Genomic DNA, 69,007 nt, shown 5'->3' on the forward strand with positions numbered 1-69,007 from the left:
AATCCCTTAGGAGTGAGATTGTTCCCCTTGGTCTAGAGCAAGGATGTCAAACTCATTTTCACTGGTGGCCACATCAGCCTTGCAGTTGCCTTCAAAGGGACAAATGTAATTTTAAGGCTGTGTAAATGTAAAAACGTCTATATTTATACAGTTCTAAAATATCATTCAGCCCTTGGAAGGCAACCGTGAGGCTGATGTGGCCCCTGGTGAAAATAAGTTCAACACCCCTGGTCTAAAGCAAGGAGCTGGTTTGAGACCAACTGTTTGCACATCATGGTGTTTGGACTTGCCTCTCTGGGTGGTGGGCAAACCTGCAAGGTAAGTCTGGCAAAAGAACTGCAGCTACAGACCGTTTTGTGCCAGGCAGATACTGATCTCACAGGAACAGCAAAGTCAGCGGACTCTGATAACAATTTCCAGGTGAGCCTGCTCAGGTTTTGCAAAGGACTGAATTTTTCTACCTCTTCTCCCCTGGCCATTCTTTGATGTATTGCTTTTTTCAGTGCATTTCCACTCCAACAAAGGGGTGTGGACTTGATTTTTCCTCAAGCAACGTTCTCTTCATTTTCTTCATGCCTTATAACTGATGACAAAGCTTGGCTGGTCCCACTCATTGCTGTGTGAGGGTGAGATGTACCCTCTCTTGAAAGACTTGTAGAACTTCTTGCTGCTCCTTGCTGCCTCTGAGACTGGAAGGCGTGTGGTAGGCCAGGACCCTTCTCATGCTGTCCCAGATGCTGGACCACTCAGTAAGGATGCTAAACAACTCCCGAGTTGGAAGAGAAACTTTCTTGCCCCTGGGCCGTGACAGTGTGTCTTTGGAGAGTCTTCTAAGATCTAGGGTGGCAAAAGAGGGTGCGCATGTGGACATATTTTGTGACTGAATGTTTTGCACCCCTCATGACGAGAAAGGCCTTGAGGTGCTAGAGTGAGTTGAGAGAAGGGAACGGAGCTGGTGAGGGGCTGGAGCACAAATGTGATGGGAGCGGCTGAGGGACCTGGGGGTTCAGCTGGAGAACAGGAGCTGAGGGGAGACCTTCTGATCTCTGAACTGCCTGAAAGGAGCTTGGAGCCAGGGGGGGTGTTGGTCTCTTCTCCCAAATAACACGTAATAGGACAAGAGGCAACAGACTCAAGTTGCGCCAGGGGAGGTTTAGATTGGATATTAGGAAAAAATTTTTCCCAGAAAGTGTTGTTGGACATAGGAACAGGCTGCCCAGGGCAGTGCTGGAGTCACCATCCCTGGAGGGTTGAACAGACACATAGATGGAGTTCTTAGGGACATGGTTTAGTGGTGGACTTGTCAGTGTGAGGTTAACATTGGACTCAAGGACCTTATAGGTCTTTCCCAGCCCAAACCACTCAATGATTCTAACACTCTATGATGGGACAACATGGAAGGGGCAGGATACATTGCAGTCTTGCCAAAAATGAACCCCTCACCTCTTTTCTTTTTGCCTCTGTGAGATAATTGTTGGCTTTTTGAGACAGCACTTCCCAAAAGGCATTTGTCCCGCTGATAGCACACACATACCTGCAGTTTGTTATCATCAGTTAAAAATCTGGTTTGAGGTGACTTCTACAGTCCATCCCCCTGCCTAAAGTGTGGCCACCGTGGCTTCTGCCCGTAACGTGTGATTCTGTGTGTGACTTTCCACACGCAGGCGCACATTTGGTTCACTACAGAGTGGAAATGAAGTATAAATGGTCCTGTGTACGGTACAGACAATCCAGTGCCCAATATCTCCATGCAAAGCAAAGGGTGGACCAACATATTAGCACAGATGCACCTTTGTGTTAATTCCATGGGTTACTGAAGCTAAATTTTGTAGCTGGATCAGGGAGAAACATTTATTTATGAAAACAGGGACAGCAAAGGCAAGATACTCAGTGACAGAGTTTTGGGGGCAGTAAGTCTTTACTTATGTGGATAAGCAAGATCCTTTCCACCTCTTTTGCAGAGTTGAGGTATACACATCAATGAGCCCTTCCTCCTGCCTTCAGATAACCCCGGTCCATGGAGAACAACCAGTGATGCCTATGTGTCTTAGGAAGGCTGGAGGAACATGGTGCTGGCTTTAAAAACACCTCATGACATAGCAGTCACTGGATGCACACCATCTGCAACTCTGAGCACAGCCCTTTTAATCTGGCATTGACCCAGCATCTTCTGAGAAATGATAAATGCTCAGCTGGACAGCTGCAGCTGCTGGGACCTTGTCCTGCACCAAGCCACGTAGCTGCTGGGCCATGGGGCTCTGTCACACCCCCAAGTCACTACATGTTTTTGGTTTCCCGTGTGCCTTTGTGGGTGGGTGAATTGTTTTCATGACAGGGTTTTCATCCATGGTTATGGTGACTTTGGTGAGTCTCTCTGTGGATTTCTTTGCAAATTGTGCAGATCACATATTTTTTGAGATCTCTCTTATGAGGAAAGGCTGAGAGAGTTGGGGGTGTTCAGCCTGGAGCACAGAAGGCTCCGTGGAGGCCTTATTGTGGCCTTTTAGTACTTAAAAAAGGCTGATAAGGAAGATGGGGACAGACTTTTCAGCAGTGCCTCTTGCCACAGTACAAGAGGTGATGGTTTTAAACTAAGGGATGGAGATTCAGGCTGTACATGGGGAAGGAATGCTTTACACTGAGGGTGGTGAGAGCCTGTCCCAGGTTGGGCAGAGAGCTGGTGGATGGAGCATCCCTAGAGACATCCCGGGCCAGGCTGGATGGGGCTCTGAGCAACCTGAGCTGGGTGAAGACGATTATATGATTCTATGTATTCTCTCCTGTGTGCTTTATCTGCACACAAGCCTTGATTTGGGGCTAATATCAGGTTCTTTATACTTTGCTGATTTATATCTGGTGGCACCTCAGTGAAATCTTCACTGCAAGCCATTAACTTGCTAGTTACAGCATGACTTCCCCCTCTACTGAAGTTGAGTGCCATCCTCCTTCATGATTCAAGGAAGCTGAGATTTTGCATCATTTAGTGAACAACTATGAACTGCCATCACCCAACACAAATCACCTTAAAATAATGGAAAAAAAAGTGAAGAGAAGAAAGAAGAAGAAACTAAGACTCAATGGTGAGACTCCACACATAAGACAAAGGAAGACTTCAGCCCTGAATGCTTTTAAACAAATTGTTTTCGATAGTTTTGTCCAGCTGCTCAGAAAGATTTCACATAGATGTGCAACTTGTTGGTAGAAATAGGGAGAAGAGGAGGAAGACTTGACTGGCATCCTGCTCTGGAAAATGGGATTTGAGTAGTATAGATATGACCTGACCACGACAAATGAACAGTCCTTATTTCCGTCACTTTAATGGAAGGAAAAGACATTGTCTTTCCTTCTGTTGGGAAGGAAATGAAGGAAGGAATAATGAAAGACAAAAGGGAGGGAGGTGAAGTTTGGATTACAAGGGGATGTGGTTTCCAAGTATCTTACAGTGAAGTTTCTGTGGATTTCAGTGTGTAGGTGTACTAGAGAGACATTCTGCCTTTTTCCATACATATACAAGTGTTTTACACGTTTATTCAGTATTTATTACCTTGATTATATAAAGAAACATATCTTCTCTAGTTAATTATACGCTTCTCATGTTGAGAAAAACAGATGTCTTCCCTACAACACTAGGAAGAGAACTTGTTTGTTTGCCTGTCCATGCACTTCTGTGGTTTTCTTCAGTTCTGTGAGGTCTTTATTACAATTCTGTGCAGCACTTCCATTCTCCGTGAGGGCAAAGTCCCACTTGTTCTTGCAGACATTTGATTTCTGGAGGCACACAATGACCTCCCTCATCTTGACAAGTATGGAAGTTTGATGTCGTGTCTGGAACGAAAATGATTTTAAGTCAAAACAGAAAACTTTACATCACCATCTGAACTGACTCATGCGTGGAAGTGTCATGAAGTTCTGGTTATTCTGTCTCCAAAAGTAAAGACACAAAGAAGGACTATGGGGATTCTGTAAAAAAGAGAAATTTGTGACCCACAAACCTGGAAAAGAAACAATTGAAGGAGGGATATTGTAAAGGTATGAAGAAGGTGAATGCAGAATGACTACTTTTCATCTGCAGTACAGAAATAGGGGATACTGGATAAAACTATGAGGGAAGAGATTTTAAAACAAACAGAAGTAATTCTTAATGTAAAAAGGAAAAATCCAGTAAGGACTTTTAAACACAAAGATGCTTAAATCTTAAACTCCTGAGCCGCAAATTCATGAAAGCCAGCAGAATTTATAAGGAAGTGGAATTATTTGGTTGTGGCATTCACTAAGTAATTTTACTCACACACAGTAACTGTATAGAAATGTCCACTTCTGGCCACAGACAGATACGTGATGCTGGATCAGATTAGCACAGCTAGCTATAAGTCATGTATTGACCCAATCATACATGTCAACTATTGAGGTTCTCCAAAAATTAATTAAGTCCAGGAAGGATTAGTCAAATTTACAGGGAAGGGGTCAGCTGGCCCCCATTAAACACAACAGCATGGGTGCAGTCAGCAGCTCCCCAAAAGGTGATTATAGGGAGATATACCAAGGAAGAAGGACTCTATGTGGGCCACGATTCTTGTTTTCTTTCCCTAGGTATCTGTTCTTTTGGAGGCAAGACATTGGGCTACATGGTATTTGGCCAGCCCAAAATAGTGATGCTGTTCCTGTGCTCTACAGAATCATAGAGCAGTTTGGGTAGGAAGGGACCTTCAAAGCTCATCCAGTCCATCCTGCCATGAGCAGGGACATCTTCACCAGCTCAGGTTGCTCAGAGCCCCGTCCAGCCTGGCCTGGGACGTCTCCAGGGATGGGGCATCTACCACCTCTCTGGCCAACCTGAGACAGGCCCTTACCATGCTCAGGGTAAAAAATTTCTTCCTCGTGTCCGGCCTGAATTTCCCCTCCTTTAGTTTAAAACCATCATGCCTTGTCCTATCACAACAGGCCCTGCCAGAAAGTCTGTCTCCATCTTTCTTATCAACCCTTTTTAAGTACTAAAAGGCCACAATAACGTCTCCGTGCTGCCATTAAAGGAAGAACAGTCAGATCTGTCTTTGTAGATAGGAGAAGGTGACTTAGGCCATTTGGAGACACATCAAGAGTGTGTTTTGCTGGCTTTAGTAACCTCCTCTCCAAACATTGCCTGCCTGGGCAGGGTTTTCACACATACCTATGCAGCAGGTTTTCTGACGCCAAGAGCAGGTTCCAAATGCAGCAAATGGCTTTGGGCAGGATTTGGATCGGAAGCAGAAGCCGTGGTATCTGAGACAACGTAAGGTGTCTTTGGGCAAGCCGAGACCTACAGGAAGAATGGGATTCCCAGCTATGCTGCAGGATCAGTCCATTTCTCATAGTCTTCCTCCTGCTGAAACCCCATGAATCCCAATTAAAGGTCTGATAGAAATGCCCCCAAAACCCAAGGCAAACTTTCCAAAAGTTTTGAGAATCCATATGCGACCTCACAGGACTCCAAGTGAGGTCTTTGTACAACTAGAGAAAAAAGTAGCTGTTGACAACAATTTTCTGAACATATCCTGGGCATGCATGTTGTTGCGGGTAGGGACAGCTCAGACCTTGGATGCTTCTAGTTCTGGGACTGCTCCAGTCTAGTCATGCAAGGAACAGCATCATGTCCGTATGCTCTGAGATGTCCCTATGACTTCAAAACAATCAAAAGCTGTGATCTGGCCCTATTAACAGGGACAAGAGGTTTGCCCAGCTCCTTCCTTCTCTGAAAGCCTTACTCAAAGACAGGGAATTTCAATAAGCATGAAGAAAAACCAGGCTAAAAGCATGATCACTGAATGCGTCAGTGCAGCAGAAGGGATGAGGAAGAAAAAACAGCATATTCAGAGAGCTAATGTAAACTTCACTGGTGTAGTTCAACTTGAGTAATGCAAGGGAACGCCTCTGCTTCTCTCTTACTGTACAAAAAGGAGACAATTTATGACCCTGAGATAAGAAGAGGTAGACGATTTCCATGGTACCATCTTCCAACAGTGACACAAAGTGACATAAAGAGACTTCAGAGAGTCATAAGGAGCCAACGTCTGGTAGTGGTTTCTGTGGGCAGGTTCTGGTTTGACATCTGGTCACCACAGGTCCATTTTTCACTTTGATGTCTAGACTGAGAAATAGGGAACAGCTCTAATGAAAAGAGCTGAAGAGCATGGAGAAGTATAGTTGTACCTCCTACATGTGCAGATGCCAACATGGATCTTACCCCTTACCTGGAACAGCCTGGAGGAGGAGGAGAGCCATGAGGTAGGAAAAGAGCTTCATGGTGGAAGGTCTCAGTTGCAATGTGGACACGGGGCCAAAACACCAGAATCTTTTGAGTAGAGGAGTGAGCACTCTTGCATTTATAGGGTTGTAGGAACAGATCTGTCTATCCAAAGCACCTTGGTAAAGAGTTCAGCTTGACCGCTGCACGCGGCTGAACCTGAACAATGGCAGAGGATCACAAAAGCAAGCGGAGATATAACTATACCTCCCTGCCCGGCCACTGGGAAGGCTGCTGCTCAATACCAACCCACCTGGAGAGTATAATTACTTCAAAGCTCAAGGTGGTTGATAATGGACCACCCAGAGAATATTAGCCATTGTTTTGGTGGGAGAGAAGGCACCTGGAAATGCCAGAAGACTGTCGATGATGATGAGTGTAACAGGAGGTCCAAGGTGCTGCTGCAGTGTTTGCAGCCTCCATTCATCAACGGAAATAAATGATTTTTTGCATCATTTCCATAACTGAAGAAAAAAAATTGAACCAACTAAAAAATAAATATTCTTTCTGTAAATATTAATTGGCTGATATGATGGAATCAATTCAGTTGCCCATATATATAGGTCTAATTCCTGTGGGCTGCCCTAGGGTATCCTAAGAATCTCATGGGACTACCCAGTAACACACAGGACCTCTGAGACAATCTGTATGTGATCAGAGGGGAAAATGGATGAACATGTGTATGACCTAACTTATTTAAAATGGCACTAGACACTTGTGTGGTCAACTGACTGAAGGTCAAGGGTGGTGGTCAGAACTGGACTCAGGTACTAAAATGTAAGCATCTACAATGTGGTTGCATAGGAATGAGGTGTTTAGTTAGTGGTTCTAGGACTCAAATCACCTATTTAGCTACAGTGGGACCTTAGGAGCCAACGTGTATGCGGAAATGTGCACATAGATACTTGTACTTCTCCAGCCAAGTCCAGAACTGGGGGCATCTATTGTCATTAAAGATGCCTTAGGGATCCTACCTTGCCTCCAGCTGCTGCTTCATGAGGGTGCAGATCCCCCATAGCTCCTACATGATACCTGCCAGCTCCAGGCAGACATTGACATTTCTAATGTCATGGGACCTCTCAGATGGCTGTAGTCTCTATGTGTGGGCAACTGGGTCAACTCCTAAATGTTTTTCTTAATCTTCACCTTCTGGTTGGGGTCATTTTATAGGAAAACAAACAAACAAACAAACAAAACAAAACAAAACAAACAAAAAAACCCCACAACAAAGCAAAACAAAACAAACCCGAAAAGGTTATAGAATAATTTGTAAGGCCCTGCTTTGCGATGCAATGATCAAAAAGTTTAATACAAAATAAAGCACCTCTGATAGAGAGGAATCCTGTCCCAAACCCCACCATGTAAGCCAGGAGACCTGGGGTCCTGTTACTATTCCAGCAGATATATGATGTTTTTATACCACATACAACAAGGTCAAGAAAGTAAAATGAACATTTTTCTCTAGTTCTTGGTAGTCTGAAAAGGATCATTAGTAGATTTTAGTACCCCAGGATAAAACAGAACTGGAGCTAGGTCTCACGTCTCATAGCTACAGAGCTGTCAGACAAAAGAGCAATAACATCATCTTACCCAGCAGTATTATATGAAACAGCCTTGAAAAATCTTTCTTCCATATGAATTGTTGCAGTGAATTCAAGCTGCATCGACAGCTGCCTTGGTGTGACAAAATTCAAATTTAATTGTAAAGAGCACGACTACTCCTAATTTTCATGTTTGGTATCTAGTTTCAGATACCTGAACATGTATGGATTTAGATACCCAACTGATTTAGCTTTTTGCTCTTCCAAGGGACTTACCTGAGAAATTACTTTGAAGCTTCTGGTAAGGTGAAATGTATAAGATACTATTTCCAAACTATTCATCTTATGCATTAATCAAAATTATTAAATCATACACATCATTGTCTTTCATCAAACAGAGAATATTACATGCATGATACCTATATATTTTTCATCGGTCATTATGACGAACGTGAGTTACAACAGACACTCAATAAATTGTTAGTTAACAAAATAAAATAGAATCTTAATGAAATATGAATCCTCCTTTGTGTGAAATACAGAAATCTGGCACTTTGTCAGAACAACATCTTAATTTGTTACATCTGTAGTGGATAAAATTGGAATTTTTCCCTTTAAACCAAGTTATTGCATCTGTCAGAGTGAGAAGTTAACTCCAGAAGGAAAACAAGGAAAGCATATACTCAACATCTAAAAGAGAAGAAATATAATTTTGTTGAAGAATTATGAATGCTAAAGAGCAGAAATATTTTTGAAGCTAACAACACGCCTCCTTTTTCTTTATTCTTTGGGAACATAGGATATTCCTGTGTATTTATTACAGTAAATGTATTTTTTTTAGAAGCAGCTTCCAATCAGTTACTCATTTACATGGCAGTAATGTCTGCAGCTCCTCTCAGACCACACCAGAAAGTGACCAAGACGTCCCAAGTCCTGCTGCCTGCACGTAGAAAACATTTTGTACTCTGATGAGAAGGGATAGGCACAAAACGTTATCAGATCAATAGGTTTGTGGTTAGGTTGCCTGCGAGCAATCTACAGCCTGTGTCGCACGCACAGCTGAGCTTCTGAGTGATGCATGAGGCTGGAAAACAGAGAGGGGTTTGATTTGGACTGGAGTGAACTGGGACTTCTCCAAATTACTGCTGTGGGATTGCCATTGAAAAAAAAAATAATCATTATTTCTTTTCACATAAAAATTTGCATTCATACTGAAATGAAACTTTCTATGTTGCGTAAGACACAGAAATAAGAGTTTTGTCTTTAGAAAACCTCCCATAAAGTGGTGCTGCCTTAGTTTTATGCCTGATTTTAACAGCAGAAAGAACCAAACCCCAGCTTCTCTTCTGCATGTAGAAAACAGCTGACAAACAGCACCTCCAACTGAAATATCACCCATGCTGTTTTATTTCCAGAATTGTTTAATAAACATAACTAGTACCTGCAAACAGTTTGAAGAACTCACAACTTCAGGGCCAAATTGTTGCAAACTTCATGCAAGCATCAAACTATTGTAGATGAGTTTCTTAGTGACATGGCTTAGTGACAGCGTTAGGCTAGCGGTTGATGATCTTGAGGGTCTCTTCCAACAAAAATGATTCTATGGTTTTACTATTTCTTAACTAAGAAAGGATCCTGGGTCAGCCCTGGGCTGGCTAATGGCCTGAGGTAGTCCCCAGGAACATGGCAGACCTAGGTCCAAAATTCCCTCCTGATAGTTTTTGACACTACCTTAGCCAAAAGGCTCTTCTGGAGCAAGTCTCTCGTGATGTCTCCTACTGTTCCTTCTGCATCAAAGAACTGCAGGGAACAGCTCAGAAAACAGGGGTGGGCTTCAGCCATGTAGTCGTAGGTATATCTCCAGTTAAGCTAGGTTTCTGAGCTTCTGTGGCCATGTGGCAGTCATCTAGTGATGGTTTGGGCACCCTTGGGCATAAGACTTGACCAATACTCTATCTCTTCACTCTGTGCAAGTGTATCGAGTACCCCAGATAGCTGAAGGTTCACTAACAGCATCAAGTGCCTATGTTTACACAGATCATAGAACCATAGAATGTCCTGAGTTGGAAGGACCCACAAGGATCATCAAGTCCAACTCCTGTCCCTGCACAGGACACCCCACAGTTCACACTGTGTGTCTGAGAATGTTATCGAGTCTCTTCTTGAACACTGTCAGGCTTGGGGCCGTGACATCTCCCTGGGGAGCCTGTTCCAGTGTCCAGCACCCTCTGGGTGAAGAACCTTTTCCTCACGTCCAACCTAAACCTCCCTTGGTACATCTTCCTGCCGTTCCCTCAGGTTCTGTCACTTGTTGCCAGAGAGAAAAGATCAGCACCTGCCCCTACTCCTGCCCTTGTCAGGAAGCTGTAGGCCATGATGAGGTCTCCCCTCATGAAGCCTGAATATGAAGTCTGCTGGGAAGACTGAGGCAGAGCAGTCAGCAGAGTCAACTCAGCTCAGCTTTTACTGTGATGTACACATGTCAGCTCCTGAGTAGGTCTCTAGACCCCATGGGCTGTACAGCCTGTGGGATCCACTGAGTTATCTGCATATGGGAGCACAGGGCTGCTCAAGATTGGCCAGGGTAACTCCAGCTGCCCATCTAGAAGGTCTCAGTTGTCCCACAGGGTTTGTGTCCCATCTACCCCCATGAGATGATATCTCAGGTACACTGGGGAATCGCAATGCACACAGGTGCTTATGTCAAGCTGTTGATCTCTGGAAGCCATAATCCTGCTCCAGCTCTTTCACTTTGCAGGTGGGTTCTCTAAGGATGGAGGGACCATGTAGTCCAGAAACACTTTCTCCTCTGCTCAGCATTCAGTGGGAGTTCTCCTGAAACCTGGAAAACATTTCCTGGTAGGATCTGCACCCAAACCAGTAACAACCTGGGGAAATGGGATAACTCTAAAGTAATGTTTAATGCCACAGTGCGCCATAGCTATGGGTTGGTCTTCAGCAAGAAAGCTTACAAGGCACAATAGTGCTCCTAACTTGATGCATTGCCTGCTTACGGTGATCTTCAAAGATTCCTGGTGCTCAGTCTTAATCATTTCATAATACTATTTGAACTTCATTTCCCATGGAGCCAGAGGTGCTGTTATATTCTGCACAATTGAAGACCTGCTCCTACCAGGCTCCTAAGTAGTCCAGGTACTTTTGGCCACCTTCCTTGTAATGACAGGATTGGTTCTCTAATACCATCCCAGGTTTACTTCAAAAGTGCTGGAAAATAAGATGAAAAAAAGCAATCCCCATGGCTCGAGGAAGGCACAGAGTTAAAGAGGCTTCATACACACAGTGAGATGAGGCGTCTCTGTGTTTGTATAAGCAGGCAAATGAAAAATCTCAGAATAGCTCTGTAAAATCCATAGCCTCATAAAGCTGCCATAACTTGTTAGCTCAAGTTTCACTTCTATTCCATGACAGCAAGGGACTCTTGATGAATCTTTGAAAATCCCAGCTATAGGATGTGGTGTAGGCAGTGAAATGGGAAAAAGGAGTCCTGAATCAAGGGTAGGGTAGAAACATCTCTAGAAGTGCTTTTCCATGCCAATACTGTGTATGTGTGGAAAATGTCTTCTCTTGTTTCCAAGGGAATAAAGGTGTCTGTCACAGGACAGGGCAGCTTTGCAGTATCAGATGAGAAGGTGGTGGAAGAGGGGGAAGGAAAAGCCTCTCTTTTGCAGGAGAAGTGTATGCAGTGGATCAGCCCTGTAAAAATCCATCTACCTGCACTGGTGGAGGGGAGGTCCACCTTGCCATGCCATTGCTTTAGGATTCCTGTTAATTGCCACTAAGGACCCTGCCAGATCAGGGACTATGAGAACCATCTTCCCCTCTTAGCAGCAGACTGAGGGCAATACACAGGTACAAAAGGGTCATGTATGTGATGGGCTGGCAGGGATGTCACAGAGCGTCATCTTATAGAGACATATGGGGATACTGATGGCAACTGCATGCACAACCTTGGATGTATGGGAGCAAGGAAAAAGGGTTTTCACCACCCAACTCTTCTCCTGGGGTCTTGGCTTTGCTTTCCTTCAGCTCTTCTCTTTTTTTCTACACTTCTGACCTTCCAAACCCAAACCTACTATCCTCCTAACTCATCCCCAACACTACCAGAAACACAAGCCAAATCCTGTGCCCTGTACCTGCTCTACCCACCTCTCTCCCCATCTACCATGCCACATTCCTCATACCTTGTGAGTCAAATCTGTCCCAGACCCTGATCTCCAGGCTGAAGCTGAAAGTACAGATCTCATGAGTGGCAAAGCAACTACATCTCCAGGATGCCACCCTTGCTTATTTTGCTTTCTAACACCTTGGAAAACATCCAGATGGTTAATTAACCCATTCAAATCAAGCCAGCACAGACCACAGGCCATTTCCCATCTCCACTCTTACGTCACACAGAGCAAGCATTTGAATATTAAAGAACCAAGAAGAACTTATACCTCAGATATAAAGTATTCTAACAGGTTATTAAGGAAAGCTGTGCAGATCAATTAAGGGTCTTCTCACATGGTTTCCATTTGAATGCATTGTTATCTTATGGAAAACACATGTGTTAGTCAGAATGCATCAACCTGCACTTCCAGAGAGAGGTTGTTTTCTTTCATAATGCATCTAAATAAAAGTTTTAAAATAAAAGCATGAGGAAATTGCCAAGAGGTCTCCCCAGTCAGCATGTCCCACTGTTCTCCCATGCCTCAGTTCCTCAAATGCTGGTGCTCTACCCCAAGAACAAGGTGTTTCAGAGTCTGGAGATAACTGTCTTGGATTGTGCTCGGGCTGCTAGAACTGTATTTCCATGAAACATAGTGTATTATTAAAACCACTATTTTTCTACTTAAAAAGTAAGATCTTGCCATCTTAGAAGTGACCAGCACTGTGAGTTCCTGTACCTATTGACTGAAGCCACCACTCAACCCCTGAGTGCTTATGCTCTTCTCTTAAACAGTATCAAATGCTTTAGGGATACCCATAAACTAGACACAAGTATTTGTCTCCTCTTTGCTCTGGGAAGTCCTGAAGAAATGCTTTGTCACTTTTATGGCTTTCCAAAGGATAGTTTGACACCTTTCACAAAGAAAAATGAAATTATTTGGTTTGTGGGAACCAGTGTTTGGATCACAAGACATACAGCAGGGTGATAAGAGATGCAGATTGGAAGAGTTTGCAGATGTCATGAGCAGCACCCTCTGTTTTGCAGAGGTACAAAAAACAGAGGAAAAGTGAGATTTGTGATACAGTTTTCATAAGGATTCATCTGTACAGTATTTGAATTATGCTATAGTCATACTGAAATGGTAGCTGACAGCACAGGTCCTCCTTCAGAGCAGAAGAAACCACTTATTTGAGCCTGTTTCTGCACCTGATTATTTATTGATGTTGTTCTGACCCAGTGGTCTTGATATCAACAACATAAACCTTCCCCTTAGTCAATGTGCATTGTTCTCTTCCTTCCTGGTTTCTTTGTTAGTTTTTCATTTAAAATTTGCAGCTGCCTTTGAGTGTCCTGGGCAGCCAAGCAGCAGAAAAGCTGCTTATGTCCATTTTCAGGCACTCCAGGGCAATAAATGAATCAAAGACCTTGACAAGAAAACTTTGGTGAGCTCAGGTTCCCGCTGAAGCCAAGAAGAATATCTCAGCTCTTAGATAGGACCCAAAATTCTACTTAGAATGGAGCATGAACCCAGTTTTCCAATTCTGCAAAGCTAATTTTAAATTTACAAAAAATGGACCTCATGATGGACTGGAAATGTTTGTTTGTTGTTCTTTTTTTAATGGAAGTGGAGGACAAATGCAACACCTCGAGTGTGTTAATGACCTGGTAGAGGAAGAGTGCTTGTCCAATAATCCTACATTCAAAATCCTTCCCCATCATTTCCAGATATTGCACAACTTTCTCACTGTCAGGATAAGCATTTATATGAACTGGTTTCCCTTCAAATTATGATTAAAAAATTATGTCAGAAAAAAAATCAACAAAAGGAACCTTTAGATTTGGAGTGAAATTGGCTTTGGTAAATGGTTTCTCTCCAGAGTTCCTGTTGCTTGGAGCAGGTGGGATCAGCATTCCTGACTCAGAGGTGACCCTGTGATTGTGATGCAAAGAGCCAGCAATTTTGGCCAAGGGTTACACTATATACCTTGAAGCAAAATCCCTATTTCCAGTCCTCTTGCTCCCAAAAGTCCTGGAACTCTCATCACCTAGCAAAGAATCTCCACCTCATTCTACCTTCATGCCTCTGTATTTCATTTGCTTTGGTTTATTCTCCTCCTCTCTCAGGTTATTCCAGGCAAGAGACGCTTTATACGGATCACAGAACAAATACACATGGGGAAAGCTCTGCATCCTGCCCATGGGCTGGTTCAGGGCTCCCTCTCGTGGGGGATAATGCTGGGAGGGACAGAAAAGTTCTTTTGGGCAGGATTTGCTCAGATGGACAGGTCGGCGTTTGCCTCTTTACTCCATCTTCAGCACTGACAACCCACAGATTAAATGCATGAGGATTATTGTGTTTGGAGAGCAGGAATAGCTTTTGGTTGCAGACACTACATTTTAGGGACTGGAGTGAGTACCCACATTCAAGATAAGCATATAAATGTAAAGGTAAGTTTTTTATAACTTCATAGAATTTCATGTACCATATGACTTTATATAACTTCATTAAACATTCAGGTAGCTAAAGTAACATCTCACCCCAGGAGACCCTCATGCCTCATTAATCAGTGTTACCTCATACAGTCAGAAAGCAGTAACCGTATGATGCCAGTTATTTATTTTAAAAATAAAACTCATTTTTAAAAGCCAGAGAACACAGAATTTCATAAAAGCTTCTGCTGAGATTTCTGCTTTTGCAAGATAATAACTTTTCCATGTAGAAGTGTACTCTAGTGCTAGCTCAGGTGAGAATGTTGTGACTTGCTCCCAGAAAATCACCCACAAAAAAAAATGTAATGTCGTTCAGCCATGGTCTTTCCCTCCAAACAAGTATTGTGTATCTCATGTATTTACATACAGTATACCTATACAGTGGGCAAGTATCTCACTGGCTGTGCAGTTCAAGCAAACTGTCCCCAACCTCCTGTACATATGGTGCCACCACCATGTTCCTGACCAGCCATCCTAGTTCCCAGAAGACTTCTTCCAACATGCTGAGGTGGGCATGGAGTTGGAGAGGAAGAAGGAAAGCTTCATCTCCTCTCTGACACCTTTGTTCATAACATACTCAGACTAACCACCCTTGGGAAAAGGACTGGGCAGTCACCATTGACAGTGAACCTTGCCTGCACTGTTGGGAGACCTTGCTTGCACTGGTGGGACATCTTGCCTTCCTTGCAGAAGGTCCAGCTGCCATTCTTAGCCAAAATAGGGTTTGACTACTTACAAAAAGAACTGTGGTGTCCATCTGTGACTGGCCTAAGCCTATGGGGAGTCTGCTCTTAACACTGTTCACCACAGTTTCTGGGAACATACTCAGAGCCCACCTTGGGCTGTGCTGTAAAAGGGGACCTGGGCCCTTCCCTGTGTTCTACCCTGGGCTATTGTCCTCCCCTGCAGCCCAGGTTCTACCCACATTGACCCTGAAGATCACCCTATCGCACCCTGCACGTTCATCCTCCAGCCCGGAGTCCTCAGTGCAGCCAGGCCTCATCTGCTCTTCTCGTCCACATCTGCAGCTGAGGGGTCAGGGGCCCTCAGTTCCAGAAGGACAGGGAACTGCTGGAGAGAGTCCAGCACAGGGCAACAAAGATAATGGTGTGGAGAATCTCCTGTATAAGGAAAGGCTGAGGGAGCTGGGGCACTTGAGCTTGGAGAAGACTGAGGGGTGACTCGTTCATGGGGATCAATATGGAAAGGGGGAGTGTCAGGAGGATGGAGCCAGGCTCTGCCTGGTGACAACCAGTGGTAAGACAAGGGGCAATGGGTTCAAACTGGAACACAGGAGGTTCCATTTAAATTTGAGAAGAAACTTGTTCCCGGTGAGGGTGGTAGAGCCTGGCCCAGGCTGCCCAGGGAGGTTGTGGAGTCTCCTTCTCTGCAGACATTCCAACCCGCCTGGACACCTTCCTGTGTAACCTCATCTGAGTGTTCCTGCTCCATGGGGGGATTGCACTGGATGACATTCTGTGACATTCTGGAGACATTATGTGGTTCTGTGATTCTGTAGTCCCGGGACACCCCAGGGATGCTCCCCATGGACAAAACATCCCCACCACCCAGGCTGGGGTTCTATGTCAGGGAGCACTCGCCTCTCACCCTGACCTCGTGGCGCAAGGGCAGCGCATCTGACTCCAGATCAGAAGGTTGTGTGTTCAAATCACACCGGGGTCAGTCTTGGGCTGCCATGCCCACCCGCTGTATTGCCTCTCCTTTTCTGGAGGGCTGGACTGGGACAGGGGCAGGGCTTTGGCCAACTCAAGGGAGGCACCACAGGAATGGGCTATGGGGGAAACATGATGCCAAGAACTTTTCTTTTAGCCCAGTGCTGTGCTGGGTGGAGGTTTTGGATCATGATCAAAGTAGACACCATTGCAAGGGCACATTGGGATGGGCATCTGAAGCACGTGATCTCATCACAAAACTGAAGCAATGGAAGGCTTCCTCAGGAAAGTACAAGAACTTCCATGAGTACAGTCACTCAGTCGCACCTGGAGGACTGGGACTTCTTAGCCACTGCAATACTTGCCTGGGATGGTAACATGGGGTGGTACAGTCATTCCTGGGGATTTCTGGAAGGGATCAAGGACAGCTATTCAGTGTAGGAGTATGGAAATAGGGACAGCTTTCTGATGAACAACATGAGGATTGTTCTCAAGAAGAGTAAAAAGGAAGATTTAGGGAGCTCTAGTCAGCCTCACTTCAGAGCCCACATTAAGACTATGGAAGAAATACTCCAGAAAGCCTTACCCAAACGAAGGAAGCATGTGATGATGGCTGGAAACGGTGACCATGGATTTGACAAGGGCAGACCACTCTTGGCCAATGTGATAGGTCTCTATGAAGAGATGACTTCAACAGCGGCCAAGAGGAGTTCAAGGAACATCACTGATCTTGGCTTTGGTTTGATCTCTGTCGGATTCTCCCAGACTTATTACTGTGGCAGGACACAGAAATGGATAGCCTCAGTTGAATCACAAGCCACAGCGAAGAGGTTGGACCAGGGGTCTGAGGGGGTTGTGGTCAGTGGTTGGCTGTCCAGCTGGTGTTCCTCACCATTTGATATTGCATTGGATGTTCCTTGATGCCTAAATGGGGGTGTTTGCGGGAGATGAGCTACGGAACGAGACATGGGCCGCCGGTCAGGGACATTGGGCAGCTGAGGGCCAGTGGCGTAACGGATAACGCACCTGACTACGTATCAGGAGGTTGCAGGTTCGACTCCTGCCTGGCTCTACACTTTTCGCCTGCCAGCCGTCCCTCCTGCTCCCTATGCTGAGCACCTTCCTTCTCCTGCCCATCACACATCCTCCCAGACCTCCTGCAGGGCAAAAGTGCTGCCTTGTGCTCTTGCCCTGTGGGAAGGAAAGGGTTTCTCCAGACCTTACGCTGGAGCTGGGCACCTTCTCTCATCACTGTCCTCCAGTCATTGCTGACATCCCTCCATTCCCGCTCCTCACTCATGTTCCAGACTGGGAATACTGTACCCAGCTTTGGGGCCCACACTATAAGGACACTGATCAACTGAGAGGAAACTTCTTTGCTTTGAGGTTGCCAGAGCCTGGCCCAGCCTGCCCAGAGTGGCTGCGGAGTCTCCTTCTCTGAGCCATTCAAACCTGCCTGAACGTGACCCTGTGTCATCTGCTCTGGTGACCCTGCCTTAGGAGGTGGGTTGGACTGGGTGGTGTCCAGAGGTTCCTTCCAACCCCAAGCATGCTGTGATTCTGTAACTGGAATAAGACCAGTAGAAGGCCACCAAAACGGGGTAGTGTTGGAGCACTCGCCATATGAAGAGAAGCCATCAGAACTGTGTTTATTTGGCCTGGGGAAGAGCTCTTCCAAGGATCTTGTAAAACGTCATGTTTTCTATACTGATCTAAATCCTCTTGCACCATCTGCTGCTCTGCTCACAAAGCCCATCCGGTGATGGGAAGCCCTCAGAGCTCCAGGAGGACCAGGGCCAGTGGCGCAATGGACAACGCACCTGACTACGGATCAGGAGATTGCAGGCTCGACTCCTGCCTGGCTCGGTGTTTTTGTGCCCACAGCCCGGCCATGCTGACAAGGGACCTCTTCCTCCATGCTGGCCTGCCTTTGACTGATGTTTCTTCCTTCTTGCTGGGCTTCTTGCACAGCAAAACTTCCCTCACATCAGGGGATTCTCTGACTGCATAGATTGGCAAAAGCATTCACTGTGAGGGCGGTAAATCACTGAGAGAGGGACCTGGGGGGCTGCGAACTCTCCATCCTTGGAGACAGTCAGAGTTCGAGCAGACGAGGCCTTGACCTCAATGTCCCAAGTTGAGCAGAAATTTGGACTAGAGACCTCCACATGTAATTTCCAACCTGAATCACTCTGTTATTTGATGGGATGTTCCTGCTTCCATCTTCTTCTGTTGCTCCGTTCCACACTGACAGGCTCATGGGCTTGTCTCTTCTACCTCTGTGGTACCTTCACCCTGCAGGTGGCTTGCAGAAGGAAGGTCAAAGTTGGCCATGTACAGGTTAGCCCAGGCCAGTTGACCATCAGGCAAGATCTCATGACCCACAACTCACCTGCCCTGCCATCTGTCATCGGGCAGGAGGAAGTGGAGGGCAAAATTGGTGGCTTTGGGTTGAGCTCAACCCTCAGCTGGACCCCACAGCTCCAGAGAGCCCTGGGCTGCTCCAAGCCTTGGGTGGGCTGGGAATTGTAGCCACACTTCCCATGAGGCAAACAAGATGTCTCCTCCAACCAACCAGAGCAGCTGAGGGGCTGAAGACCACTACCTGAAAGGAGGTTGTATCATGAAGGTTGTTGTTCTCTTCTTCCAGGTAGCAAGCGATACAACAAGAGCAAATGGCCTCAGGTTGCACCAGGAGAGGTTTAGGTTGGATATTGGGAAAAATTTATTCCCAGAAAGGGCTGTCGGTTGTTGGAACAAGCTGCCCAGTGCAGTGTGGAGTCCCCATCCTTGGAGGGATTTAAGAGATGCATAGATGATGTTCTTAGGGATGTGATTTAGTGCTAGAGTTAGGTTACTGGTTGGACTGCATGATCTTGAGGGTCTCTTCCAAACAAAATGAGTCTATGATTCTACGATGTGCTCTTGCTGTGGGGCTGACTCAGCACAGGCACCACTTCTCCTGGTAGATGGGAGCAGTGGGACCGGTACTGACCTCCCCCCATAGGCCAGTAGGTCAAGGCTGCCGTGCATGGGGCAGGAGGGAGCCAGGTGAGGACTCACCCCTTCCTTTTGAACACCAGCACACCCAGGTGGTACAGAGAGCACAGGGGGGGCACCAGGTGGGACCAGGGGCTGGGGACAGTGGCACAATGGACGATGCGCCTGACTGTGGATCAGGACATTGCAGGTTCAACTCCTGCCTGGCTCACCCTGAGGCTGTCTGAATGCTGTGGAGGTGACAAGGGACAGATGCCTTCATGAGATCCTTACCCTTTCAGACTTTTTGTCCATCTGCCTGGCATCAACATTACAGGAGCATCATTTTGGGGCAGGCTGCATCAAAGCTGTGAGTGTGCCAGCTGCTTGAAAAGCCACCACTGCTCAAGTCCTTTTTGGCCTCACCTGCTGAATTCCTAAGCTGCTGAGCAGAGAGATGGCTCCTGAGGTCTCTGAGTGTGTGTTTTCTTCATCAAACCCGCGCAGATGTCTTCTCTGGCATCCTGAGCACCACTGAATGAAAAGTACCTAAACCCCATTAGTAACTGTGAGTAAAGGGTGGGCGGTAAAAGGCCGTGATGTGCCATGAGAGCCTGAGGGTGCTGAGTCTGTGCAGCCTACAGGGCTGTAGCTCAGGAGGCATCTTAGTTGTGCTGTGAAATTTGCTGTGCTGTCCCTGGCTGTGGCGTGGGTCTCAGCTCCAGCGTAAGGTCTGGAGAAGCCCTTTCCTTCCCACAGGGCAAGAGCACAAGGCAGCACTTTTGCCCTGCAGGAGGTCTGGGAGGATGTGTGATGGGCAGGAGAAGGAAGGTGCTCAGCATAGGGAGCAGGAGGAACGGCTGGCAGGCGAAAAGTGTAGAGCCAGGCAGGAGTCGAACCTGCAACCTCCTGATACGTAGTCAGGTGCGTTATCCGTTACGCCACTGGCCCTCAGCTGCCCAAGGGACCTGACCGGCGGCCCATGTCCTCGTTCCGTAGAACATCTTCCGCAAACACCCCCATTTAGGCATCAAGGAACATCCAATGCAATATCAAATGGTGAGGAACACCAGCTGGACTGCCCACCACTGACCACAACCCCCTCAGAGCCCCGGTCCAGCCACTTCGCTTTGCCTTGTGATTCAGCTGAGGCGACCCGTCGTGGCTGGACCAGGGGTCTGAGGGGGTTGTGGTCAGTGGTGGGCAGTCCAGCTGGTGTTCCTCACCATTTGATATTGCATTGGATGTTCCTTGATGTCTAAATGGGGGTGTTTGCAGGAGATGAGCTACGGAACGAGACATGGGCCGCCGGTCAGGTCCCTTGGGCAGCTGAGGGCCAGTGGCGTAACGGATAACGCACCTGACTACGTATCAGGAGGTTGCAGGTTCGACTCCTGCCTGGCTCTACACTTTTCGCCTGCCAGCCGTTCCTCCTGCTCCCTATGCTGAGCACCTTCCTTCTCCTGCCCATCACACATCCTCCCAGACCTCCTGCAGGGCAAAAGTGCTGGCTCGTGCTCTTGCCCTGTGGGAAGGAAAGGGCTTCTCCAGACCTTACGCTGGAGCTGGGCACCTTCTCTCATCACTGTCCTCCAGTCATTGCTGACATCCCTCCATTCCCGCTCCTCACTCATGTTCCAGACTGGGAATACTGTACCCAGCTTTGGGGCCCACACTATAAGGACACTGATCAACTGAGAGGAAACTTCTTTGCTTTGAGGTTGCCAGAGCCTGGCCCAGCCTGCCCAGAGTGGCTGCGGAGTCTCCTTCTCTGAGACATTCAAACCTGCCTGAACGTGACCCTGTGTCATCTGCTCTGGTGACCCTGCCTTAGGAGGTGGGTTGGACTGGGTGGTGTCCAGAGGTTCCTTCCAACCCCAAGCATGCTGTGATTCTGTAACTGGAATAAGACCAGTAGAAGGCCACCAAAACGGGGTAGTGTTGGAGCACTCGCCATATGAAGAGAAGCCATCAGAACTGTGTTTATTTGGCCTGGGGAAGAGCTCTTCCAAGGATCTTGTAAAACGTCATGTTTTCTATACTGATCTAAATCCTCTTGCACCATCTGCTGCTCTGCTCACAAAGCCCATCCGGTGATGGGAAGCCCTCAGAGCTCCAGGAGGACCAGGGCCAGTGGCGCAATGGACAACGCACCTGACTACGGATCAGGAGATTGCAGGCTCGACTCCTGCCTGGCTCGGTGTTTTTGTGCCCACAGCCCGGCCATGCTGACAAGGGACCTCTTCCTCCATGGTGGCCTGCCTTTGACTGATGTTTCTTCCTTCTTGCTGGGCTTCTTGCACAGCAAAACTTCCCTCACATCAGGGGATTCTCTGACTGCATAGATTGGCAAAAGCATTCACTGTGAGGGCGGTAAATCACTGAGAGAGGGACCTGGGGGGCTGCGAACTCTCCATCCTTGGAGACAGTCAGAGTTCGAGCAGACGAGGCCTTGACCTCAATGTCCCAAGTTGAGCAGAAATTTGGACTAGAGACCTCCACATGTAATTTCCAACCTGAATCACTCTGTTATTTGATGGGATGTTCCTGCTTCCATCTTCTTCTGTTGCTCCGTTCCACACTGACAGGCTCATGGGCTTGTCTCTTCTACCTCTGTGGTACCTTCACCCTGCAGGTGGCTTGCAGAAGGAAGGTCAAAGTTGGCCATGTACAGGTTAGCCCAGATCAGTTGACCATCAGGCAAGATCTCATGACCCACAACTCACCTGCCCTGCCATCTGTCATCGGGCAGGAGGAAGTGGAGGGCAAAATTGGTGGCTTTGGGTTGAGCTCAACCCTCAGCTGGACCCCACAGCTCCAGAGAGCCCTGGGCTGCTCCAAGCCTTGGGTGGGCTGGGAATTGTAGCCACACTTCCCATGAGGCAAACAAGATGTCTCCTCCAACCAACCAGAGCAGCTGAGGGGCTGAAGACCACTACCTGAAAGGAGGTTGTATCATGAAGGTTGTTGTTCTCTTCTTCCAGGTAGCAAGCGATACAACAAGAGCAAATGGCCTCAGGTTGCACCAGGAGAGGTTTAGGTTGGATATTGGGAAAAATTTATTCCCAGAAAGGGCTGTCGGTTGTTGGAACAAGCTGCCCAGTGCAGTGTGGAGTCCCCATCCTTGGAGGGATTTAAGAGATGCATAGATGATCTTCTTAGGGATGTGATTTAGTGCTAGAGTTAGGTTACTGGTTGGACTGCGTGATCTTGAGGGTCTCTTCCAAACAAAATGAGTCTATGATTCTACGATGTGCTCTTGCTGTGGGGGTGACTCAGCTCAGGCACCACTTCTCCTGGTAGATGGGAGCAGTGGGACCGGTACTGACCTCCCCCCATAGGCCAGTAGGTCAAGGCTGCCGTGCATGGGGCAGAAGGGAGCCAGGTGAGGACTCACCCCTTCCTTTTGAACACCAGCACACCCAGGTGGTACAGAGAGCACAGGGGGGGCACCAGGTGGGACCAGGGGCTGGGGACAGTGGCACAATGGACAATGCGCCTGACTGTGGATCAGGACATTGCAGGTTCAACTCCTGCCTGGCTCACCCTGAGGCTGTCTGAATGCTGTGGAGGTGACAGGGGACAGGTGCCTTCATGAGATCCTTACCCTTTCAGACTTTTTGTCCATCTGCCTGGCATCAACATTACAGGAGCATCATTTTGGGGCAGGCTGCATCAAAGCTGTGAGTGTGCCAGCTGCTTGAAAAGCCACCACTGCTCAAGTCCTTTTTGGCCTCACCTGCTGAATTCCTAAGCTGCTGAGCAGAGAGATCGCTCCTGAGGTCTCTGAGTGTGTGTTTTCTTCATCAAACCCGCGCAGATGTCTTCTCTGGCATCCTGAGCACCACTGAATGAAAAGTACCTAAACCCCATTAGTAACTGTGAGTAAAGGGTGGGTGGTAAAAGGTCGTGATGTGCCATGAGAGCCTGAGGGTGCTGAGTCTGTGCAGCCTACAGGGCTGTAGCTCAGGAGGCATCTTAGTTGTGCTGTGAAATTTGCTGTGCTGTCCCTGGCTGTGGCGTGGGTCTCAGCTCCAGCGTAAGGTCTGGAGAAGCCCTTTCCTTCCCACAGGGCAAGAGCACAAGGCAGCACTTTTGCCCTGCAGGAGGTCTGGGAGGATGTGTGATGGGCAGGAGAAGGAAGGTGCTCAGCATAGGGAGCAGGAGGAACGGCTGGCAGGCGAAAAGTGTAGAGCCAGGCAGGAGTCGAACCTGCAAGCTCCTGATACGTAGTCAGGTGCGTTATCCGTTACGCCACTGGCCCTCAGCTGCCCAATGGCCCTGACCGGCGGCCCATGTCCTCGTTCCGTAGAACATCTTCCGCAAACACCCCCATTTAGGCATCAAGGAACATCCAATGCAATATCAAATGGTGAGGAACACCAGCTGGACCGCCAACCACTGACCACAACCCCCTCAGACCCCCGGTCCAGCCACTTCGCTTTGCCTTGTGATTCAGCTGAGGCGACCCGTCGTGGCTGGACCAGGGGTCTGAGGGGGTTGTGGTCAGTGGTGGGCAGTCCAGCTGGTGTTCCTCACCATTTGATATTGCATTGGATGTTCCTTGATGTCTAAATGGGGGTGTGTGCAGGAGATGAGCTACGGAACGAGACATGGGCCGCCAGTCAGGTCCCTTGGGCAGCTGAGGGCCAGTGGCGTAACGGATAACGCACCTGACTACGTATCAGGAGGTTGCAGGTTCGACTCCTGCCTGGCTCTACACTTTTCGCCTGCCAGCCGTCCCTCCTGCTCCCTATGCTGAGCACCTTCCTTCTCCTGCCCATCACACATCCTCCCAGACCTCCTGCAGGGCAAAAGTGCTGGCTCGTGCTCTTGCCCTGTGGGAAGGAAAGGGCTTCTCCAGACCTTACGCTGGAGCTGGGCACCTTCTCTCATCACTGTCCTCCAGTCATTGCTGACATCCCTCCATTCCCGCTCCTCACTCATGTTCCAGACTGGGAATACTGTACCCAGCTTTGGGGCCCACACTATAAGGACACTGATCAACTGAGAGGAAACTTCTTTGCTTTGAGGTTGCCAGAGCCTGGCCCAGCCTGCCCAGAGTGGCTGCGGAGTCTCCTTCTCTGAGACATTCAAACCTGCCTGAACGTGACCCTGTGTCATCTGCTCTGGTGACCCTGCCTTAGGAGGTGGGTTGGACTGGGTGGTGTCCAGAGGTTCCTTCCAACCCCAAGCATGCTGTGATTCTGTAACTGGAATAAGACCAGTAGAAGGCCACCAAAACGGGGTAGTGTTGGAGCACTCGCCATATGAAGAGAAGCCATCAGAACTGTGTTTATTTGGCCTGGGGAAGAGCTCTTCCAAGGATCTTGTAAAACGTCATGTTTTCTATACTGATCTAAATCCTCTTGCACCATCTGCTGCTCTGCTCACAAAGCCCATCCGGTGATGGGAAGCCCTCAGAGCTCCAGGAGGACCAGGGCCAGTGGCGCAATGGACAACGCACCTGACTACGGATCAGGAGATTGCAGGCTCGACTCCTGCCTGGCTCGGTGTTTTTGTGCCCACAGCCCGGCCATGCTGACAAGGGACCTCTTCCTCCATGGTGGCCTGCCTTTGACTGATGTTTCTTCCTTCTTGCTGGGCTTCTTGCACAGCAAAACTTCCCTCACATCAGGGGATTCTCTGACTGCATAGATTGGCAAAAGCATTCACTGTGAGGGCGGTAAATCACTGAGAGAGGGACCTGGGGGGCTGCGAACTCTCCATCCTTGGAGACAGTCAGAGTTCGAGCAGACGAGGCCTTGACCTCAATGTCCCAAGTTGAGCAGAAATTTGGACTAGAGACCTCCACATGTAATTTCCAACCTGAATCACTCTGTTATTTGATGGGATGTTCCTGCTTCCATCTTCTTCTGTTGCTCCGTTCCACACTGACAGGCTCATGGGCTTGTCTCTTCTACCTCTGTGGTACCTTCACCCTGCAGGTGGCTTGCAGAAGGAAGGTCAAAGTTGGCCATGTACAGGTTAGCCCAGACCAGTTGACCATCAGGCAAGATCTCATGACCCACAACTCACCTGCCCTGCCATCTGTCATCGGGCAGGAGGAAGTGGAGGGCAAAATTGGTGGCTTTGGGTCGAGCTCAACCCTCAGCTGGACCCCACAGCTCCAGAGAGCCCTGGGCTGCTCCAAGCCTTGGGTGGGCTGGGAATTGTAGCCACACTTCCCATGAGGCAAACAAGATGTCTCCTCCAACCAACCAGAGCAGCTGAGGGGCTGAAGACCACTACCTGAAAGGAGGTTGTATCATGAAGGTTGTTGTTCTCTTCTTCCAGGTAGCAAGCGATACAACAAGAGCAAATGGCCTCAGGTTGCACCAGGAGAGGTTTAGGTTGGATATTGGGAAAAATTTATTCCCAGAAAGGGCTGTCGGTTGTTGGAACAAGCTGCCCAGTGCAGTGTGGAGTCCCCATCCTTGGAGGGATTTAAGAGATGCATAGATGATCTTCTTAGGGATGTGATTTAGTGCTAGAGTTAGGTTACTGGATGGACTGCGTGATCTTGAGGGTCTCTTCCAAACAAAATGAGTCTATGATTCTACGATGTGCTCTTGCTGTGGGGCTGACTCAGCACAGGCACCACTTCTCCTTGTAGATGGGAGCAGTGGGACCGGTACTGACCTCCCCCCATAGGCCAGTAGGTCAAGGCTGCCGTGCATGGGGCAGGAGGGAGCCAGGTGAGTACTCACCCCTTCCTTTTGAACACCAGCGCACCCAGGTGGTACAGAGAGCACGGGGGGGCACCAGGTGGGACCAGGGGCTGGGGACAGTGGCACAATGGACGATGCGCCTGACTGTGGATCAGGACATTGCAGGTTCAACTCCTGCCTGGCTCACCCTGAGGCTGTCTGAATGCTGTGGAGGTGACAAGGGACAGATGCCTTCATGAGATCCTTACCCTTTCAGACTTTTTGTCCATCTGCCTGGCATCAACATTACAGGAGCATCATTTTGGGGCAGGCTGCATCAAAGCTGTGAGTGTGCCAGCTGCTTGAAAAGCCACCACTGCTCAAGTCCTTTTTGGCCTCACCTGCTGAATTCCTAAGCTGCTGAGCAGAGAGATCGCTCCTGAGGTCTCTGAGTGTGTGTTTTCTTCATCAAACCCGCGCAGATGTCTTCTCTGGCATCCTGAGCACCACTGAATGAAAAGTACCTAAACCCCATTAGTAACTGTGAGTAAAGGGTGGGTGGTAAAAGGTCGTGATGTGCCATGAGAGCCTGAGGGTGCTGAGTCTGTGCAGCCTACAGGGCTGTAGCTCAGGAGGCATCTTAGTTGTGCTGTGAAATTTGCTGTGCTGTCCCTGGCTGTGGCGTGGGTCTCAGCTCCAGCGTAAGGTCTGGAGAAGCCCTTTCCTTCCCACAGGGCAAGAGCACAAGGCAGCACTTTTGCCCTGCAGGAGGTCTGGGAGGATGTGTGATGGGCAGGAGAAGGAAGGTGCTCAGCATAGGGAGCAGGAGGAACGGCTGGCAGGCGAAAAGTGTAGAGCCAGGCAGGAGTCGAACCTGCAACCTCCTGATACGTAGTCAGGTGCGTTATCCGTTACGCCACTGGCCCTCAGCTGCCCAATGGCCCTGACCGGCGGCCCATGTCCTCGTTCCGTAGAACATCTTCCGCAAACACCCCCATTTAGGCATCAAGGAACATCCAATGCAATATCAAATGGTGAGGAACACCAGCTGGACCGCCAACCACCGACCACAACCCCCTCAGAGCCCCGGTCCAGCCACTTCGCTTTGCCTTGTGATTCAGCTGAGGCGACCCGTCGTGGCTGGACCAGGGGTCTGAGGGGGTTGTGGTCAGTGGTGGGCGGTCCAGCTGGCGTTCCTCACCATTTGATATTGCATTGGATGTTCCTTGATGTCTAAATGGGGGTGTGTGCAGGAGATGAGCTACGGAACGAGACATGGGCCGCCAGTCAGGTCCCTTGGGCAGCTGAGGGCCAGTGGCGTAACGGATAACGCACCTGACTACGTATCAGGAGGTTGCAGGTTCGACTCCTGCCTGGCTCTACACTTTTCGCCTGCCAGCCGTCCCTCCTGCTCCCTATGCTGAGCACCTTCCTTCTCCTGCCCATCACACATCCTCCCAGACCTCCTGCAGGGCAAAAGTGCTGGCTCGTGCTCTTGCCCTGTGGGAAGGAAAGGGCTTCTCCAGACCTTACGCTGGAGCTGGGCACCTTCTCTCATCACTGTCCTCCAGTCATTGCTGACATCCCTCCATTCCCGCTCCTCACTCATGTTCCAGACTGGGAATACTGTACCCAGCTTTGGGGCCCACACTATAAGGACACTGATCAACTGAGAGGAAACTTCTTTGCTTTGAGGTTGCCAGAGCCTGGCCCAGCCTGCCCAGAGTGGCTGCGGAGTCTCCTTCTCTGAGACATTCAAACCTGCCTGAACGTGACCCTGTGTCATCTGCTCTGGTGACCCTGCCTTAGGAGGTGGGTTGGACTGGGTGGTGTCCAGAGGTTCCTTCCAACCCCAAGCATGCTGTGATTCTGTAACTGGAATAAGACCAGTAGAAGGCCACCAAAACGGGGTAGTGTTGGAGCACTCGCCATATGAAGAGAAGCCATCAGAACTGTGTTTATTTGGCCTGGGGAAGAGCTCTTCCAAGGATCTTGTAAAACGTCATGTTTTCTATACTGATCTAAATCCTCTTGCACCATCTGCTGCTCTGCTCACAAAGCCCATCCGGTGATGGGAAGCCCTCAGAGCTCCAGGAGGACCAGGGCCAGTGGCGCAATGGACAACGCACCTGACTACGGATCAGGAGATTGCAGGCTCGACTCCTGCCTGGCTCGGTGTTTTTGTGCCCACAGCCCGGCCATGCTGACAAGGGACCTCTTCCTCCATGGTGGCCTGCCTTTGACTGATGTTTCTTCCTTCTTGCTGGGCTTCTTGCACAGCAAAACTTCCCTCACATCAGGGGATTCTCTGACTGCATAGATTGGCAAAAGCATTCACTGTGAGGGCGGTAAATCACTGAGAGAGGGACCTGGGGGGCTGCGAACTCTCCATCCTTGGAGACAGTCAGAGTTCGAGCAGACGAGGCCTTGACCTCAATGTCCCAAGTTGAGCAGAAATTTGGACTAGAGACCTCCACATGTAATTTCCAACCTGAATCACTCTGTTATTTGATGGGATGTTCCTGCTTCCATCTTCTTCTGTTGCTCCGTTCCACACTGACAGGCTCATGGGCTTGTCTCTTCTACCTCTGTGGTACCTTCACCCTGCAGGTGGCTTGCAGAAGGAAGGTCAAAGTTGGCCATGTACAGGTTAGCCCAGACCAGTTGACCATCAGGCAAGATCTCATGACCCACAACTCACCTGCCCTGCCATCTGTCATCGGGCAGGAGGAAGTGGAGGGCAAAATTGGTGGCTTTGGGTCGAGCTCAACCCTCAGCTGGACCCCACAGCTCCAGAGAGCCCTGGGCTGCTCCAAGCCTTGGGTGGGCTGGGAATTGTAGCCACACTTCCCATGAGGCAAACAAGATGTCTCCTCCAACCAACCAGAGCAGCTGAGGGGCTGAAGACCACTACCTGAAAGGAGGTTGTATCATGAAGGTTGTTGTTCTCTTCTTCCAGGTAGCAAGCGATACAACAAGAGCAAATGGCCTCAGGTTGCACCAGGAGAGGTTTAGGTTGGATATTGGGAAAAATTTATTCCCAGAAAGGGCTGTCGGTTGTTGGAACAAGCTGCCCAGTGCAGTGTGGAGTCCCCATCCTTGGAGGGATTTAAGAGATGCATAGATGATCTTCTTAGGGATGTGATTTAGTGCTAGAGTTAGGTTACTGGATGGACTGCGTGATCTTGAGGGTCTCTTCCAAACAAAATGAGTCTATGATTCTACGATGTGCTCTTGCTGTGGGGCTGACTCAGCACAGGCACCACTTCTCCTTGTAGATGGGAGCAGTGGGACCGGTACTGACCTCCCCCCATAGGCCAGTAGGTCAAGGCTGCCGTGCATGGGGCAGGAGGGAGCCAGGTGAGTACTCACCCCTTCCTTTTGAACACCAGCGCACCCAGGTGGTACAGAGAGCACGGGGGGGCACCAGGTGGGACCAGGGGCTGGGGACAGTGGCACAATGGACGATGCGCCTGACTGTGGATCAGGACATTGCAGGTTCAACTCCTGCCTGGCTCACCCTGAGGCTGTCTGAATGCTGTGGAGGTGACAAGGGACAGATGCCTTCATGAGATCCTTACCCTTTCAGACTTTTTGTCCATCTGCCTGGCATCAACATTACAGGAGCATCATTTTGGGGCAGGCTGCATCAAAGCTGTGAGTGTGCCAGCTGCTTGAAAAGCCACCACTGCTCAAGTCCTTTTTGGCCTCACCTGCTGAATTCCTAAGCTGCTGAGCAGAGAGATCGCTCCTGAGGTCTCTGAGTGTGTGTTTTCTTCATCAAACCCGCGCAGATGTCTTCTCTGGCATCCTGAGCACCACTGAATGAAAAGTACCTAAACCCCATTAGTAACTGTGAGTAAAGGGTGGGTGGTAAAAGGTCGTGATGTGCCATGAGAGCCTGAGGGTGCTGAGTCTGTGCAGCCTACAGGGCTGTAGCTCAGGAGGCATCTTAGTTGTGCTGTGAAATTTGCTGTGCTGTCCCTGGCTGTGGCGTGGGTCTCAGCTCCAGCGTAAGGTCTGGAGAAGCCCTTTCCTTCCCACAGGGCAAGAGCACAAGGCAGCACTTTTGCCCTGCAGGAGGTCTGGGAGGATGTGTGATGGGCAGGAGAAGGAAGGTGCTCAGCATAGGGAGCAGGAGGAACGGCTGGCAGGCGAAAAGTGTAGAGCCAGGCAGGAGTCGAACCTGCAACCTCCTGATACGTAGTCAGGTGCGTTATCCGTTACGCCACTGGCCCTCAGCTGCCCAATGGCCCTGACCGGCGGCCCATGTCCTCGTTCCGTAGAACATCTTCCGCAAACACCCCCATTTAGGCATCAAGGAACATCCAATGCAATATCAAATGGTGAGGAACACCAGCTGGACCGCCAACCACCGACCACAACCCCCTCAGAGCCCCGGTCCAGCCACTTCGCTTTGCCTTGTGATTCAGCTGAGGCGACCCGTCGTGGCTGGACCAGGGGTCTGAGGGGGTTGTGGTCAGTGGTGGGCGGTCCAGCTGGCGTTCCTCACCATTTGATATTGCATTGGATGTTCCTTGATGTCTAAATGGGGGTGTGTGCAGGAGATGAGCTACGGAACGAGACATGGGCCGCCAGTCAGGTCCCTTGGGCAGCTGAGGGCCAGTGGCGTAACGGATAACGCACCTGACTACGTATCAGGAGGTTGCAGGTTCGACTCCTGCCTGGCTCTACACTTTTCGCCTGCCAGCCGTCCCTCCTGCTCCCTATGCTGAGCACCTTCCTTCTCCTGCCCATCACACATCCTCCCAGACCTCCTGCAGGGCAAAAGTGCTGGCTCGTGCTCTTGCCCTGTGGGAAGGAAAGGGCTTCTCCAGACCTTACGCTGGAGCTGGGCACCTTCTCTCATCACTGTCCTCCAGTCATTGCTGACATCCCTCCATTCCCGCTCCTCACTCATGTTCCAGACTGGGAATACTGTACCCAGCTTTGGGGCCCACACTATAAGGACACTGATCAACTGAGAGGAAACTTCTTTGCTTTGAGGTTGCCAGAGCCTGGCCCAGCCTGCCCAGAGTGGCTGCGGAGTCTCCTTCTCTGAGACATTCAAACCTGCCTGAACGTGACCCTGTGTCATCTGCTCTGGTGACCCTGCCTTAGGAGGTGGGTTGGACTGGGTGGTGTCCAGAGGTTCCTTCCAACCCCAAGCATGCTGTGATTCTGTAACTGGAATAAGACCAGTAGAAGGCCACCAAAACGGGGTAGTGTTGGAGCACTCGCCATATGAAGAGAAGCCATCAGAACTGTGTTTATTTGGCCTGGGGAAGAGCTCTTCCAAGGATCTTGTAAAACGTCATGTTTTCTATACTGATCTAAATCCTCTTGCACCATCTGCTGCTCTGCTCACAAAGCCCATCCGGTGATGGGAAGCCCTCAGAGCTCCAGGAGGACCAGGGCCAGTGGCGCAATGGACAACGCACCTGACTACGGATCAGGAGATTGCAGGCTCGACTCCTGCCTGGCTCGGTGTTTTTGTGCCCACAGCCCGGCCATGCTGACAAGGGACCTCTTCCTCCATGCTGGCCTGCCTTTGACTGATGTTTCTTCCTTCTTGCTGGGCTTCTTGCACAGCAAAACTTCCCTCACATCAGGGGATTCTCTGACTGCATAGATTGGCAAAAGCATTCACTGTGAGGGCGGTAAATCACTGAGAGAGGGACCTGGGGGGCTGCGAACTCTCCATCCTTGGAGACAGTCAGAGTTCGAGCAGACGAGGCCTTGACCTCAATGTCCCAAGTTGAGCAGAAATTTGGACTAGAGACCTCCACATGTAATTTCCAACCTGAATCACTCTGTTATTTGATGGGATGTTCCTGCTTCCATCTTCTTCTGTTGCTCCGTTCCACACTGACAGGCTCATGGGCTTGTCTCTTCTACCTCTGTGGTACCTTCACCCTGCAGGTGGCTTGCAGAAGGAAGGTCAAAGTTGGCCATGTACAGGTTAGCCCAGACCAGTTGACCATCAGGCAAGATCTCATGACCCACAACTCACCTGCCCTGCCATCTGTCATCGGGCAGGAGGAAGTGGAGGGCAAAATTGGTGGCTTTGGGTTGAGCTCAACCCTCAGCTGGACCCCACAGCTCCAGAGAGCCCTGGGCTGCTCCAAGCCTTGGGTGGGCTGGGAATTGTAGCCACACTTCCCATGAGGCAAACAAGATGTCTCCTCCAACCAAACAGAGCAGCTGAGGGGCTGAAGACCACTACCTGAAAGGAGGTTGTATCATGAAGGTTGTTGTTCTCTTCTTCCAGGTAGCAAGCGATACAACAAGAGCAAATGGCCTCAGGTTGCACCAGGAGAGGTTTAGGTTGGATATTGGGAAAAATTTATTCCCAGAAAGGGCTGTCGGTTGTTGGAACAAGCTGCCCAGTGCAGTGTGGAGTCCCCATCCTTGGAGGGATTTAAGAGATGCATAGATGATCTTCTTAGGGATGTGATTTAGTGCTAGAGTTAGGTTACTGGTTGGACTGCATGATCTTGAGGGTCTCTTCCAAACAAAATGAGTCTATGATTCTACGATGTGCTCTTGCTGTGGGGGTGACTCAGCTCAGGCACCACTTCTCCTGGTAGATGGGAGCAGTGGGACCGGTACTGACCTCCCCCCATAGGCCAGTAGGTCAAGGCTGCCGTGCATGGGGCAGGAGGGAGCCAGGTGAGGACTCACCCCTTCCTTTTGAACACCAGCACACCCAGGTGGTACAGAGAGCACAGGGGGGGCACCAGGTGGGACCAGGGGCTGGGGACAGTGGCACAATGGACAATGCGCCTGACTGTGGATCAGGACATTGCAGGTTCAACTCCTGCCTGGCTCACCCTGAGGCTGTCTGAATGCTGTGGAGGTGACAGGGGACAGGTGCCTTCATGAGATCCTTACCCTTTCAGACTTTTTGTCCATCTGCCTGGCATCAACATTACAGGAGCATCATTTTGGGGCAGGCTGCATCAAAGCTGTGAGTGTGCCAGCTGCTTGAAAAGCCACCACTGCTCAAGTCCTTTTTGGCCTCACCTGCTGAATTCCTAAGCTGCTGAGCAGAGAGATCGCTCCTGAGGTCTCTGAGTGTGTGTTTTCTTCATCAAACCCGCGCAGATGTCTTCTCTGGCATCCTGAGCACCACTGAATGAAAAGTACCTAAACCCCATTAGTAACTGTGAGTAAAGGGTGGGTGGTAAAAGGTCGTGATGTGCCATGAGAGCCTGAGGGTGCTGAGTCTGTGCAGCCTACAGGGCTGTAGCTCAGGAGGCATCTTAGTTGTGCTGTGAAATTTGCTGTGCTGTCCCTGGCTGTGGCGTGGGTCTCAGCTCCAGCGTAAGGTCTGGAGAAGCCCTTTCCTTCCCACAGGGCAAGAGCACAAGGCAGCACTTTTGCCCTGCAGGAGGTCTGGGAGGATGTGTGATGGGCAGGAGAAGGAAGGTGCTCAGCATAGGGAGCAGGAGGAACGGCTGGCAGGCGAAAAGTGTAGAGCCAGGCAGGAGTCGAACCTGCAAGCTCCTGATACGTAGTCAGGTGCGTTATCCGTTACGCCACTGGCCCTCAGCTGCCCAATGGCCCTGACCGGCGGCCCATGTCCTCGTTCCGTAGAACATCTTCCGCAAACACCCCCATTTAGGCATCAAGGAACATCCAATGCAATATCAAATGGTGAGGAACACCAGCTGGACCGCCAACCACCGACCACAACCCCCTCAGAGCCCCGGTCCAGCCACTTCGCTTTGCCTTGTGATTCAGCTGAGGCGACCCGTCGTGGCTGGACCAGGGGTCTGAGGGGGTTGTGGTCAGTGGTGGGCAGTCCAGCTGGTGTTCCTCACCATTTGATATTGCATTGGATGTTCCTTGATGTCTAAATGGGGGTGTTTGCAGGAGATGAGCTACGGAACGAGACATGGGCCGCCGGTCAGGTCCCTTGGGCAGCTGAGGGCCAGTGGCGTAACGGATAACGCACCTGACTACGTATCAGGAGGTTGCAGGTTCGACTCCTGCCTGGCTCTACACTTTTCGCCTGCCAGCCGTTCCTCCTGCTCCCTATGCTGAGCACCTTCCTTCTCCTGCCCATCACACATCCTCCCAGACCTCCTGCAGGGCAAAAGTGCTGGCTCGTGCTCTTGCCCTGTGGGAAGGAAAGGGTTTCTCCAGACCTTACGCTGGAGCTGGGCACCTTCTCTCATCACTGTCCTCCAGTCATTGCTGACATCCCTCCATTCCCGCTCCTCACTCATGTTCCAGACTGGGAATACTGTACCCAGCTTTGGGGCCCACACTATAAGGACACTGATCAACTGAGAGGAAACTTCTTTGCTTTGAGGTTGCCAGAGCCTGGCCCAGCCTGCCCAGAGTGGCTGCGGAGTCTCCTTCTCTGAGACATTCAAACCTGCCTGAACGTGACCCTGTGTCATCTGCTCTGGTGACCCTGCCTTAGGAGGTGGGTTGGACTGGGTGGTGTCCAGAGGTTCCTTCCAACCCCAAGCATGCTGTGATTCTGTAACTGGAATAAGACCAGTAGAAGGCCACCAAAACGGGGTAGTGTTGGAGCACTCGCCATATGAAGAGAAGCCATCAGAACTGTGTTTATTTGGCCTGGGGAAGAGCTCTTCCAAGGATCTTGTAAAACGTCATGTTTTCTATACTGATCTAAATCCTCTTGCACCATCTGCTGCTCTGCTCACAAAGCCCATCCAGTGATGGGAAGCCCTCAGAGCTCCAGGAGGACCAGGGCCAGTGGCGCAATGGACAACGCACCTGACTACGGATCAGGAGATTGCAGGCTCGACTCCTGCCTGGCTCGGTGTTTTTGTGCCCACAGCCCGGCCATGCTGACAAGGGACCTCTTCCTCCATGGTGGCCTGCCTTTGACTGATGTTTCTTCCTTCTTGCTGGGCTTCTTGCACAGCAAAACTTCCCTCACATCAGGGGATTCTCTGACTGCATAGATTGGCAAAAGCATTCACTGTGAGGGCGGTAAATCACTGAGAGAGGGACCTGGGGGGCTGCGAACTCTCCATCCTTGGAGATAGTCAGAGTTCGAGCAGACGAGGCCTTGACCTCAATGTCCCAAGTTGAGCAGAAATTTGGACTAGAGACCTCCACATGTAATTTCCAACCTGAATCACTCTGTTATTTGATGGGATGTTCCTGCTTCCATCTTCTTCTGTTGCTCCGTTCCACACTGACAGGCTCATGGGCTTGTCTCTTCTACCTCTGTGGTACCTTCACCCTGCAGGTGGCTTGCAGAAGGAAGGTCAAAGTTGGCCATGTACAGGTTAGCCCAGACCAGTTGACCATCAGGCAAGATCTCATGACCCACAACTCACCTGCCCTGCCATCTGTCATCGGGCAGGAGGAAGTGGAGGGCAAAATTGGTGGCTTTGGGTCGAGCTCAACCCTCAGCTGGACCCCACAGCTCCAGAGAGCCCTGGGCTGCTCCAAGCCTTGGGTGGGCTGGGAATTGTAGCCACACTTCCCATGAGGCAAACAAGATGTCTCCTCCAACCAACCAGAGCAGCTGAGGGGCTGAAGACCACTACCTGAAAGGAGGTTGTATCATGAAGGTTGTTGTTCTCTTCTTCCAGGTAGCAAGCGATACAACAAGAGCAAATGGCCTCAGGTTGCACCAGGAGAGGTTTAGGTTGGATATTGGGAAAAATTTATTCCCAGAAAGGGCTGTCGGTTGTTGGAACAAGCTGCCCAGTGCAGTGTGGAGTCCCCATCCTTGGAGGGATTTAAGAGATGCATAGATGATCTTCTTAGGGATGTGATTTAGTGCTAGAGTTAGGTTACTGGTTGGACTGCATGATCTTGAGGGGGTCTCTTCCAAACAAAATGAGTCTATGATTCTACGATGTGCTCTTGCTGTGGGGCTGACTCAGCACAGGCACCACTTCTCCTTGTAGATGGGAGCAGTGGGACCGGTACTGACCTCCCCCCATAGGCCAGTAGGTCAAGGCTGCCGTGCATGGGGCAGGAGGGAGCCAGGTGAGTACTCACCCCTTCCTTTTGAACACCAGCGCACCCAGGTGGTACAGAGAGCACGGGGGGGCACCAGGTGGGACCAGGGGCTGGGGACAGTGGCACAATGGACGATGCGCCTGACTGTGGATCAGGACATTGCAGGTTCAACTCCTGCCTGGCTCACCCTGAGGCTGTCTGAATGCTGTGGAGGTGACAAGGGACAGATGCCTTCATGAGATCCTTACCCTTTCAGACTTTTTGTCCATCTGCCTGGCATCAACATTACAGGAGCATCATTTTGGGGCAGGCTGCATCAAAGCTGTGAGTGTGCCAGCTGCTTGAAAAGCCACCACTGCTCAAGTCCTTTTTGGCCTCACCTGCTGAATTCCTAAGCTGCTGAGCAGAGAGATCGCTCCTGAGGTCTCTGAGTGTGTGTTTTCTTCATCAAACCCGCGCAGATGTCTTCTCTGGCATCCTGAGCACCACTGAATGAAAAGTACCTAAACCCCATTAGTAACTGTGAGTAAAGGGTGGGTGGTAAAAGGTCGTGATGTGCCATGAGAGCCTGAGGGTGCTGAGTCTGTGCAGCCTACAGGGCTGTAGCTCAGGAGGCATCTTAGTTGTGCTGTGAAATTTGCTGTGCTGTCCCTGGCTGTGGCGTGGGTCTCAGCTCCAGCGTAAGGTCTGGAGAAGCCCTTTCCTTCCCACAGGGCAAGAGCACAAGACAGCACTTTTGCCCTGCAGGAGGTCTGGGAGGATGTGTGATGGGCAGGAGAAGGAAGGTGCTCAGCATAGGGAGCAGGAGGAACGGCTGGCAGGCGAAAAGTGTAGAGCCAGGCAGGAGTCGAACCTGCAACCTCCTGATACGTAGTCAGGTGCGTTATCCGTTACACCACTGGCCCTCAGCTGCCCAATGGCCCTGACCGGCGGCCCATGTCCTCGTTCCGTAGAACATCTTCCGCAAACACCCCCATTTAGGCATCAAGGAACATCCAATGCAATATCAAATGGTGAGGAACACCAGCTGGACCGCCAACCACCGACCACAACCCCCCCAGAGCCCCGGTCCAGCCACTTCGCTTTGCCTTGTGATTCAGCTGAGGCGACCCGTCGTGGCTGGACCAGGGGTCTGAGGGGGTTGTGGTCAGTGGTGGGCAGTCCAGCTGGTGTTCCTCACCATTTGATATTGCATTGGATGTTCCTTGATGTCTAAATGGGGGTGTGTGCAGGAGATGAGCTACGGAACGAGACATGGGCCGCCAGTCAGGTCCCTTGGGCAGCTGAGGGCCAGTGGCGTAACGGATAACGCACCTGACTACGTATCAGGAGGTTGCAGGTTCGACTCCTGCCTGGCTCTACACTTTTCGCCTGCCAGCCGTCCCTCCTGCTCCCTATGCTGAGCACCTTCCTTCTCCTGCCCATCACACATCCTCCCAGACCTCCTGCAGGGCAAAAGTGCTGGCTCGTGCTCTTGCCCTGTGGGAAGGAAAGGGCTTCTCCAGACCTTACGCTGGAGCTGGGCACCTTCTCTCATCACTGTCCTCCAGTCATTGCTGACATCCCTCCATTCCCGCTCCTCACTCATGTTCCAGACTGGGAATACTGTACCCAGCTTTGGGGCCCACACTATAAGGACACTGATCAACTGAGAGGAAACTTCTTTGCTTTGAGGTTGCCAGAGCCTGGCCCAGCCTGCCCAGAGTGGCTGCGGAGTCTCCTTCTCTGAGACATTCAAACCTGCCTGAACGTGACCCTGTGTCATCTGCTCTGGTGACCCTGCCTTAGGAGGTGGGTTGGACTGGGTGGTGTCCAGAGGTTCCTTCCAACCCCAAGCATGCTGTGATTCTGTAACTGGAATAAGACCAGTAGAAGGCCACCAAAACGGGGTAGTGTTGGAGCACTCGCCATATGAAGAGAAGCCATCAGAACTGTGTTTATTTGGCCTGGGGAAGAGCTCTTCCAAGGATCTTGTAAAACGTCATGTTTTCTATACTGATCTAAATCCTCTTGCACCATCTGCTGCTCTGCTCACAAAGCCCATCCGGTGATGGGAAGCCCTCAGAGCTCCAGGAGGACCAGGGCCAGTGGCGCAATGGACAACGCACCTGACTACGGATCAGGAGATTGCAGGCTCGACTCCTGCCTGGCTCGGTGTTTTTGTGCCCACAGCCCGGCCATGCTGACAAGGGACCTCTTCCTCCATGGTGGCCTGCCTTTGACTGATGTTTCTTCCTTCTTGCTGGGCTTCTTGCACAGCAAAACTTCCCTCACATCAGGGGATTCTCTGACTGCATAGATTGGCAAAAGCATTCACTGTGAGGGCGGTAAATCACTGAGAGAGGGACCTGGGGGGCTGCGAACTCTCCATCCTTGGAGACAGTCAGAGTTCGAGCAGACGAGGCCTTGACCTCAATGTCCCAAGTTGAGCAGAAATTTGGACTAGAGACCTCCACATGTAATTTCCAACCTGAATCACTCTGTTATTTGATGGGATGTTCCTGCTTCCATCTTCTTCTGTTGCTCCGTTCCACACTGACAGGCTCATGGGCTTGTCTCTTCTACCTCTGTGGTACCTTCACCCTGCAGGTGGCTTGCAGAAGGAAGGTCAAAGTTGGCCATGTACAGGTTAGCCCAGACCAGTTGACCATCAGGCAAGATCTCATGACCCACAACTCACCTGCCCTGCCATCTGTCATCGGGCAGGAGGAAGTGGAGGGCAAAATTGGTGGCTTTGGGTTGAGCTCAACCCTCAGCTGGACCCCACAGCTCCAGAGAGCCCTGGGCTGCTCCAAGCCTTGGGTGGGCTGGGAATTGTAGCCACACTTCCCATGAGGCAAACAAGATGTCTCCTCCAACCAACCAGAGCAGCTGAGGGGCTGAAGACCACTACCTGAAAGGAGGTTGTATCATGAAGGTTGTTGTTCTCTTCTTCCAGGTAGCAAGCGATACAACAAGAGCAAATGGCCTCAGGTTGCACCAGGAGAGGTTTAGGTTGGATATTGGGAAAAATTTATTCCCAGAAAGGGCTGTCGGTTGTTGGAACAAGCTGCCCAGTGCAGTGTGGAGTCCCCATCCTTGGAGGGATTTAAGAGATGCATAGATGATCTTCTTAGGGATGTGATTTAGTGCTAGAGTTAGGTTACTGGTTGGACTGCATGATCTTGAGGGTCTCTTCCAAACAAAATGAGTCTATGATTCTACGATGTGCTCTTGCTGTGGGGGTGACTCAGCTCAGGCACCACTTCTCCTGGTAGATGGGAGCAGTGGGACCGGTACTGACCTCCCCCCATAGGCCAGTAGGTCAAGGCTGCCATGCATGGGGCAGGAGGGAGCCAGGTGAGGACTCACCCCTTCCTTTTGAACACCAGCACACCCAGGTGGTACAGAGAGCACAGGGGGGGCACCAGGTGGGACCAGGGGCTGGGGACAGTGGCACAATGGACAATGCGCCTGACTGTGGATCAGGACATTGCAGGTTCAACTCCTGCCTGGCTCACCCTGAGGCTGTCTGAATGCTGTGGAGGTGACAGGGGACAGGTGCCTTCATGAGATCCTTACCCTTTCAGACTTTTTGTCCATCTGCCTGGCATCAACATTACAGGAGCATCATTTTGGGGCAGGCTGCATCAAAGCTGTGAGTGTGCCAGCTGCTTGAAAAGCCACCACTGCTCAAGTCCTTTTTGGCCTCACCTGCTGAATTCCTAAGCTGCTGAGCAGAGAGATCGCTCCTGAGGTCTCTGAGTGTGTGTTTTCTTCATCAAACCCGCGCAGATGTCTTCTCTGGCATCCTGAGCACCACTGAATGAAAAGTACCTAAACCCCATTAGTAACTGTGAGTAAAGGGTGGGTGGTAAAAGGTCGTGATGTGCCATGAGAGCCTGAGGGTGCTGAGTCTGTGCAGCCTACAGGGCTGTAGCTCAGGAGGCATCTTAGTTGTGCTGTGAAATTTGCTGTGCTGTCCCTGGCTGTGGCGTGGGTCTCAGCTCCAGCGTAAGGTCTGGAGAAGCCCTTTCCTTCCCACAGGGCAAGAGCACAAGGCAGCACTTTTGCCCTGCAGGAGGTCTGGGAGGATGTGTGATGGGCAGGAGAAGGAAGGTGCTCAGCATAGGGAGCAGGAGGAACGGCTGGCAGGCGAAAAGTGTAGAGCCAGGCAGGAGTCGAACCTGCAACCTCCTGATACGTAGTCAGGTGCGTTATCCGTTACGCCACTGGCCCTCAGCTGCCCAATGGCCCTGACCGGCGGCCCATGTCTCGTTCCGTAGAACATCTTCCGCAAACACCCCCATTTAGGCATCAAGGAACATCCAATGCAATATCAAATGGTGAGGAACACCAGCTGGACCGCCAACCACCGACCACAACCCCCTCAGAGCCCCGGTCCAGCCACTTCGCTTTGCCTTGTGATTCAGCTGAGGCGACCCGTCGTGGCTGGACCAGGGGTCTGAGGGGGTTGTGGTCAGTGGTGGGCGGTCCAGCTGGCGTTCCTCACCATTTGATATTGCATTGGATGTTCCTTGATGTCTAAATGGGGGTGTTTGCGGGAGATGAGCTACGGAACGAGACATGGGCCGCCGGTCAGGTCCATTGGGCAGCTGAGGGCCAGTGGCGTAACGGATAACGCACCTGACTACGTATCAGGAGGTTGCAGGTTCGACTCCTGCCTGGCTCTACACTTTTCGCCTGCCAGCCGTTCCTCCTGCTCCCTATGCTGAGCACCTTCCTTCTCCTGCCCATCACACATCCTCCCAGACCTCCTGCAAGGCAAAAGTGCTGGCTCGCGCTCTTGCCCTGTGGGAAGGAAAGGGTTTCTCCAGACCTTACGCTGGAGCTGGGCACCTTCTCTCATCACTGTCCTCCAGTCATTGCTGACATCCCTCCATTCCCGCTCCTCACTCATGTTCCAGACTGGGAATACTGTACCCAGCTTTGGGGCCCACACTATAAGGACACTGATCAACTGAGAGGAAACTTCTTTGCTTTGAGGTTGCCAGAGCCTGGCCCAGCCTGCCCAGAGTGGCTGCGGAGTCTCCTTCTCTGAGACATTCAAACCTGCCTGAACGTGACCCTGTGTCATCTGCTCTGGTGACCCTGCCTTAGGAGGTGGGTTGGACTGGGTGGTGTCCAGAGGTTCCTTCCAACCCCAAGCATGCTGTGATTCTGTAACTGGAATAAGACCAGTAGAAGGCCACCAAAACGGGGTAGTGTTGGAGCACTCGCCATATGAAGAGAAGCCATCAGAACTGTGTTTATTTGGCCTGGGGAAGAGCTCTTCCAAGGATCTTGTAAAACGTCATGTTTTCTATACTGATCTAAATCCTCTTGCACCATCTGCTGCTCTGCTCACAAAGCCTACCCAGTGATGGGAAGCCCTCAGAGCTCCAGGAGGACCAGGGCCAGTGGCGCAATGGACAACGCACCTGACTACGGATCAGGAGATTGCAGGCTCGACTCCTGCCTGGCTCGGTGTTTTTGTGCCCACAGCCCGGCCATGCTGACAAGGGACCTCTTCCTCCATGCTGGCCTGCCTTTGACTGATGTTTCTTCCTTCTTGCTGGGCTTCTTGCACAGCAAAACTTCCCTCACATCAGGGGATTCTCTGACTGCATAGATTGGCAAAAGCATTCACTGTGAGGGCGGTAAATCACTGAGAGAGGGACCTGGGGGGCTGCGAACTCTCCATCCTTGGAGACAGTCAGAGTTCGAGCAGACGAGGCCTTGACCTCAATGTCCCAAGTTGAGCAGAAATTTGGACTAGAGACCTCCACATGTAATTTCCAACCTGAATCACTCTGTTATTTGATGGGATGTTCCTGCTTCCATCTTCTTCTGTTGCTCCGTTCCACACTGACAGGCTCATGGGCTTGTCTCTTCTACCTCTGTGGTACCTTCACCCTGCAGGTGGCTTGCAGAAGGAAGGTCAAAGTTGGCCATGTACAGGTTAGCCCAGACCAGTTGACCATCAGGCAAGATCTCATGACCCACAACTCACCTGCCCTGCCATCTGTCATCGGGCAGGAGGAAGTGGAGGGCAAAATTGGTGGCTTTGGGTTGAGCTCAACCCTCAGCTGGACCCCACAGCTCCAGAGAGCCCTGGGCTGCTCCAAGCCTTGGGTGGGCTGGGAATTGTAGCCACACTTCCCATGAGGCAAACAAGATGTCTCCTCCAACCAACCAGAACAGCTGAGGGGCTGAAGACCACTACCTGAAAGGAGGTTGTATCATGAAGGTTGTTGTTCTCTTCTTCCAGGTAGCAAGCGATACAACAAGAGCAAATGGCCTCAGGTTGCACCAGGAGAGGTTTAGGTTGGATATTGGGAAAAATTTATTCCCAGAAAGGGCTGTCGGTTGTTGGAACAAGCTGCCCAGTGCAGTGTGGAGTCCCCATCCTTGGAGGGATTTAAGAGATGCATAGATGATCTTCTTAGGGATGTGATTTAGTGCTAGAGTTAGGTTACTGGTTGGACTGCATGATCTTGAGGGTCTCTTCCAAACAAAATGAGTCTATGATTCTACGATGTGCTCTTGCTGTGGGGGTGACTCAGCTCAGGCACCACTTCTCCTGGTAGATGGGAGCAGTGGGACCGGTACTGACCTCCCCCCATAGGCCAGTAGGTCAAGGCTGCCATGCATGGGGCAGGAGGGAGCCAGGTGAGGACTCACCCCTTCCTTTTGAACACCAGCACACCCAGGTGGTACAGAGAGCACAGGGGGGGCACCAGGTGGGACCAGGGGCTGGGGACAGTGGCACAATGGACAATGCGCCTGACTGTGGATCAGGACATTGCAGGTTCAACTCCTGCCTGGCTCACCCTGAGGCTGTCTGAATGCTGTGGAGGTGACAGGGGACAGGTGCCTTCATGAGATCCTTACCCTTTCAGACTTTTTGTCCATCTGCCTGGCATCAACATTACAGGAGCATCATTTTGGGGCAGGCTGCATCAAAGCTGTGAGTGTGCCAGCTGCTTGAAAAGCCACCACTGCTCAAGTCCTTTTTGGCCTCACCTGCTGAATTCCTAAGCTGCTGAGCAGAGAGATCGCTCCTGAGGTCTCTGAGTGTGTGTTTTCTTCATCAAACCCGCGCAGATGTCTTCTCTGGCATCCTGAGCACCACTGAATGAAAAGTACCTAAACCCCATTAGTAACTGTGAGTAAAGGGTGGGTGGTAAAAGGTCGTGATGTGCCATGAGAGCCTGAGGGTGCTGAGTCTGTGCAGCCTACAGGGCTGTAGCTCAGGAGGCATCTTAGTTGTGCTGTGAAATTTGCTGTGCTGTCCCTGGCTGTGGCGTGGGTCTCAGCTCCAGCGTAAGGTCTGGAGAAGCCCTTTCCTTCCCACAGGGCAAGAGCACAAGGCAGCACTTTTGCCCTGCAGGAGGTCTGGGAGGATGTGTGATGGGCAGGAGAAGGAAGGTGCTCAGCATAGGGAGCAGGAGGAACGGCTGGCAGGCGAAAAGTGTAGAGCCAGGCAGGAGTCGAACCTGCAACCTCCTGATACGTAGTCAGGTGCGTTATCCGTTACGCCACTGGCCCTCAGCTGCCCAATGGCCCTGACCGGCGGCCCATGTCCTCGTTCCGTAGAACATCTTCCGCAAACACCCCCATTTAGGCATCAAGGAACATCCAATGCAATATCAAATGGTGAGGAACACCAGCTGGACCGCCAACCACCGACCACAACCCCCTCAGACCCCCGGTCCAGCCACTTCGCTTTGCCTTGTGATTCAGCTGAGGCGACCCGTCGTGGCTGGACCAGGGGTCTGAGGGGGTTGTGGTCAGTGGTGGGCAGTCCAGCTGGTGTTCCTCACCATTTGATATTGCATTGGATGTTCCTTGATGTCTAAATGGGGGTGTGTGCAGGAGATGAGCTACGGAACGAGACATGGGCCGCCAGTCAGGTCCCTTGGGCAGCTGAGGGCCAGTGGCGTAACGGATAACGCACCTGACTACGTATCAGGAGGTTGCAGGTTCGACTCCTGCCTGGCTCTACACTTTTCGCCTGCCAGCCGTTCCTCCTGCTCCCTATGCTGAGCACCTTCCTTCTCCTGCCCATCACACATCCTCCCAGACCTCCTGCAGGGCAAAAGTGCTGGCTCGCGCTCTTGCCCTGTGGGAAGGAAAGGGTTTCTCCAGACCTTACGCTGGAGCTGGGCACCTTCTCTCATCACTGTCCTCCAGTCATTGCTGACATCCCTCCATTCCCGCTCCTCACTCATGTTCCAGACTGGGAATACTGTACCCAGCTTTGGGGCCCACACTATAAGGACACTGATCAACTGAGAGGAAACTTCTTTGCTTTGAGGTTGCCAGAGCCTGGCCCAGCCTGCCCAGAGTGGCTGCGGAGTCTCCTTCTCTGAGACATTCAAACCTGCCTGAACGTGACCCTGTGTCATCTGCTCTGGTGACCCTGCCTTAGGAGGTGGGTTGGACTGGGTGGTGTCCAGAGGTTCCTTCCAACCCCAAGCATGCTGTGATTCTGTAACTGGAATAAGACCAGTAGAAGGCCACCAAAACGGGGTAGTGTTGGAGCACTCGCCATATGAAGAGAAGCCATCAGAACTGTGTTTATTTGGCCTGGGGAAGAGCTCTTCCAAGGATCTTGTAAAACGTCATGTTTTCTATACTGATCTAAATCCTCTTGCACCATCTGCTGCTCTGCTCACAAAGCCTACCCAGTGATGGGAAGCCCTCAGAGCTCCAGGAGGACCAGGGCCAGTGGCGCAATGGACAACGCACCTGACTACGGATCAGGAGATTGCAGGCTCGACTCCTGCCTGGCTCGGTGTTTTTGTGCCCACAGCCCGGCCATGCTGACAAGGGACCTCTTCCTCCATGCTGGCCTGCCTTTGACTGATGTTTCTTCCTTCTTGCTGGGCTTCTTGCACAGCAAAACTTCCCTCACATCAGGGGATTCTCTGACTGCATAGATTGGCAAAAGCATTCACTGTGAGGGCGGTAAATCACTGAGAGAGGGACCTGGGGGGCTGCGAACTCTCCATCCTTGGAGACAGTCAGAGTTCGAGCAGACGAGGCCTTGACCTCAATGTCCCAAGTTGAGCAGAAATTTGGACTAGAGACCTCCACATGTAATTTCCAACCTGAATCACTCTGTTATTTGATGGGATGTTCCTGCTTCCATCTTCTTCTGTTGCTCCGTTCCACACTGACAGGCTCATGGGCTTGTCTCTTCTACCTCTGTGGTACCTTCACCCTGCAGGTGGCTTGCAGAAGGAAGGTCAAAGTTGGCCATGTACAGGTTAGCCCAGACCAGTTGACCATCAGGCAAGATCTCATGACCCACAACTCACCTGCCCTGCCATCTGTCATCGGGCAGGAGGAAGTGGAGGGCAAAATTGGTGGCTTTGGGTTGAGCTCAACCCTCAGCTGGACCCCACAGCTCCAGAGAGCCCTGGGCTGCTCCAAGCCTTGGGTGGGCTGGGAATTGTAGCCACACTTCCCATGAGGCAAACAAGATGTCTCCTCCAACCAACCAGAGCAGCTGAGGGGCTGAAGACCACTACCTGAAAGGAGGTTGTATCATGAAGGTTGTTGTTCTCTTCTTCCAGGTAGCAAGCGATACAACAAGAGCAAATGGCCTCAGGTTGCACCAGGAGAGGTTTAGGTTGGATATTGGGAAAAATTTATTCCCAGAAAGGGCTGTCGGTTGTTGGAACAAGCTGCCCAGTGCAGTGTGGAGTCCCCATCCTTGGAGGGATTTAAGAGATGCATAGATGATCTTCTTAGGGATGTGATTTAGTGCTAGAGTTAGGTTACTGGTTGGACTGCATGATCTTGAGGGTCTCTTCCAAACAAAATGAGTCTATGATTCTACGATGTGCTCTTGCTGTGGGGGTGACTCAGCTCAGGCACCACTTCTCCTGGTAGATGGGAGCAGTGGGACCGGTACTGACCTCCCCCCATAGGCCAGTAGGTCAAGGCTGCCATGCATGGGGCAGAAGGGAGCCAGGTGAGGACTCACCCCTTCCTTTTGAACACCAGCACACCCAGGTGGTACAGAGAGCACAGGGGGGGCACCAGGTGGGACCAGGGGCTGGGGACAGTGGCACAATGGACAATGCGCCTGACTGTGGATCAGGACATTGCAGGTTCAACTCCTGCCTGGCTCACCCTGAGGCTGTCTGAATGCTGTGGAGGTGACAGGGGACAGGTGCCTTCATGAGATCCTTACCCTTTCAGACTTTTTGTCCATCTGCCTGGCATCAACATTACAGGAGCATCATTTTGGGGCAGGCTGCATCAAAGCTGTGAGTGTGCCAGCTGCTTGAAAAGCCACCACTGCTCAAGTCCTTTTTGGCCTCACCTGCTGAATTCCTAAGCTGCTGAGCAGAGAGATCGCTCCTGAGGTCTCTGAGTGTGTGTTTTCTTCATCAAACCCGCGCAGATGTCTTCTCTGGCATCCTGAGCACCACTGAATGAAAAGTACCTAAACCCCATTAGTAACTGTGAGTAAAGGGTGGGTGGTAAAAGGTCGTGATGTGCCATGAGAGCCTGAGGGTGCTGAGTCTGTGCAGCCTACAGGGCTGTAGCTCAGGAGGCATCTTAGTTGTGCTGTGAAATTTGCTGTGCTGTCCCTGGCTGTGGCGTGGGTCTCAGCTCCAGCGTAAGGTCTGGAGAAGCCCTTTCCTTCCCACAGGGCAAGAGCACAAGGCAGCACTTTTGCCCTGCAGGAGGTCTGGGAGGATGTGTGATGGGCAGGAGAAGGAAGGTGCTCAGCATAGGGAGCAGGAGGAACGGCTGGCAGGCGAAAAGTGTAGAGCCAGGCAGGAGTCGAACCTGCAACCTCCTGATACGTAGTCAGGTGCGTTATCCGTTACGCCACTGGCCCTCAGCTGCCCAATGGCCCTGACCGGCGGCCCATGTCCTCGTTCCGTAGAACATCTTCCGCAAACACCCCCATTTAGGCATCAAGGAACATCCAATGCAATATCAAATGGTGAGGAACACCAGCTGGACCGCCAACCACCGACCACAACCCCCTCAGACCCCCGGTCCAGCCACTTCGCTTTGCCTTGTGATTCAGCTGAGGCGACCCGTCGTGGCTGGACCAGGGGTCTGAGGGGGTTGTGGTCAGTGGTGGGCAGTCCAGCTGGTGTTCCTCACCATTTGATATTGCATTGGATGTTCCTTGATGTCTAAATGGGGGTGTGTGCAGGAGATGAGCTACGGAACGAGACATGGGCCGCCAGTCAGGTCCCTTGGGCAGCTGAGGGCCAGTGGCGTAACGGATAACGCACCTGACTACGTATCAGGAGGTTGCAGGTTCGACTCCTGCCTGGCTCTACACTTTTCGCCTGCCAGCCGTTCCTCCTGCTCCCTATGCTGAGCACCTTCCTTCTCCTGCCCATCACACATCCTCCCAGACCTCCTGCAGGGCAAAAGTGCTGGCTCGCGCTCTTGCCCTGTGGGAAGGAAAGGGTTTCTCCAGACCTTACGCTGGAGCTGGGCACCTTCTCTCATCACTGTCCTCCAGTCATTGCTGACATCCCTCCATTCCCGCTCCTCACTCATGTTCCAGACTGGGAATACTGTACCCAGCTTTGGGGCCCACACTATAAGGACACTGATCAACTGAGAGGAAACTTCTTTGCTTTGAGGTTGCCAGAGCCTGGCCCAGCCTGCCCAGAGTGGCTGCGGAGTCTCCTTCTCTGAGACATTCAAACCTGCCTGAACGTGACCCTGTGTCATCTGCTCTGGTGACCCTGCCTTAGGAGGTGGGTTGGACTGGGTGGTGTCCAGAGGTTCCTTCCAACCCCAAGCATGCTGTGATTCTGTAACTGGAATAAGACCAGTAGAAGGCCACCAAAACGGGGTAGTGTTGGAGCACTCGCCATATGAAGAGAAGCCATCAGAACTGTGTTTATTTGGCCTGGGGAAGAGCTCTTCCAAGGATCTTGTAAAACGTCATGTTTTCTATACTGATCTAAATCCTCTTGCACCATCTGCTGCTCTGCTCACAAAGCCTACCCAGTGATGGGAAGCCCTCAGAGCTCCAGGAGGACCAGGGCCAGTGGCGCAATGGACAACGCACCTGACTACGGATCAGGAGATTGCAGGCTCGACTCCTGCCTGGCTCGGTGTTTTTGTGCCCACAGCCCGGCCATGCTGACAAGGGACCTCTTCCTCCATGCTGGCCTGCCTTTGACTGATGTTTCTTCCTTCTTGCTGGGCTTCTTGCACAGCAAAACTTCCCTCACATCAGGGGATTCTCTGACTGCATAGATTGGCAAAAGCATTCACTGTGAGGGCGGTAAATCACTGAGAGAGGGACCTGGGGGGCTGCGAACTCTCCATCCTTGGAGACAGTCAGAGTTCGAGCAGACGAGGCCTTGACCTCAATGTCCCAAGTTGAGCAGAAATTTGGACTAGAGACCTCCACATGTAATTTCCAACCTGAATCACTCTGTTATTTGATGGGATGTTCCTGCTTCCATCTTCTTCTGTTGCTCCGTTCCACACTGACAGGCTCATGGGCTTGTCTCTTCTACCTCTGTGGTACCTTCACCCTGCAGGTGGCTTGCAGAAGGAAGGTCAAAGTTGGCCATGTACAGGTTAGCCCAGACCAGTTGACCATCAGGCAAGATCTCATGACCCACAACTCACCTGCCCTGCCATCTGTCATCGGGCAGGAGGAAGTGGAGGGCAAAATTGGTGGCTTTGGGTTGAGCTCAACCCTCAGCTGGACCCCACAGCTCCAGAGAGCCCTGGGCTGCTCCAAGCCTTGGGTGGGCTGGGAATTGTAGCCACACTTCCCATGAGGCAAACAAGATGTCTCCTCCAACCAACCAGAGCAGCTGAGGGGCTGAAGACCACTACCTGAAAGGAGGTTGTATCATGAAGGTTGTTGTTCTCTTCTTCCAGGTAGCAAGCGATACAACAAGAGCAAATGGCCTCAGGTTGCACCAGGAGAGGTTTAGGTTGGATATTGGGAAAAATTTATTCCCAGAAAGGGCTGTCGGTTGTTGGAACAAGCTGCCCAGTGCAGTGTGGAGTCCCCATCCTTGGAGGGATTTAAGAGATGCATAGATGATCTTCTTAGGGATGTGATTTAGTGCTAGAGTTAGGTTACTGGTTGGACTGCATGATCTTGAGGGTCTCTTCCAAACAAAATGAGTCTATGATTCTACGATGTGCTCTTGCTGTGGGGGTGACTCAGCTCAGGCACCACTTCTCCTGGTAGATGGGAGCAGTGGGACCGGTACTGACCTCCCCCCATAGGCCAGTAGGTCAAGGCTGCCATGCATGGGGCAGAAGGGAGCCAGGTGAGGACTCACCCCTTCCTTTTGAACACCAGCACACCCAGGTGGTACAGAGAGCACAGGGGGGGCACCAGGTGGGACCAGGGGCTGGGGACAGTGGCACAATGGACAATGCGCCTGACTGTGGATCAGGACATTGCAGGTTCAACTCCTGCCTGGCTCACCCTGAGGCTGTCTGAATGCTGTGGAGGTGACAGGGGACAGGTGCCTTCATGAGATCCTTACCCTTTCAGACTTTTTGTCCATCTGCCTGGCATCAACATTACAGGAGCATCATTTTGGGGCAGGCTGCATCAAAGCTGTGAGTGTGCCAGCTGCTTGAAAAGCCACCACTGCTCAAGTCCTTTTTGGCCTCACCTGCTGAATTCCTAAGCTGCTGAGCAGAGAGATCGCTCCTGAGGTCTCTGAGTGTGTGTTTTCTTCATCAAACCCGCGCAGATGTCTTCTCTGGCATCCTGAGCACCACTGAATGAAAAGTACCTAAACCCCATTAGTAACTGTGAGTAAAGGGTGGGTGGTAAAAGGTCGTGATGTGCCATGAGAGCCTGAGGGTGCTGAGTCTGTGCAGCCTACAGGGCTGTAGCTCAGGAGGCATCTTAGTTGTGCTGTGAAATTTGCTGTGCTGTCCCTGGCTGTGGCGTGGGTCTCAGCTCCAGCGTAAGGTCTGGAGAAGCCCTTTCCTTCCCACAGGGCAAGAGCACAAGGCAGCACTTTTGCCCTGCAGGAGGTCTGGGAGGATGTGTGATGGGCAGGAGAAGGAAGGTGCTCAGCATAGGGAGCAGGAGGAACGGCTGGCAGGCGAAAAGTGTAGAGCCAGGCAGGAGTCGAACCTGCAACCTCCTGATACGTAGTCAGGTGCGTTATCCGTTACGCCACTGGCCCTCAGCTGCCCAATGGCCCTGACCGGCGGCCCATGTCCTCGTTCCGTAGAACATCTTCCGCAAACACCCCCATTTAGGCATCAAGGAACATCCAATGCAATATCAAATGGTGAGGAACACCAGCTGGACCGCCAACCACCGACCACAACCCCCTCAGAGCCCCGGTCCAGCCACTTCGCTTTGCCTTGTGATTCAGCTGAGGCGACCCGTCGTGGCTGGACCAGGGGTCTGAGGGGGTTGTGGTCAGTGGTGGGCGGTCCAGCTGGCGTTCCTCACCATTTGATATTGCATTGGATGTTCCTTGATGTCTAAATGGGGGTGTGTGCAGGAGATGAGCTACGGAACGAGACATGGGCCGCCAGTCAGGTCCCTTGGGCAGCTGAGGGCCAGTGGCGTAACGGATAACGCACCTGACTACGTATCAGGAGGTTGCAGGTTCGACTCCTGCCTGGCTCTACACTTTTCGCCTGCCAGCCGTCCCTCCTGCTCCCTATGCTGAGCACCTTCCTTCTCCTGCCCATCACACATCCTCCCAGACCTCCTGCAGGGCAAAAGTGCTGGCTCGTGCTCTTGCCCTGTGGGAAGGAAAGGGCTTCTCCAGACCTTACGCTGGAGCTGGGCACCTTCTCTCATCACTGTCCTCCAGTCATTGCTGACATCCCTCCATTCCCGCTCCTCACTCATGTTCCAGACTGGGAATACTGTACCCAGCTTTGGGGCCCACACTATAAGGACACTGATCAACTGAGAGGAAACTTCTTTGCTTTGAGGTTGCCAGAGCCTGGCCCAGCCTGCCCAGAGTGGCTGCGGAGTCTCCTTCTCTGAGACATTCAAACCTGCCTGAACGTGACCCTGTGTCATCTGCTCTGGTGACCCTGCCTTAGGAGGTGGGTTGGACTGGGTGGTGTCCAGAGGTTCCTTCCAACCCCAAGCATGCTGTGATTCTGTAACTGGAATAAGACCAGTAGAAGGCCACCAAAACGGGGTAGTGTTGGAGCACTCGCCATATGAAGAGAAGCCATCAGAACTGTGTTTATTTGGCCTGGGGAAGAGCTCTTCCAAGGATCTTGTAAAACGTCATGTTTTCTATACTGATCTAAATCCTCTTGCACCATCTGCTGCTCTGCTCACAAAGCCCATCCGGTGATGGGAAGCCCTCAGAGCTCCAGGAGGACCAGGGCCAGTGGCGCAATGGACAACGCACCTGACTACGGATCAGGAGATTGCAGGCTCGACTCCTGCCTGGCTCGGTGTTTTTGTGCCCACAGCCCGGCCATGCTGACAAGGGACCTCTTCCTCCATGGTGGCCTGCCTTTGACTGATGTTTCTTCCTTCTTGCTGGGCTTCTTGCACAGCAAAACTTCCCTCACATCAGGGGATTCTCTGACTGCATAGATTGGCAAAAGCATTCACTGTGAGGGCGGTAAATCACTGAGAGAGGGACCTGGGGGGCTGCGAACTCTCCATCCTTGGAGACAGTCAGAGTTCGAGCAGACGAGGCCTTGACCTCAATGTCCCAAGTTGAGCAGAAATTTGGACTAGAGACCTCCACATGTAATTTCCAACCTGAATCACTCTGTTATTTGATGGGATGTTCCTGCTTCCATCTTCTTCTGTTGCTCCGTTCCACACTGACAGGCTCATGGGCTTGTCTCTTCTACCTCTGTGGTACCTTCACCCTGCAGGTGGCTTGCAGAAGGAAGGTCAAAGTTGGCCATGTACAGGTTAGCCCAGACCAGTTGACCATCAGGCAAGATCTCATGACCCACAACTCACCTGCCCTGCCATCTGTCATCGGGCAGGAGGAAGTGGAGGGCAAAATTGGTGGCTTTGGGTTGAGCTCAACCCTCAGCTGGACCCCACAGCTCCAGAGAGCCCTGGGCTGCTCCAAGCCTTGGGTGGGCTGGGAATTGTAGCCACACTTCCCATGAGGCAAACAAGATGTCTCCTCCAACCAAACAGAGCAGCTGAGGGGCTGAAGACCACTACCTGAAAGGAGGTTGTATCATGAAGGTTGTTGTTCTCTTCTTCCAGGTAGCAAGCGATACAACAAGAGCAAATGGCCTCAGGTTGCACCAGGAGAGGTTTAGGTTGGATATTGGGAAAAATTTATTCCCAGAAAGGGCTGTCGGTTGTTGGAACAAGCTGCCCAGTGCAGTGTGGAGTCCCCATCCTTGGAGGGATTTAAGAGATGCATAGATGATCTTCTTAGGGATGTGATTTAGTGCTAGAGTTAGGTTACTGGTTGGACTGCATGATCTTGAGGGTCTCTTCCAAACAAAATGAGTCTATGATTCTACGATGTGCTCTTGCTGTGGGGGTGACTCAGCTCAGGCACCACTTCTCCTGGTAGATGGGAGCAGTGGGACCGGTACTGACCTCCCCCCATAGGCCAGTAGGTCAAGGCTGCCGTGCATGGGGCAGGAGGGAGCCAGGTGAGGACTCACCCCTTCCTTTTGAACACCAGCACACCCAGGTGGTACAGAGAGCACAGGGGGGGCACCAGGTGGGACCAGGGGCTGGGGACAGTGGCACAATGGACAATGCGCCTGACTGTGGATCAGGACATTGCAGGTTCAACTCCTGCCTGGCTCACCCTGAGGCTGTCTGAATGCTGTGGAGGTGACAGGGGACAGGTGCCTTCATGAGATCCTTACCCTTTCAGACTTTTTGTCCATCTGCCTGGCATCAACATTACAGGAGCATCATTTTGGGGCAGGCTGCATCAAAGCTGTGAGTGTGCCAGCTGCTTGAAAAGCCACCACTGCTCAAGTCCTTTTTGGCCTCACCTGCTGAATTCCTAAGCTGCTGAGCAGAGAGATCGCTCCTGAGGTCTCTGAGTGTGTGTTTTCTTCATCAAACCCGCGCAGATGTCTTCTCTGGCATCCTGAGCACCACTGAATGAAAAGTACCTAAACCCCATTAGTAACTGTGAGTAAAGGGTGGGTGGTAAAAGGTCGTGATGTGCCATGAGAGCCTGAGGGTGCTGAGTCTGTGCAGCCTACAGGGCTGTAGCTCAGGAGGCATCTTAGTTGTGCTGTGAAATTTGCTGTGCTGTCCCTGGCTGTGGCGTGGGTCTCAGCTCCAGCGTAAGGTCTGGAGAAGCCCTTTCCTTCCCACAGGGCAAGAGCACAAGGCAGCACTTTTGCCCTGCAGGAGGTCTGGGAGGATGTGTGATGGGCAGGAGAAGGAAGGTGCTCAGCATAGGGAGCAGGAGGAACGGCTGGCAGGCGAAAAGTGTAGAGCCAGGCAGGAGTCGAACCTGCAACCTCCTGATACGTAGTCAGGTGCGTTATCCGTTACGCCACTGGCCCTCAGCTGCCCAATGGCCCTGACCGGCGGCCCATGTCCTCGTTCCGTAGAACATCTTCCGCAAACACCCCCATTTAGGCATCAAGGAACATCCAATGCAATATCAAATGGTGAGGAACACCAGCTGGACCGCCAACCACCGACCACAACCCCCTCAGAGCCCCGGTCCAGCCACTTCGCTTTGCCTTGTGATTCAGCTGAGGCGACCCGTCGTGGCTGGACCAGGGGTCTGAGGGGGTTGTGGTCAGTGGTGGGCAGTCCAGCTGGTGTTCCTCACCATTTGATATTGCATTGGATGTTCCTTGATGTCTAAATGGGGGTGTTTGCAGGAGATGAGCTACGGAACGAGACATGGGCCGCCGGTCAGGTCCCTTGGGCAGCTGAGGGCCAGTGGCGTAACGGATAACGCACCTGACTACGTATCAGGAGGTTGCAGGTTCGACTCCTGCCTGGCTCTACACTTTTCGCCTGCCAGCCGTTCCTCCTGCTCCCTATGCTGAGCACCTTCCTTCTCCTGCCCATCACACATCCTCCCAGACCTCCTGCAGGGCAAAAGTGCTGGCTCGTGCTCTTGCCCTGTGGGAAGGAAAGGGTTTCTCCAGACCTTACGCTGGAGCTGGGCACCTTCTCTCATCACTGTCCTCCAGTCATTGCTGACATCCCTCCATTCCCGCTCCTCACTCATGTTCCAGACTGGGAATACTGTACCCAGCTTTGGGGCCCACACTATAAGGACACTGATCAACTGAGAGGAAACTTCTTTGCTTTGAGGTTGCCAGAGCCTGGCCCAGCCTGCCCAGAGTGGCTGCGGAGTCTCCTTCTCTGAGACATTCAAACCTGCCTGAACGTGACCCTGTGTCATCTGCTCTGGTGACCCTGCCTTAGGAGGTGGGTTGGACTGGGTGGTGTCCAGAGGTTCCTTCCAACCCCAAGCATGCTGTGATTCTGTAACTGGAATAAGACCAGTAGAAGGCCACCAAAACGGGGTAGTGTTGGAGCACTCGCCATATGAAGAGAAGCCATCAGAACTGTGTTTATTTGGCCTGGGGAAGAGCTCTTCCAAGGATCTTGTAAAACGTCATGTTTTCTATACTGATCTAAATCCTCTTGCACCATCTGCTGCTCTGCTCACAAAGCCCATCCAGTGATGGGAAGCCCTCAGAGCTCCAGGAGGACCAGGGCCAGTGGCGCAATGGACAACGCACCTGACTACGGATCAGGAGATTGCAGGCTCGACTCCTGCCTGGCTCGGTGTTTTTGTGCCCACAGCCCGGCCATGCTGACAAGGGACCTCTTCCTCCATGGTGGCCTGCCTTTGACTGATGTTTCTTCCTTCTTGCTGGGCTTCTTGCACAGCAAAACTTCCCTCACATCAGGGGATTCTCTGACTGCATAGATTGGCAAAAGCATTCACTGTGAGGGCGGTAAATCACTGAGAGAGGGACCTGGGGGGCTGCGAACTCTCCATCCTTGGAGATAGTCAGAGTTCGAGCAGACGAGGCCTTGACCTCAATGTCCCAAGTTGAGCAGAAATTTGGACTAGAGACCTCCACATGTAATTTCCAACCTGAATCACTCTGTTATTTGATGGGATGTTCCTGCTTCCATCTTCTTCTGTTGCTCCGTTCCACACTGACAGGCTCATGGGCTTGTCTCTTCTACCTCTGTGGTACCTTCACCCTGCAGGTGGCTTGCAGAAGGAAGGTCAAAGTTGGCCATGTACAGGTTAGCCCAGACCAGTTGACCATCAGGCAAGATCTCATGACCCACAACTCACCTGCCCTGCCATCTGTCATCGGGCAGGAGGAAGTGGAGGGCAAAATTGGTGGCTTTGGGTCGAGCTCAACCCTCAGCTGGACCCCACAGCTCCAGAGAGCCCTGGGCTGCTCCAAGCCTTGGGTGGGCTGGGAATTGTAGCCACACTTCCCATGAGGCAAACAAGATGTCTCCTCCAACCAACCAGAGCAGCTGAGGGGCTGAAGACCACTACCTGAAAGGAGGTTGTATCATGAAGGTTGTTGTTCTCTTCTTCCAGGTAGCAAGCGATACAACAAGAGCAAATGGCCTCAGGTTGCACCAGGAGAGGTTTAGGTTGGATATTGGGAAAAATTTATTCCCAGAAAGGGCTGTCGGTTGTTGGAACAAGCTGCCCAGTGCAGTGTGGAGTCCCCATCCTTGGAGGGATTTAAGAGATGCATAGATGATCTTCTTAGGGATGTGATTTAGTGCTAGAGTTAGGTTACTGGTTGGACTGCATGATCTTGAGGGGGTCTCTTCCAAACAAAATGAGTCTATGATTCTACGATGTGCTCTTGCTGTGGGGCTGACTCAGCACAGGCACCACTTCTCCTTGTAGATGGGAGCAGTGGGACCGGTACTGACCTCCCCCCATAGGCCAGTAGGTCAAGGCTGCCGTGCATGGGGCAGGAGGGAGCCAGGTGAGTACTCACCCCTTCCTTTTGAACACCAGCGCACCCAGGTGGTACAGAGAGCACGGGGGGGCACCAGGTGGGACCAGGGGCTGGGGACAGTGGCACAATGGACGATGCGCCTGACTGTGGATCAGGACATTGCAGGTTCAACTCCTGCCTGGCTCACCCTGAGGCTGTCTGAATGCTGTGGAGGTGACAAGGGACAGATGCCTTCATGAGATCCTTACCCTTTCAGACTTTTTGTCCATCTGCCTGGCATCAACATTACAGGAGCATCATTTTGGGGCAGGCTGCATCAAAGCTGTGAGTGTGCCAGCTGCTTGAAAAGCCACCACTGCTCAAGTCCTTTTTGGCCTCACCTGCTGAATTCCTAAGCTGCTGAGCAGAGAGATCGCTCCTGAGGTCTCTGAGTGTGTGTTTTCTTCATCAAACCCGCGCAGATGTCTTCTCTGGCATCCTGAGCACCACTGAATGAAAAGTACCTAAACCCCATTAGTAACTGTGAGTAAAGGGTGGGTGGTAAAAGGTCGTGATGTGCCATGAGAGCCTGAGGGTGCTGAGTCTGTGCAGCCTACAGGGCTGTAGCTCAGGAGGCATCTTAGTTGTGCTGTGAAATTTGCTGTGCTGTCCCTGGCTGTGGCGTGGGTCTCAGCTCCAGCGTAAGGTCTGGAGAAGCCCTTTCCTTCCCACAGGGCAAGAGCACAAGACAGCACTTTTGCCCTGCAGGAGGTCTGGGAGGATGTGTGATGGGCAGGAGAAGGAAGGTGCTCAGCATAGGGAGCAGGAGGAACGGCTGGCAGGCGAAAAGTGTAGAGCCAGGCAGGAGTCGAACCTGCAACCTCCTGATACGTAGTCAGGTGCGTTATCCGTTACACCACTGGCCCTCAGCTGCCCAATGGCCCTGACCGGCGGCCCATGTCCTCGTTCCGTAGAACATCTTCCGCAAACACCCCCATTTAGGCATCAAGGAACATCCAATGCAATATCAAATGGTGAGGAACACCAGCTGGACCGCCAACCACCGACCACAACCCCCCCAGAGCCCCGGTCCAGCCACTTCGCTTTGCCTTGTGATTCAGCTGAGGCGACCCGTCGTGGCTGGACCAGGGGTCTGAGGGGGTTGTGGTCAGTGGTGGGCAGTCCAGCTGGTGTTCCTCACCATTTGATATTGCATTGGATGTTCCTTGATGTCTAAATGGGGGTGTGTGCAGGAGATGAGCTACGGAACGAGACATGGGCCGCCAGTCAGGTCCCTTGGGCAGCTGAGGGCCAGTGGCGTAACGGATAACGCACCTGACTACGTATCAGGAGGTTGCAGGTTCGACTCCTGCCTGGCTCTACACTTTTCGCCTGCCAGCCGTCCCTCCTGCTCCCTATGCTGAGCACCTTCCTTCTCCTGCCCATCACACATCCTCCCAGACCTCCTGCAGGGCAAAAGTGCTGGCTCGTGCTCTTGCCCTGTGGGAAGGAAAGGGCTTCTCCAGACCTTACGCTGGAGCTGGGCACCTTCTCTCATCACTGTCCTCCAGTCATTGCTGACATCCCTCCATTCCCGCTCCTCACTCATGTTCCAGACTGGGAATACTGTACCCAGCTTTGGGGCCCACACTATAAGGACACTGATCAACTGAGAGGAAACTTCTTTGCTTTGAGGTTGCCAGAGCCTGGCCCAGCCTGCCCAGAGTGGCTGCGGAGTCTCCTTCTCTGAGACATTCAAACCTGCCTGAACGTGACCCTGTGTCATCTGCTCTGGTGACCCTGCCTTAGGAGGTGGGTTGGACTGGGTGGTGTCCAGAGGTTCCTTCCAACCCCAAGCATGCTGTGATTCTGTAACTGGAATAAGACCAGTAGAAGGCCACCAAAACGGGGTAGTGTTGGAGCACTCGCCATATGAAGAGAAGCCATCAGAACTGTGTTTATTTGGCCTGGGGAAGAGCTCTTCCAAGGATCTTGTAAAACGTCATGTTTTCTATACTGATCTAAATCCTCTTGCACCATCTGCTGCTCTGCTCACAAAGCCCATCCGGTGATGGGAAGCCCTCAGAGCTCCAGGAGGACCAGGGCCAGTGGCGCAATGGACAACGCACCTGACTACGGATCAGGAGATTGCAGGCTCGACTCCTGCCTGGCTCGGTGTTTTTGTGCCCACAGCCCGGCCATGCTGACAAGGGACCTCTTCCTCCATGGTGGCCTGCCTTTGACTGATGTTTCTTCCTTCTTGCTGGGCTTCTTGCACAGCAAAACTTCCCTCACATCAGGGGATTCTCTGACTGCATAGATTGGCAAAAGCATTCACTGTGAGGGCGGTAAATCACTGAGAGAGGGACCTGGGGGGCTGCGAACTCTCCATCCTTGGAGACAGTCAGAGTTCGAGCAGACGAGGCCTTGACCTCAATGTCCCAAGTTGAGCAGAAATTTGGACTAGAGACCTCCACATGTAATTTCCAACCTGAATCACTCTGTTATTTGATGGGATGTTCCTGCTTCCATCTTCTTCTGTTGCTCCGTTCCACACTGACAGGCTCATGGGCTTGTCTCTTCTACCTCTGTGGTACCTTCACCCTGCAGGTGGCTTGCAGAAGGAAGGTCAAAGTTGGCCATGTACAGGTTAGCCCAGACCAGTTGACCATCAGGCAAGATCTCATGACCCACAACTCACCTGCCCTGCCATCTGTCATCGGGCAGGAGGAAGTGGAGGGCAAAATTGGTGGCTTTGGGTTGAGCTCAACCCTCAGCTGGACCCCACAGCTCCAGAGAGCCCTGGGCTGCTCCAAGCCTTGGGTGGGCTGGGAATTGTAGCCACACTTCCCATGAGGCAAACAAGATGTCTCCTCCAACCAACCAGAGCAGCTGAGGGGCTGAAGACCACTACCTGAAAGGAGGTTGTATCATGAAGGTTGTTGTTCTCTTCTTCCAGGTAGCAAGCGATACAACAAGAGCAAATGGCCTCAGGTTGCACCAGGAGAGGTTTAGGTTGGATATTGGGAAAAATTTATTCCCAGAAAGGGCTGTCGGTTGTTGGAACAAGCTGCCCAGTGCAGTGTGGAGTCCCCATCCTTGGAGGGATTTAAGAGATGCATAGATGATCTTCTTAGGGATGTGATTTAGTGCTAGAGTTAGGTTACTGGTTGGACTGCATGATCTTGAGGGTCTCTTCCAAACAAAATGAGTCTATGATTCTACGATGTGCTCTTGCTGTGGGGGTGACTCAGCTCAGGCACCACTTCTCCTGGTAGATGGGAGCAGTGGGACCGGTACTGACCTCCCCCCATAGGCCAGTAGGTCAAGGCTGCCATGCATGGGGCAGGAGGGAGCCAGGTGAGGACTCACCCCTTCCTTTTGAACACCAGCACACCCAGGTGGTACAGAGAGCACAGGGGGGGCACCAGGTGGGACCAGGGGCTGGGGACAGTGGCACAATGGACAATGAGCCTGACTGTGGATCAGGACATTGCAGGTTCAACTCCTGCCTGGCTCACCCTGAGGCTGTCTGAATGCTGTGGAGGTGACAGGGGACAGGTGCCTTCATGAGATCCTTACCCTTTCAGACTTTTTGTCCATCTGCCTGGCATCAACATTACAGGAGCATCATTTTGGGGCAGGCTGCATCAAAGCTGTGAGTGTGCCAGCTGCTTGAAAAGCCACCACTGCTCAAGTCCTTTTTGGCCTCACCTGCTGAATTCCTAAGCTGCTGAGCAGAGAGATCGCTCCTGAGGTCTCTGAGTGTGTGTTTTCTTCATCAAACCCGCGCAGATGTCTTCTCTGGCATCCTGAGCACCACTGAATGAAAAGTACCTAAACCCCATTAGTAACTGTGAGTAAAGGGTGGGTGGTAAAAGGTCGTGATGTGCCATGAGAGCCTGAGGGTGCTGAGTCTGTGCAGCCTACAGGGCTGTAGCTCAGGAGGCATCTTAGTTGTGCTGTGAAATTTGCTGTGCTGTCCCTGGCTGTGGCGTGGGTCTCAGCTCCAGCGTAAGGTCTGGAGAAGCCCTTTCCTTCCCACAGGGCAAGAGCACAAGGCAGCACTTTTGCCCTGCAGGAGGTCTGGGAGGATGTGTGATGGGCAGGAGAAGGAAGGTGCTCAGCATAGGGAGCAGGAGGAACGGCTGGCAGGCGAAAAGTGTAGAGCCAGGCAGGAGTCGAACCTGCAACCTCCTGATACGTAGTCAGGTGCGTTATCCGTTACGCCACTGGCCCTCAGCTGCCCAATGGCCCTGACCGGCGGCCCATGTCTCGTTCCGTAGAACATCTTCCGCAAACACCCCCATTTAGGCATCAAGGAACATCCAATGCAATATCAAATGGTGAGGAACACCAGCTGGACCGCCAACCACCGACCACAACCCCCTCAGAGCCCCGGTCCAGCCACTTCGCTTTGCCTTGTGATTCAGCTGAGGCGACCCGTCGTGGCTGGACCAGGGGTCTGAGGGGGTTGTGGTCAGTGGTGGGCGGTCCAGCTGGCGTTCCTCACCATTTGATATTGCATTGGATGTTCCTTGATGTCTAAATGGGGGTGTTTGCGGGAGATGAGCTACGGAACGAGACATGGGCCGCCGGTCAGGTCCATTGGGCAGCTGAGGGCCAGTGGCGTAACGGATAACGCACCTGACTACGTATCAGGAGGTTGCAGGTTCGACTCCTGCCTGGCTCTACACTTTTCGCCTGCCAGCCGTTCCTCCTGCTCCCTATGCTGAGCACCTTCCTTCTCCTGCCCATCACACATCCTCCCAGACCTCCTGCAAGGCAAAAGTGCTGGCTCGCGCTCTTGCCCTGTGGGAAGGAAAGGGTTTCTCCAGACCTTACGCTGGAGCTGGGCACCTTCTCTCATCACTGTCCTCCAGTCATTGCTGACATCCCTCCATTCCCGCTCCTCACTCATGTTCCAGACTGGGAATACTGTACCCAGCTTTGGGGCCCACACTATAAGGACACTGATCAACTGAGAGGAAACTTCTTTGCTTTGAGGTTGCCAGAGCCTGGCCCAGCCTGCCCAGAGTGGCTGCGGAGTCTCCTTCTCTGAGACATTCAAACCTGCCTGAACGTGACCCTGTGTCATCTGCTCTGGTGACCCTGCCTTAGGAGGTGGGTTGGACTGGGTGGTGTCCAGAGGTTCCTTCCAACCCCAAGCATGCTGTGATTCTGTAACTGGAATAAGACCAGTAGAAGGCCACCAAAACGGGGTAGTGTTGGAGCACTCGCCATATGAAGAGAAGCCATCAGAACTGTGTTTATTTGGCCTGGGGAAGAGCTCTTCCAAGGATCTTGTAAAACGTCATGTTTTCTATACTGATCTAAATCCTCTTGCACCATCTGCTGCTCTGCTCACAAAGCCTACCCAGTGATGGGAAGCCCTCAGAGCTCCAGGAGGACCAGGGCCAGTGGCGCAATGGACAACGCACCTGACTACGGATCAGGAGATTGCAGGCTCGACTCCTGCCTGGCTCGGTGTTTTTGTGCCCACAGCCCGGCCATGCTGACAAGGGACCTCTTCCTCCATGCTGGCCTGCCTTTGACTGATGTTTCTTCCTTCTTGCTGGGCTTCTTGCACAGCAAAACTTCCCTCACATCAGGGGATTCTCTGACTGCATAGATTGGCAAAAGCATTCACTGTGAGGGCGGTAAATCACTGAGAGAGGGACCTGGGGGGCTGCGAACTCTCCATCCTTGGAGACAGTCAGAGTTCGAGCAGACGAGGCCTTGACCTCAATGTCCCAAGTTGAGCAGAAATTTGGACTAGAGACCTCCACATGTAATTTCCAACCTGAATCACTCTGTTATTTGATGGGATGTTCCTGCTTCCATCTTCTTCTGTTGCTCCGTTCCACACTGACAGGCTCATGGGCTTGTCTCTTCTACCTCTGTGGTACCTTCACCCTGCAGGTGGCTTGCAGAAGGAAGGTCAAAGTTGGCCATGTACAGGTTAGCCCAGACCAGTTGACCATCAGGCAAGATCTCATGACCCACAACTCACCTGCCCTGCCATCTGTCATCGGGCAGGAGGAAGTGGAGGGCAAAATTGGTGGCTTTGGGTTGAGCTCAACCCTCAGCTGGACCCCACAGCTCCAGAGAGCCCTGGGCTGCTCCAAGCCTTGGGTGGGCTGGGAATTGTAGCCACACTTCCCATGAGGCAAACAAGATGTCTCCTCCAACCAACCAGAACAGCTGAGGGGCTGAAGACCACTACCTGAAAGGAGGTTGTATCATGAAGGTTGTTGTTCTCTTCTTCCAGGTAGCAAGCGATACAACAAGAGCAAATGGCCTCAGGTTGCACCAGGAGAGGTTTAGGTTGGATATTGGGAAAAATTTATTCCCAGAAAGGGCTGTCGGTTGTTGGAACAAGCTGCCCAGTGCAGTGTGGAGTCCCCATCCTTGGAGGGATTTAAGAGATGCATAGATGATCTTCTTAGGGATGTGATTTAGTGCTAGAGTTAGGTTACTGGTTGGACTGCATGATCTTGAGGGTCTCTTCCAAACAAAATGAGTCTATGATTCTACGATGTGCTCTTGCTGTGGGGGTGACTCAGCTCAGGCACCACTTCTCCTGGTAGATGGGAGCAGTGGGACCGGTACTGACCTCCCCCCATAGGCCAGTAGGTCAAGGCTGCCATGCATGGGGCAGGAGGGAGCCAGGTGAGGACTCACCCCTTCCTTTTGAACACCAGCACACCCAGGTGGTACAGAGAGCACAGGGGGGGCACCAGGTGGGACCAGGGGCTGGGGACAGTGGCACAATGGACAATGCGCCTGACTGTGGATCAGGACATTGCAGGTTCAACTCCTGCCTGGCTCACCCTGAGGCTGTCTGAATGCTGTGGAGGTGACAGGGGACAGGTGCCTTCATGAGATCCTTACCCTTTCAGACTTTTTGTCCATCTGCCTGGCATCAACATTACAGGAGCATCATTTTGGGGCAGGCTGCATCAAAGCTGTGAGTGTGCCAGCTGCTTGAAAAGCCACCACTGCTCAAGTCCTTTTTGGCCTCACCTGCTGAATTCCTAAGCTGCTGAGCAGAGAGATCGCTCCTGAGGTCTCTGAGTGTGTGTTTTCTTCATCAAACCCGCGCAGATGTCTTCTCTGGCATCCTGAGCACCACTGAATGAAAAGTACCTAAACCCCATTAGTAACTGTGAGTAAAGGGTGGGTGGTAAAAGGTCGTGATGTGCCATGAGAGCCTGAGGGTGCTGAGTCTGTGCAGCCTACAGGGCTGTAGCTCAGGAGGCATCTTAGTTGTGCTGTGAAATTTGCTGTGCTGTCCCTGGCTGTGGCGTGGGTCTCAGCTCCAGCGTAAGGTCTGGAGAAGCCCTTTCCTTCCCACAGGGCAAGAGCACAAGGCAGCACTTTTGCCCTGCAGGAGGTCTGGGAGGATGTGTGATGGGCAGGAGAAGGAAGGTGCTCAGCATAGGGAGCAGGAGGAACGGCTGGCAGGCGAAAAGTGTAGAGCCAGGCAGGAGTCGAACCTGCAACCTCCTGATACGTAGTCAGGTGCGTTATCCGTTACGCCACTGGCCCTCAGCTGCCCAATGGCCCTGACCGGCGGCCCATGTCCTCGTTCCGTAGAACATCTTCCGCAAACACCCCCATTTAGGCATCAAGGAACATCCAATGCAATATCAAATGGTGAGGAACACCAGCTGGACCGCCAACCACCGACCACAACCCCCTCAGACCCCCGGTCCAGCCACTTCGCTTTGCCTTGTGATTCAGCTGAGGCGACCCGTCGTGGCTGGACCAGGGGTCTGAGGGGGTTGTGGTCAGTGGTGGGCAGTCCAGCTGGTGTTCCTCACCATTTGATATTGCATTGGATGTTCCTTGATGTCTAAATGGGGGTGTGTGCAGGAGATGAGCTACGGAACGAGACATGGGCCGCCAGTCAGGTCCCTTGGGCAGCTGAGGGCCAGTGGCGTAACGGATAACGCACCTGACTACGTATCAGGAGGTTGCAGGTTCGACTCCTGCCTGGCTCTACACTTTTCGCCTGCCAGCCGTTCCTCCTGCTCCCTATGCTGAGCACCTTCCTTCTCCTGCCCATCACACATCCTCCCAGACCTCCTGCAGGGCAAAAGTGCTGGCTCGCGCTCTTGCCCTGTGGGAAGGAAAGGGTTTCTCCAGACCTTACGCTGGAGCTGGGCACCTTCTCTCATCACTGTCCTCCAGTCATTGCTGACATCCCTCCATTCCCGCTCCTCACTCATGTTCCAGACTGGGAATACTGTACCCAGCTTTGGGGCCCACACTATAAGGACACTGATCAACTGAGAGGAAACTTCTTTGCTTTGAGGTTGCCAGAGCCTGGCCCAGCCTGCCCAGAGTGGCTGCGGAGTCTCCTTCTCTGAGACATTCAAACCTGCCTGAACGTGACCCTGTGTCATCTGCTCTGGTGACCCTGCCTTAGGAGGTGGGTTGGACTGGGTGGTGTCCAGAGGTTCCTTCCAACCCCAAGCATGCTGTGATTCTGTAACTGGAATAAGACCAGTAGAAGGCCACCAAAACGGGGTAGTGTTGGAGCACTCGCCATATGAAGAGAAGCCATCAGAACTGTGTTTATTTGGCCTGGGGAAGAGCTCTTCCAAGGATCTTGTAAAACGTCATGTTTTCTATACTGATCTAAATCCTCTTGCACCATCTGCTGCTCTGCTCACAAAGCCTACCCAGTGATGGGAAGCCCTCAGAGCTCCAGGAGGACCAGGGCCAGTGGCGCAATGGACAACGCACCTGACTACGGATCAGGAGATTGCAGGCTCGACTCCTGCCTGGCTCGGTGTTTTTGTGCCCACAGCCCGGCCATGCTGACAAGGGACCTCTTCCTCCATGCTGGCCTGCCTTTGACTGATGTTTCTTCCTTCTTGCTGGGCTTCTTGCACAGCAAAACTTCCCTCACATCAGGGGATTCTCTGACTGCATAGATTGGCAAAAGCATTCACTGTGAGGGCGGTAAATCACTGAGAGAGGGACCTGGGGGGCTGCGAACTCTCCATCCTTGGAGACAGTCAGAGTTCGAGCAGACGAGGCCTTGACCTCAATGTCCCAAGTTGAGCAGAAATTTGGACTAGAGACCTCCACATGTAATTTCCAACCTGAATCACTCTGTTATTTGATGGGATGTTCCTGCTTCCATCTTCTTCTGTTGCTCCGTTCCACACTGACAGGCTCATGGGCTTGTCTCTTCTACCTCTGTGGTACCTTCACCCTGCAGGTGGCTTGCAGAAGGAAGGTCAAAGTTGGCCATGTACAGGTTAGCCCAGACCAGTTGACCATCAGGCAAGATCTCATGACCCACAACTCACCTGCCCTGCCATCTGTCATCGGGCAGGAGGAAGTGGAGGGCAAAATTGGTGGCTTTGGGTTGAGCTCAACCCTCAGCTGGACCCCACAGCTCCAGAGAGCCCTGGGCTGCTCCAAGCCTTGGGTGGGCTGGGAATTGTAGCCACACTTCCCATGAGGCAAACAAGATGTCTCCTCCAACCAACCAGAGCAGCTGAGGGGCTGAAGACCACTACCTGAAAGGAGGTTGTATCATGAAGGTTGTTGTTCTCTTCTTCCAGGTAGCAAGCGATACAACAAGAGCAAATGGCCTCAGGTTGCACCAGGAGAGGTTTAGGTTGGATATTGGGAAAAATTTATTCCCAGAAAGGGCTGTCGGTTGTTGGAACAAGCTGCCCAGTGCAGTGTGGAGTCCCCATCCTTGGAGGGATTTAAGAGATGCATAGATGATCTTCTTAGGGATGTGATTTAGTGCTAGAGTTAGGTTACTGGTTGGACTGCATGATCTTGAGGGGGTCTCTTCCAAACAAAATGAGTCTATGATTCTACGATGTGCTCTTGCTGTGGGGGTGACTCAGCTCAGGCACCACTTCTCCTGGTAGATGGGAGCAGTGGGACCGGTACTGACCTCCCCCCATAGGCCAGTAGGTCAAGGCTGCCATGCATGGGGCAGAAGGGAGCCAGGTGAGGACTCACCCCTTCCTTTTGAACACCAGCACACCCAGGTGGTACAGAGAGCACAGGGGGGGCACCAGGTGGGACCAGGGGCTGGGGACAGTGGCACAATGGACAATGCGCCTGACTGTGGATCAGGACATTGCAGGTTCAACTCCTGCCTGGCTCACCCTGAGGCTGTCTGAATGCTGTGGAGGTGACAGGGGACAGGTGCCTTCATGAGATCCTTACCCTTTCAGACTTTTTGTCCATCTGCCTGGCATCAACATTACAGGAGCATCATTTTGGGGCAGGCTGCATCAAAGCTGTGAGTGTGCCAGCTGCTTGAAAAGCCACCACTGCTCAAGTCCTTTTTGGCCTCACCTGCTGAATTCCTAAGCTGCTGAGCAGAGAGATCGCTCCTGAGGTCTCTGAGTGTGTGTTTTCTTCATCAAACCCGCGCAGATGTCTTCTCTGGCATCCTGAGCACCACTGAATGAAAAGTACCTAAACCCCATTAGTAACTGTGAGTAAAGGGTGGGTGGTAAAAGGTCGTGATGTGCCATGAGAGCCTGAGGGTGCTGAGTCTGTGCAGCCTACAGGGCTGTAGCTCAGGAGGCATCTTAGTTGTGCTGTGAAATTTGCTGTGCTGTCCCTGGCTGTGGCGTGGGTCTCAGCTCCAGCGTAAGGTCTGGAGAAGCCCTTTCCTTCCCACAGGGCAAGAGCACAAGGCAGCACTTTTGCCCTGCAGGAGGTCTGGGAGGATGTGTGATGGGCAGGAGAAGGAAGGTGCTCAGCATAGGGAGCAGGAGGAACGGCTGGCAGGCGAAAAGTGTAGAGCCAGGCAGGAGTCGAACCTGCAACCTCCTGATACGTAGTCAGGTGCGTTATCCGTTACGCCACTGGCCCTCAGCTGCCCAATGGCCCTGACCGGCGGCCCATGTCCTCGTTCCGTAGAACATCTTCCGCAAACACCCCCATTTAGGCATCAAGGAACATCCAATGCAATATCAAATGGTGAGGAACACCAGCTGGACCGCCAACCACCGACCACAACCCCCTCAGACCCCCGGTCCAGCCACTTCGCTTTGCCTTGTGATTCAGCTGAGGCGACCCGTCGTGGCTGGACCAGGGGTCTGAGGGGGTTGTGGTCAGTGGTGGGCAGTCCAGCTGGTGTTCCTCACCATTTGATATTGCATTGGATGTTCCTTGATGTCTAAATGGGGGTGTGTGCAGGAGATGAGCTACGGAACGAGACATGGGCCGCCAGTCAGGTCCCTTGGGCAGCTGAGGGCCAGTGGCGTAACGGATAACGCACCTGACTACGTATCAGGAGGTTGCAGGTTCGACTCCTGCCTGGCTCTACACTTTTCGCCTGCCAGCCGTTCCTCCTGCTCCCTATGCTGAGCACCTTCCTTCTCCTGCCCATCACACATCCTCCCAGACCTCCTGCAGGGCAAAAGTGCTGGCTCGCGCTCTTGCCCTGTGGGAAGGAAAGGGTTTCTCCAGACCTTACGCTGGAGCTGGGCACCTTCTCTCATCACTGTCCTCCAGTCATTGCTGACATCCCTCCATTCCCGCTCCTCACTCATGTTCCAGACTGGGAATACTGTACCCAGCTTTGGGGCCCACACTATAAGGACACTGATCAACTGAGAGGAAACTTCTTTGCTTTGAGGTTGCCAGAGCCTGGCCCAGCCTGCCCAGAGTGGCTGCGGAGTCTCCTTCTCTGAGACATTCAAACCTGCCTGAACGTGACCCTGTGTCATCTGCTCTGGTGACCCTGCCTTAGGAGGTGGGTTGGACTGGGTGGTGTCCAGAGGTTCCTTCCAACCCCAAGCATGCTGTGATTCTGTAACTGGAATAAGACCAGTAGAAGGCCACCAAAACGGGGTAGTGTTGGAGCACTCGCCATATGAAGAGAAGCCATCAGAACTGTGTTTATTTGGCCTGGGGAAGAGCTCTTCCAAGGATCTTGTAAAACGTCATGTTTTCTATACTGATCTAAATCCTCTTGCACCATCTGCTGCTCTGCTCACAAAGCCTACCCAGTGATGGGAAGCCCTCAGAGCTCCAGGAGGACCAGGGCCAGTGGCGCAATGGACAACGCACCTGACTACGGATCAGGAGATTGCAGGCTCGACTCCTGCCTGGCTCGGTGTTTTTGTGCCCACAGCCCGGCCATGCTGACAAGGGACCTCTTCCTCCATGCTGGCCTGCCTTTGACTGATGTTTCTTCCTTCTTGCTGGGCTTCTTGCACAGCAAAACTTCCCTCACATCAGGGGATTCTCTGACTGCATAGATTGGCAAAAGCATTCACTGTGAGGGCGGTAAATCACTGAGAGAGGGACCTGGGGGGCTGCGAACTCTCCATCCTTGGAGACAGTCAGAGTTCGAGCAGACGAGGCCTTGACCTCAATGTCCCAAGTTGAGCAGAAATTTGGACTAGAGACCTCCACATGTAATTTCCAACCTGAATCACTCTGTTATTTGATGGGATGTTCCTGCTTCCATCTTCTTCTGTTGCTCCGTTCCACACTGACAGGCTCATGGGCTTGTCTCTTCTACCTCTGTGGTACCTTCACCCTGCAGGTGGCTTGCAGAAGGAAGGTCAAAGTTGGCCATGTACAGGTTAGCCCAGACCAGTTGACCATCAGGCAAGATCTCATGACCCACAACTCACCTGCCCTGCCATCTGTCATCGGGCAGGAGGAAGTGGAGGGCAAAATTGGTGGCTTTGGGTTGAGCTCAACCCTCAGCTGGACCCCACAGCTCCAGAGAGCCCTGGGCTGCTCCAAGCCTTGGGTGGGCTGGGAATTGTAGCCACACTTCCCATGAGGCAAACAAGATGTCTCCTCCAACCAACCAGAGCAGCTGAGGGGCTGAAGACCACTACCTGAAAGGAGGTTGTATCATGAAGGTTGTTGTTCTCTTCTTCCAGGTAGCAAGCGATACAACAAGAGCAAATGGCCTCAGGTTGCACCAGGAGAGGTTTAGGTTGGATATTGGGAAAAATTTATTCCCAGAAAGGGCTGTCGGTTGTTGGAACAAGCTGCCCAGTGCAGTGTGGAGTCCCCATCCTTGGAGGGATTTAAGAGATGCATAGATGATCTTCTTAGGGATGTGATTTAGTGCTAGAGTTAGGTTACTGGTTGGACTGCATGATCTTGAGGGTCTCTTCCAAACAAAATGAGTCTATGATTCTACGATGTGCTCTTGCTGTGGGGGTGACTCAGCTCAGGCACCACTTCTCCTGGTAGATGGGAGCAGTGGGACCGGTACTGACCTCCCCCCATAGGCCAGTAGGTCAAGGCTGCCATGCATGGGGCAGGAGGGAGCCAGGTGAGGACTCACCCCTTCCTTTTGAACACCAGCACACCCAGGTGGTACAGAGAGCACAGGGGGGGCACCAGGTGGGACCAGGGGCTGGGGACAGTGGCACAATGGA

General features: G+C 51.9%; 1 protein-coding gene and 12 non-coding genes across 14 annotated transcripts; 1 reads left to right on the forward strand and 12 right to left on the reverse strand.

Moving 5' to 3' along the window:
* Positions 1–3,516: 3,516 nt before the first annotated feature.
* LOC102084431 (gallinacin-11) lies at positions 3,517–6,459 on the reverse strand. 2 transcript variants are annotated; one of them, XM_005513638.3, is made up of 3 exons: positions 6,228–6,455; positions 5,168–5,296; positions 3,517–3,825 (listed from the first exon to the last, which is right to left on the reverse strand). In XM_005513638.3, the coding sequence occupies exons 1-3, from the start codon at positions 6,277–6,279 to the stop codon at positions 3,698–3,700; spliced, it is 309 nt and encodes a 102-aa protein (XP_005513695.1). In that variant the 5' UTR covers positions 6,280–6,455; the 3' UTR covers positions 3,517–3,697. The 2 variants fall into 2 exon arrangements, 1 of the variants encoding a protein (XP_005513695.1); XR_010471076.1 differs by having other exon boundaries at positions 3,724–3,825; positions 5,168–5,362; positions 6,228–6,459.
* Positions 6,460–16,093: 9,634 nt separating this feature from the next.
* TRNAW-CCA (transfer RNA tryptophan (anticodon CCA)) lies at positions 16,094–16,165 on the forward strand. Its single transcript has one exon. It is a non-coding gene; the product is annotated as a tRNA-Trp (tRNA).
* A 3,847-nt stretch (positions 16,166–20,012) lies between these two features.
* On the reverse strand, positions 20,013–20,085 carry TRNAR-ACG (transfer RNA arginine (anticodon ACG)). The gene has a single exon. It is a non-coding gene; the product is annotated as a tRNA-Arg (tRNA).
* A 6,552-nt stretch (positions 20,086–26,637) lies between these two features.
* Positions 26,638–26,710, reverse strand: TRNAR-ACG (transfer RNA arginine (anticodon ACG)). Its single transcript has one exon. It is a non-coding gene; the product is annotated as a tRNA-Arg (tRNA).
* Positions 26,711–29,949: 3,239 nt separating this feature from the next.
* On the reverse strand, positions 29,950–30,022 carry TRNAR-ACG (transfer RNA arginine (anticodon ACG)). The gene has a single exon. It is a non-coding gene; the product is annotated as a tRNA-Arg (tRNA).
* Positions 30,023–39,889: 9,867 nt separating this feature from the next.
* Positions 39,890–39,962, reverse strand: TRNAR-ACG (transfer RNA arginine (anticodon ACG)). Its single transcript has one exon. It is a non-coding gene; the product is annotated as a tRNA-Arg (tRNA).
* Positions 39,963–43,201: 3,239 nt separating this feature from the next.
* On the reverse strand, positions 43,202–43,274 carry TRNAR-ACG (transfer RNA arginine (anticodon ACG)). The gene has a single exon. It is a non-coding gene; the product is annotated as a tRNA-Arg (tRNA).
* Positions 43,275–46,514: 3,240 nt separating this feature from the next.
* On the reverse strand, positions 46,515–46,587 carry TRNAR-ACG (transfer RNA arginine (anticodon ACG)). Its single transcript has one exon. It is a non-coding gene; the product is annotated as a tRNA-Arg (tRNA).
* A 3,240-nt stretch (positions 46,588–49,827) lies between these two features.
* On the reverse strand, positions 49,828–49,900 carry TRNAR-ACG (transfer RNA arginine (anticodon ACG)). Its single transcript has one exon. It is a non-coding gene; the product is annotated as a tRNA-Arg (tRNA).
* A 3,240-nt stretch (positions 49,901–53,140) lies between these two features.
* Positions 53,141–53,213, reverse strand: TRNAR-ACG (transfer RNA arginine (anticodon ACG)). The gene has a single exon. It is a non-coding gene; the product is annotated as a tRNA-Arg (tRNA).
* Positions 53,214–59,767: 6,554 nt separating this feature from the next.
* On the reverse strand, positions 59,768–59,840 carry TRNAR-ACG (transfer RNA arginine (anticodon ACG)). The gene has a single exon. It is a non-coding gene; the product is annotated as a tRNA-Arg (tRNA).
* Positions 59,841–63,079: 3,239 nt separating this feature from the next.
* On the reverse strand, positions 63,080–63,152 carry TRNAR-ACG (transfer RNA arginine (anticodon ACG)). Its single transcript has one exon. It is a non-coding gene; the product is annotated as a tRNA-Arg (tRNA).
* A 3,242-nt stretch (positions 63,153–66,394) lies between these two features.
* On the reverse strand, positions 66,395–66,467 carry TRNAR-ACG (transfer RNA arginine (anticodon ACG)). Its single transcript has one exon. It is a non-coding gene; the product is annotated as a tRNA-Arg (tRNA).
* Positions 66,468–69,007: the final 2,540 nt, after the last annotated feature.

Source organism: Columba livia, chromosome 3 (genome assembly GCF_036013475.1).
Source record: "Columba livia isolate bColLiv1 breed racing homer chromosome 3, bColLiv1.pat.W.v2, whole genome shotgun sequence".
NCBI classification, from domain to species: Eukaryota; Metazoa; Chordata; class Aves; order Columbiformes; family Columbidae; genus Columba; species Columba livia.

Bases quoted from the DNA above. Each gene is read 5' to 3' on its own strand.
- LOC102084431 (XM_005513638.3), bottom strand. From the start codon at position 6,279: ATGAAGCTCTTTTCCTACCTCATGGCTCTCCTCCTCCTCCAGGCTGTT. The intron at 5,297-6,227 runs GTAAGGGGTAAG...TTCTTCCTGTAG, and splicing joins CCTCCTCCAGGCTGTTCCAG to GTCTCGGCTTGCCCAAAGAC. The intron at 3,826-5,167 runs GTATGTGTGAAA...TTTTCGTTCCAG, and splicing joins TCAGAAAACCTGCTGCATAG to ACACGACATCAAACTTCCAT.